The sequence below is a fragment of the Diabrotica virgifera genome, chromosome 3 (genome assembly GCF_917563875.1).
Source record: "Diabrotica virgifera virgifera chromosome 3, PGI_DIABVI_V3a".
NCBI classification, from domain to species: domain Eukaryota; kingdom Metazoa; phylum Arthropoda; class Insecta; order Coleoptera; family Chrysomelidae; genus Diabrotica; species Diabrotica virgifera.
The window spans coordinates 58,363,687-58,435,775 of NC_065445.1; the positions used below are offsets into that span (position 1 = coordinate 58,363,687).

Below are 72,089 nucleotides of genomic sequence, written 5' to 3' on the forward strand. Positions count from 1 at the left end.
GCTGATTACGAATTTCGAGGGTGGATTTCGATCGGAGTGGTCAAAAAATTGTTATAGACAATTTAATTGTTTATAAATTGTTTATAAGGCTCTGGCTCATAAACTAAAAATATAAAAAAGAATGTTTCAATTAAAATTTGTTCGTTAATAAAAAATGAAGAAAAAAACGTTTACTAATCTTAACACGTTCGCGGACAAAGCGGCATATGCCGCTCTACTTTCTGGGACAAAGCGCGATATCCCGTCTAATGTTGAGAACGGCCAAAACGCAAAGCGGCTTACCACGCACATTTTTGTACATGAAATACTATTCAAGCACCTTAGATGTCCCAGAAAATAACATAAAATATTGTGAACTGTCCGTGTCGGTCAGTTTAGCTTTGAAATATTAGACTTGTGTTAGGCGGCGAGCACGTGGTACTATATCACTTCATTTTTGTTGTTTTTTGTTGGTGTTTTGTTTATTTTGACTAGATTTGTTGGAGAAGAATAAAAGTAAAATTGTTTTATTACGATTGTGTTATTTAGTAATTTGTATGCTGCTTATCAGTAGTAGAGACAGTAATAAAATGTTGAGGTTATATTTTCGGTAAATATACTATTTTTTGTTTTTACAGAAAATGGATTCTAGAGAAAAAGCAAGGCTTCTTGGACTTATGGATGAAGTGAGCACAGATGAATTTGAAAGTTCTGGATGAGAACCTTATAGCTCTGATGATGATTTACAAGATCCACCATATCAACCCAGTAGTGGTGAAGATTCGTTGGCAAACGAGAATCTGTTTTCAAACGAAAATCACGAAGACAGAGTTGAGCCAGAAAATGACGAAACAGGTAATGATATACAAAATTTGCTAGAGGTGGGCGATATTGGAACTGATAACGAGTGGGATGATATTGCCGCAGATATTCCAGATTTTTTTTTGACGATTCCCAAAGTGGCCTTCTTCTTAATTTTGACACAGATACTCCTAAAGCTACAGACTATTATTTTTTATTTTGGGATCAAGAAATTATGCAGCTAATTCTTGATTCAATGAACAAATACATTGAAAAATTGACTAATGTAAATACGCCCAAGCAAAAATACAGCAGACAAGCATCCATTAGGCCATTTACTATGGAGGAACTTCAATCATTTTTAGCTATATGCATATTACAGGGTCAAATAAAATACCCCTCTCTAAGGAAGTTGTTTTCAATGAATCCACTTTATTATGCACCAGTTTTTCATTACACCCTATCTGGTAGAAGATTTGAAGAAATGCTGCGGTGTTTTAGCTGTGCTTGTAAAGAGGAAACAACAGGAACTGATCCACGAAAAAAAGTCAATCCTCTGCTCGATAAACTATTACTCAATTTTCAAAAAGCTTATTACCCTGCAGAAGAAATGTCACTAGATGAATCATTGCTTCTCTTTCGTGGTCGTCTGAGTTTTCGGGTGTATATCAAAGGAAAAAAGCGAAATATTGCATTAAGTTCTACGAGCTATGTACAGCAGACGGATACGTATTGAATATAAAAATTTATAAAGGAAAATCCGAAGATGTAGAAGGATTATCTGAAATTGAGTCGTTAGTACTGCAACTTATGGAACCTTATTTGGATAAAGGCCATAATTTATTCCTTGATAACTTCTGCAACAGCATTTTGCTGTCAAAATCCCTTTTGGAAAGAAAAGCTCATTCTACAGGAACTCTTAGACGAAACAGAAAAGCAAATCCAAAAGCTCTTGTAAACACCAATCTAAAGAAAGGAGAACACAAATGGCGAAGAGACGGTAGCATCTATATTTCAAAGTGGAAGGATAAAAAGGAAGTACTCTGCATAACAACCAAATATCACCCAAAACTTATAAATGTACAGAACAGGTTTGGAAAGACAGTAATAAAACCTGAAGAAGTTGCCAGGTACAATGAGTACATGTCAGGAATAGATAGGAGCGATCAAATGGTGAGTTATTATTCTTCTCCACGGAAAACTATCAGGTGGTACAAAAAAGTGATGTTTCACTTACTGGATGTAGCTATATGGAATTCCTACTATGCAATGAAGAAGCACAAAAATGTAAAACTGACCCTTTTGGAATACAGAGAAAATTTGGTAAGAGAATTATTGAACATTCCAGAAGATATGAATGATGGTAGAAAACTGATGCATAAGGGAGCTTTGGACGGTGGAAAACGACCTCGAATGGAAGCGAATATAGTTGTCAACCCTAACAATGAACAACACTTTCCAGATATAATTCCACACCCTACAAACCCCCGCAAAACTCACCATGTGAAGTGCAAGTGGTGTTTACGAAACAAAAAACGCAAGGAAAACAGATACTTGTGTAAAACGTGTGCTGATAAACCAGCACTTTGCATTATACCGTGTTTTGAACTGTACCACAAAAATTAAATTTTTTAATATAAGCGTATCTTTGTATTATATTTTCGTTATAAGGATATTTCTTTATTATTTTTTACAGAAATAAAGATCTAGTTGCATTTACTAATCGAGAGCGGCATGTACCGCTTTGTCCAGTTGCACAACTTTTGTGACATATATGGACATAGCCACATTTACCGCACCTTGTTTTTTTTATAAAAAACAACCTAAACATTCTAAAATATTATGAAAATACTTTTTTATGACAGAAAAATAACAAATTTTAAGATTTTTACAAGTGTGTTTTTTGCGACCCCCTATAAAAACTAGGTGTCCGCGAACGTGTTAAATTCAACAATTAGAACTCAAGATATTATAAAATTAGTGCATAATGCAAATTGCAATTTGCAAAATAAATATTTTTCGAAGATTTATTGATCGTAACTCGGCTTCTATGCATGCAAATGAGCCTTAGAAGGTCTCATTTTAAAACTTTATTAATAGACTCCCAAACAAATTTTGATAAATTACTTTATCTTCATTTGTTTTAAAGTTACACATATTCAAAATTATAATTTTATTAAAAAAATTGTACATTAACTTGTTTATAAGGGTTTCGAGTAAATTTGAGCTGTAAACATTTACATTTTAATTAACAATAATGATAGAAGAAATCAAAAGGAATATTTTGAGCTTAAGAAAATGTTCGTTGGTTTATTTTTGGCCAAGATATCGATATTTTAATGGCGCGCTATGAGGCGCAACAAGAGCTCACAGTCAAGTATTTTTCGACGCTTTATCGATCGTGACTCGGCTTCTACGCATATAAATGAGCCGATATGTGATATCCATATAAAAATGGATCAAGTTCTTTTGCAGGATCATCATTTCATATAAAACGAGCATTTATGTTGTGGCGACATACACACAATTGACGTGCCTTGATGATGCTGCAAAAGAACTAGATCCACTCCATATGGATACTATCCACTATCCACTGGATATCTATGTTATATAGATTATATCTATATCATAAAGGTAATTAGACTCTGAAGCCCCAGAAAGTTTTAGTTTTACTGCCTACAAGAACAGACTTAGTACCACCATGTAACTGTAAGAATTGCCTGTATAACTCGTTTCAGATGCATGAAACAAAAAGTTTGTAAAAATAGTATTAATAAATAATATCAACTTACTTTTTAGTTCTATTTCTGAAATATTAGTTTTTAATGTTTGTTTTTCTCATTTAGTACAAAAAATAAAAGACAAAGTAAATATAATGAAAGGTGATACGAGATACAGTATGATAATTTAATTTTAAGAATTAAAATATGATAAAATTTTATAAAGATCTTATAAAATGAAAAATGAAGATAACGTATATACAGGGTGTCCCAGACTAATTTACCCACGCTATATCTCTTAAACGAATAGAGATTTTCGAATGGAACAAAAAGTGGTATATTCTACTTGTAATACACTTTAATATGGCGTAGAAAAAAATCATCCCCTAAATATTCATCCCTTAGTTACAACCCCTAACTTTAATTTTTTTAATAGCACCCTGTATATTTTTTTATAGTTTTGGATGTGGTCTTCTATCGTCTATTCAACACATTTTTTGAAAATAAAATCGGTTCGTAAATAACCAAGAAAATATCAGTTTAGTTTTGTTAATTATGTGTCCCAGACTAATTATTTATCCAGGCTATATTTCTTAAACGAACAGAGATTTTCGAATGGGACAAAAACTGATCTATTACATTTGTAATACACTTTAATATGGCGTAGAAAAAAAAATTATCAGCTAAATATTCATCCCTTAGTTACAACCCTAACTTTATTTTTTTAATTGCATCCTGTAAGTTAGGGATGAATATTTAGGGGATGAATTTTTTCTAGACCATATGAAAGTGTATTACAAATGTAATAGATCAGTTTTTGTCCCATTCCAAAATCTCTATTCGTTTAAGAAATATAGCCTGGATAAATTAGTCTGGGACACATAATTAACAAAACTAAACTAATATTTTCTTGGTTATTTATGAACCGATTTTATTTTCAAAAAATGTTTTGAATAGACGATAGAAGACCACATCCAAAACTATAAAAAAATATACAGGGTGCTATTAAAAAAAAATAAAGTTAGGGGTTGTAACTAAGGGATGAATATTTAGGGGATAATTTTTTTCTACGCCGTATTAAAGTGTATTAAAACTAGAATATACCACTTTTTGTCCCATTCGAAAATCTCTATTCGTTTAAGAGATATAGCGTGGGTAAATTAGTCTGGGACACCCTGTATACATAGAAATTATAATTTGCAACGAGGAGTTAGCGCGTGAACCTTTACGAGGTGAGACGATCTTGCGCCTCATAGCGCACTATTAAAATATCGATATCTTGACCAAAAATAAACTTACAAACATTTTCGTAAGCTCAAAATGTTCCTTTTGAGTTCTTCTATCATTATTGTTAATTAAAGTATAAATACGAAGTGGTAGTAGCCACCTACTACCATCTCTTCGGTTGCAATTGGTGGGAAAAGCTCTCGATGCGAATCAGTTAGATTATGGAGAACAGTGCCTACGTTTTTTCCGATGAGGCTCCAATAAGAGCCGAAAATCGCGATTCAAGGGACTGGCCTGCACTCCGCATTCTAATTGAAAAGTAAGATTGTTTTGCCTTCGCATTGCAACTGAATAAAAATGGCATACATTTTTATTTTATAGTCGTATTACTCCGTAGAGTAACCAGGTGCATTTTTCCGTTGGAACTTTACCAAGCTGCAGACGGGGGATGTGAATTGCATAGTGTAGAATTCCTTCCCTTTCGTCTTCACTGTAGCATCCATTTGACTTGCAAATTGTAGAAGTCTTGTAGGTGTCACCAGGAAAGTGTACCAATAAGTTTTCAATTTAAAAATCTTTTAGTAATGTTTTTAATATTTTTCAATATTATTAATTTACTATTAGGACTGAAAACTACTTCGTCTTTCAATGTCAGATGGCGCGAGCCACTTACTACCATCACTTCGGTTGCAATGGGTGGGAAAGCTCTCGATGCGAATCATTTAGAATATGGAGAACAGTGCCTACGTTCTTTCCGATGAGGCTCCAATAAGAGCCGAAAATCGCGATTCAAGGGACTAGACTGCATTCCGTATTCTAATTATTGAAAAGTAAGATTGTTTTGCCTTCGCATTGCAACTGAATAGAAATGGTATACATTTTTATTTTATAGTCGTATTTCTCCGTAGAGTAACCAGGTGTATTTTTCCGTTGGAACTTTACCAAGCTGCAGAAGGGGGATGTGAATTGCATAGTGTAGAATTCCTTCCCTTTCTTCTTCACTGCAGCATCCATTTGACTTGCAAATTGTAGAAGTTTTGGAGGTGTCACCAGGAAAGTGTACCAATAAGTTTTCAATTTAAAAATCTTTTAGTAATGTTTTTAATATTTTTCAATATTATTAATTTACTATTAGGATTGAAAACTACTTCGTCTTTCAATGCCAGATGGCGCTAGCCACCTATTACCATCACTTCGGTTGCAATGGGTGGGAAAAGCTCTCGGTGCGAATCAGTTAGAATATGGAGAACAGTGCCTACTTCTTTCCGATGAGGCTCCAATAAGAGCCGAAAATCGCGATTCAAGGGACTGGACTGCACTCCGTATTCTAATTGAAAAGTAAGCTTGTTTTGCCTTCGCATTGCAACTGAATAAAAATGGTATACATTTTTATTTTATACTCGTATTACTCCGTAGAGTAACCAGGTGCATTTTTCCGTTGGAATTTTACCAAGCTGCAGACGGGGGATGTGAATTGCATAGTGAAGAATTCCTTCCCTTTCGTTTTCACTGCAGCATCCATTTGACTTGCAAATTGTAGAAGTCTTGTAGTTGTCACCAGGAAAATATACCAATAAGTTTTCAATTTAAAAATCTTTTAGTAATGTTTTTAATATTTTTCAATATTATTAATTTACTAATAGGATTTAAAACTACTTCGTCTTTCAATGCCAGATGGCGCTAGCCACCTACTACCATCACTTCGGTTACAATGGGTGGGAAATATCTCGATGCGAATCAGTTAGAATATGGAGAACAGTGCCTACGTTCTTTCCGACGAGGCTCCAATAAGAGCCGAAAATCGCGATTCAAGGGACTGGACTGGCACTCCGTATTCTAATTGAAAATTAAGATTGTTTTGCCTTCGCATTGCAACTGAATAAAAATGGTATACATTTTTATTTTAAAGTATAAATATTTATAACTTAAATTTGCTTGAAACCCTTATAAAAAAATTATGTACAATTTTTTTAAGATAATTATTATTTAAATGGGTATAACTTTAAAACCAAAGAAGATCAAGTAATTTAACAAACTCTGTTTTGAAGACTATTAGTGAAGCTTTATGCGTAGAAGCCGAGTTACGATCGATTTCGACCACTCGGATCGAAATCCACCCTCTAAATTCGCAATCAGCAGAAAAAAATCCATAAGTAACCGTTGACTTTGTCCATCAGAATTGAAAAGGACACGGTGACCTCTATTTGGCGCCTAGACTAACGGCAGTAAAATGTATTTTGAATTAAATAAATCACAAATATTCTTCTGTTTGTGTCAATTAATTTAATTTAAAAAAAAATGTGTGTGTACTTTGTACGCACGTAAGAAGTTATACTTCTATTATATTTTATAATTTCAACGAAATAAATATACTTAACAGTTACAATACCAAAAATTAACAATAATTACCAAAAATTAACCAAAACTTAACAATACCAAAAAAAATGGATATGAATATGAATCATCCGGGATTCGAACCCGCGATCTCTCGATCTCTGGTCCAATGCTATAACAAACGAGCTATGAAGCCCCGTGCTATTGATGTGTCGGATATAATTACACATCACGGTGACAAATAGATCAAAGTGAAGTATAAAAATAGATATTTTATTATCTTACGCCCGCGCCCGAGGAAGACAAATCTAAAGACACAAAAATTATAATAAATAATACATTTACTAAAAACACTATACTAAGAGCATCTACTAAGAATCTATAAAGCAGCAATTAGACCTATATTGACATACACGGCGGAGACAAGACCTGACACATCTCAAACGAGACGACTACTAGAAACAACAGATATGAAAGTACTCCGACGAATATCAGGGAAAAGTCTGTTGGATAGGGAGAGAAACGAAAACATAAGAAGATCATGCAATGTAGAAGACATTAATGGATGGGTGACAAAACGGAAACAGGAGTGGAACGAACACATTAGTAGAACGGCAGAGGATAGGATATTACGAATAGCACAAGATAAGTCACCAAATGGACGAAGAAGTATTGGTAGACCAAAAAAAAGATGGTGCGATAATTTAAACAATTTAGGAGGCTGATATTGAAGAAGAAACAGGCTTTAAAGCCTACATAAAAGAAAAAGGACGAAGAAGAAGAAGAAGAAGATTAATAGCATTATTATATTCTTTTAATGACTCATTTGCGCTGACACATACATAATTTGAAAGATTAGTAACGCGTCTGTTCCTGTCCCTGTCCCTGACCCTGTGTGTCTGCACATGCTCCAGGGAATTATAAAATTTCACCACCGATCGTAAAGAAGTATAACTTCAAAAAATAAAAAAATAAAAGTTTCCATTGGGGTTCGAACCCGCTTATCAGCGCAGTTAGTATTGAAATTCCTTCCCCTTAAACTTTTACCCACGGAGAACCTGTTGTCATCATGTGCGAAGATCAACTAACTAAACGGATTAAACTTTTGACGGTTCTGAATTTAACCAAATTATTTCGATTTTGAATTGAAATTATTTAGAATTGAAAGAAATATTAGAATACAACAAAACATAGAGTAGGAAAACAATATATTAGGTGAATATTAATAGAAATTTTGATGGTAATCAAATTATGTAAATCACAGCATTACATACTATTATAGTAGGTACTTTTTAAATTTTGCAAATAGGTAGGTCCTACCCATGAAATTTTTTATCAGGATACTGAAACATTTACAATTTTTACGTACCTGTCGCTTTTAAAAACTATTTAAAAAGTCACTACAATATTATAAACTTGCATTTTTCTCTGCCATCACAACAATAAAAACTAATATGCACAACATTAATTTGTTTATCCAAAATCTCCATATTGAACAATTATTGACAGATGATTTTAACACCCAATCAGATCCCGTATAACGTTTATACCATACTGTCTGTGTGCGCATGAGCGCAGAATTATCAAATTTTACTCTCAATCGCGCCTAAAGAAGTATACCTTCAAAAAAATTATTTTGGACACCCTGTACAAATAATTGTGTTAATATTTATGTTACTAAATAGAAAATTCTTCCAAATAAGGTAGCACATGACCCCTATTCTCATTAAAAAAATCATCGATTACGTCACCACGCCCAAATGGATGACGTTACTAGTATGATATATATATATGCCAAAAAATCATAATCGTGACTTTTCCTTAAGAGGAAACAGTAGCGATCAACAGGTAGCAAAAACGCGTTCCAAGATTACGGCTGTAATTTTGAATATTTTTTCGAGATATTTGGCACACTTATTCGTAATATAATAAAGAATGGCGGTACAGAGCCCAATTTGAAAAATATATTTATATGTGGAAATTACTCTGTAATTAAATACAATATTAAAAAAACGAGCTTGTACCGCCATTAAGAAGAACAAAAAAATACACTTTCTTCAAATAAACTTTTTTATCCGATCCCTAGATTTTGTGTCATTTTGGAACTACTAAAATTTTTTATTTCATTAGTAGTTCCAAAATGACACAAAATCTAGGCATCGGATAAAAAAGTTTATTTGAAGAAAGTGTATTTTTTTGTTCTTCTTAATGGCGGTACAGGCTCGTTTTTTTAATATTGTATTTAATTACAGAGTAACTTCCACATATTAATATATTTTTCAAATTGGGCTCTGTACCGCCATTCTTTATTATATTACGAATAGGTACGTGTGCCAAATATCTTGAAAAAATATTCAAAATTACAGCCGCAATCTTAGAACGCGTTTTCGCTACCTGTTGATCGCTACTGTTTCACCTTAAAGTCACCGGCTTACACAGTACCAAATTTTTTCCAAACATTTGCAACAAATTGTATAAATAATTTCATTTTATAATGTAGTAAAGAGCCTTTTTACAAAGGCCGATCGATGACTAAAAACCCAAGATATCTATCTAGTACTATAAAATAAAAATAAATAATATAAGTTAATAAAGTCGAATGTCAAAATTTAATTTTGTATGCTCTACCAAAAAAGTTATTAAAACAGCCTTCTATCTCAGCGATATTTTCAATCGGGTCCAAATTGATTAGTGTCGCTGAACCTTGTTAAAAGTCCACCTGTCTGTAATTTATCCTGATGTAGACGTCGCTTGCAATAAAACAATTAATTACTGACACAACAAAACATAAAACTCGGCAAGAACAATGGGCAGACATGAACGTAGAACTGTTAGAGTTTCACAAGCTAAAATTATAGATAGTTGAAAATTGAAAGCTTACTACACCGTTTTCGTTCTAACTAATTATCTTTATGCTTTGGTGCATAAAATTATTCATAGGACTTTAAAATGTCGTGACCTGAAATTAACATTTTTGTAGTTTTGTTAGTCAGTTTAAAATTTTAACGAACAATTTTAACACACTTTTATCTATATTATTGGTGAATACATTTTTATTTCGACCACAGAAAAATGAGTGTATATTATTTTCAACGAAAGCGTTTCGTTTATAAATTCGAAAATGTGTGTTATTGCGTTGCCTATTGCGATTCCTATGTAGTTTTGTCTTCTGAATCCAAATTTGAAAACGGCATTTCGCTATATATAACCATCTTCGAGATATCCGACCTCAAAGTCGTCATTATGACGTCACAAGCCTCCTTTAAATTGTCATTTTCTTCCGACATAAAAACGTCAACTCTACTTTGTTTTCGTTTGACGTAACTAAACGTCAACATAAAATTGAAATGTCAGGTACACAAATTTTATTTATTTATGTTAATGTATTAACGGCCTCCTTAATTCAGATGGACTTACTTAAGTTTCTTTTATGTATTTCGACCCGTAGAGCCCGAAATTTTTGGGTAACCGTCGATCCGGATGTCGATAAGATTGTTATAGACAAAGAACTTGAGAAATCACATAAAAGCGATTTTTCGCAAAACAAAACATTGTTTTGTATTTTTTGGGGCCATTCTAAGCAAAAAAATATTTTTAAAAGTTTTTTCGTGGGATGCATAGTTTTCGACATAAACGCGGTTGAACTTTCAAAAAATCGAAAAATTGCAATTTTTGAACCCGAATAACTTTTGAATGAAAAATAAAATAGCAATTTTGCTTACCGCATTTGAAAGTTCAAGTCAAATTCTATGGGTTTTGATTACTCTCATTGCTAAAAATTAATTTTTTTATTGCTAAACAAAGCTATAAACACATAGTGACTCAGTGATGTTTTCAATGCATTTCCCATTTGAAATCGAACGAGTAGGCGCGCATACATACAATTTCTACGTACATTACGTACATTTAAACGCATGCATTGGGCACGGGAAACACTATGTGTTTATGGATTTGTTTAACAAATAAAAACTTAATTTTTAGCCATGCAAATAATCAAAACCGATAGAATTTGACTTGAACTTTCAAATTCAGTAAGCAGAATTGCTATTTTAAATTGTACCTAATCAAAAGTTATTCGGGTTCAAAAATTGCACTTTTTCGATTTTTTGAAAGTTCAACCGCGTTTATCTCTAAAACTATGCATTCTACGAACAAACTTGTAGACCATATTTTGCTGAGAATCACCCAAAAAATACAAAAAAAAGTTTTGTTTTGCGAAAAATCGCTGTTATGTAATTCCTCAAGTTCTTTGTTTATAACAAACCTATCGACATCCTGATCAACTGTTACCCAAAAAATTCGTGTTTTACAGGTCAAAATACATAAAAAAACTTAAGTAAGTCCATCTGAATTAAGGAGGCCGGTGTACCCCCCTGCCGACAGGACTAATATCAAATCTATATTATACGAGGTATGTCAAAAAATATGAAGTTCGATCAAGACGAAAGTGTCTTTAATTTTCACAATATTGAAAAGTGTTATTATAAAAAGTTGTTTGGAGTTAAAAACTATGTTCTAATATGCAATTACTTGTACATCCTTCTAAAGATAAAAAAAATATTAGAAAATTTTTCTCAAATTACGAATACCAATATCATTTTCATTCATAACTCTCATTCTAAAATCTAAGATGCAATCATCATATTATAACAAATTTTATCAATTTTATTCGAGGTATGTCAAAAAATATTAATTTCGCTCGAGAGTAGAGTACCTTTATAGTTGACAATATTTAAATGAGGATATAATTGCATATTAAAACATAGCATTTAATACTAATAGTTCAGAGAAATAAGGAAAAAAAATAGCCTGTTTGTGACACAACCCCCTCCAGGCTGAAACCAAATTTTTTGAGTAATATGGACATCTATAATAATAACCAATATATTTCCTGCAGCCGATTTTGATGATATACAAAGTTATAAACAAATGAAGATCAAAAAACGGTAAATTTTCGCTTTTTTCGTCTATTACTAAGAAAATAGTCATTTTAAACAAATTTGAGAGTAAGAAACTCACAAACGGTATAAAAAACTTCAATATGGCGTTTGCTTAATATGTCTATCCTTATTGGTTGCTTAGAAAATTGCAAAATAAATCATAAATTTTGAGTTTTTATAAATATTTATAACTTATGTAAAAATTAACTTAGAACCTTCTTATTACATGGAATGCTGAGACTTATGGTGCTTAATTCATACCCTAAATTTCGAAGAAATTGGTCAAATAGTTTAAAAGTTATTTAATTCGTTTATCCCAAATTTATTTTTTTTTTGCAACACTGTAAGTCAGAATATGATGAAGCTACAGTAATACTTTGGATAGTTTATGGAAGAAGGAAATTTACAGTATTAATTTAATTAAAAAAAATTAGAAAAAATAATTATAAATATTGCAAAATTATTTTGCAAAAACCTGTGAATTAAAAAAATGGGGGGGCTAACTTTGTCCCTAATTGTCCTAGGACAGTTGTTTTTCTTTCTAAATGTGTATAAAAATTAAGTCTTTCTAAATATGAAAAAATAATTTTTCTACAAGTAACGGTTAAAAAGTTATTCTAATTGTTTTTAAGTAAGCAAAAAATCGACATGTTTTTTCAAAATAATTTTGCACTGTTTAAAATTATTTTTTGTCATTTATTTTTAATAATGGTAATAGTATAAATGTTCTTCTTTCATAAACTCTCCGAAGTATGATTGTAGCCTCATAATTTTCTGACTTGTAGTGTTGCAAAAAAAATGAATTTGGGAAAAACAAATTAAATAACTTTTAAACTATTTGACCAATTGCTTTGAAATTTAAAATATAATTTAAGTACAAGAAGTATCAGCATTCCGTGCAATAAGAAGGTTCTAAGTTAATTTTTACATAAGTTATGAATATTTTTAAAAACTCAAAATTTATGATTTATTTTACAATTTTCTAAGCAACCAATAAGGATGGACATATTCAGCGAACGCCATATTGAAGTTTTTTAGACGATTTATGAGTTTCTTACACTCAAATTTGTTTAAAGTGCTTAACTTTTTGGTAATAGACGAAAAAAGCGAAAATTTAGCGTTTTTTGATTTTCATTTGTTTATAAGTATGTATATCAACAAAATCGGCTGCAGGAAACATATAGGTTAATAATATAGATGTCCATACTTCTCAAAAAATTTGGTTTCGGCCTGGAGGGGGATGTGTCACGAGAAAAATCTTATTTCTCTGGACTATAAATAACTTTTCATAATAGAGATTTTCCATATTATGAATTTAAATACAGTGAAACCCCGATAAGTCGGCCCCCGATAACCCGGAAGTCCGGCTAACCCGGACCGATTTTCATCAGATAAACATTTTGATTTTCAGTATTTTGTATTTTGACGACACCCGATTTGGGCGTCGAAATGTTAATAAAATTATTTTTCAATTTAATTGTGGCTTATTTCCTATAAAAATACATAGTTAATTATCAGATAAACATTTCAGCAATAAAAATGTATGTAATATAATATTTGAGATATAATGTGTATTTGTGTAATTTGAACAATACGATAGTAAAAATGACTCATGGCACACGTCGCGTCGGCAGAAACAACAGACACCTGTCTGCACATAGTATTCCTTTATATATTTCAAACAGCATTGTTTATACAGACTAAAAGACTACCTATTTAAAAAATTCTTTTTCAAACAATGGTCTTTAGTTTTCACTGTTCTTAAATAAGATCACATCGATTGTGACTGTATTGTGTGTAGTACAGTCTTGTATATTGTTCGCTTCCGTTTGCTTACGTTTTTGTTTGCGTGTTTTTAGTAATTTAGATGTGTAGGTACTGTGCATACCTATTTATATATATTTCATGTTATTTCAATTCTAACGGAGTTTATCTGTAAGTATACCGTATTTTATTCATTTTTACCATATTCTCCGGCTAACCCGGATTTTCGATAACCCGGATGGGCCGCGGTCCCGGTTAATCCGAGTTATCGAGGTTCCACTGTACGTAAATAAACAAAGTTTACCTTATGATAATGCTCGCATTTTCAGCATGTTTTAAATAAATTTTGTGATTAGGGAGTTTTTAGACATTATTTTATTTGCACGCATATCTCGTTAGTATGAGAAAATTTGATGGGAAGGTATGTATAATTAATTAGACGTTGGGAAATTAATTAAAGCCTAGCCTTATTCTCCTTATTCAGGCAACAAACTAAATTAAAAATATAAGTAATCCGAAAACTAGTTAAATCGGTCATTATGAAAAGGGATCCAAGAGAAGATTAGGACGCAAGAAAATGTCCTGGCTCCGAAACATAAGGCAATGGACAGAGATTGACCACATACTCTGATACATATTGCAAGAAACATAGAATTAATGGAAAATGTGATCGCTAACATCCATTAGTGGATTTGCATCTGAAGAAGGAAAAGAAATGGGGTCATCTCCACTTTTTTGACATTTCCACTTCCTGTCGAATTTGTATTTAATACACGTAGACACGTCTATTCCACCTAAAAACAGGTCAACTTTTAATATTAATAAAATGTTCATATTATAGTGGCTAATTTGTTACCTGTTCATTTTGAAAACGGTTAATCTCTGCTCCAAAAATTTCGGTTTTTAGGTATTTTAAAATTTAAAAACCATATTGTTAAAATATTCTCCAGTTTGTATAGTAAATTATAAAACCAATAAATAAATAAAAACAGTTATTTTAAGATAAAAAATTTTAGACTCTCCTGTAAAATTTTAAAAAGTGGAGGTGATCCCTTTTTAAAATGACCTGATTCAGATATATATGATATTAATATCATTATGGTATATTATACCTACTCAAAATTTATCAAAATATCTGGGTTCCTAGGTAAGCATCACTAGACTTTCCTACTTAACTCCTATCCTCACCTCGACGATGTTTATTCTGGATTACATGGACGAATCTCAGTAACCGTAGTAGCATCTCTGCCAGAGATTGGGTAACTAACCTCCAGTATAATATATTGTCAAAGTGAACTAAGTAAAGAGAAATTGCCCTCCAAAAAGGCGGTTTTGCTATGATCCAGAGATCCATACATAAAATACAACACTGCTGCAAAACAAATTCATGCGAGAAAAATATGTGGTTTTGTAATACCCGGTGTCCATTTATATTTTCCCCCATTTTAACTGCTTATAACTTCTAAACGGCTCAAGATAGAAATATGCGGTTTTGGTTGAAATGTTTTATTTTAGTAAAAGTTTTGTCTGAATGGATTGAATTTTTTATGTCGCTTTTAAATACAAAAAAAATGGCGGATTTTTGAAAAAAACATTGTTGACTTTTTTTATTGGAACACCCAGTATATTTTTTTGTAAATTGAAAGAAAGATCATTCACCTATCCAGCAATATAAAGTTTTGCAAAATCGGTTGTCAAATCACTGAGTAACTAATTTTTAAAACGAGAGGTGCAATGTGGATATCACATACCTAAATAACATAACTAAGCAAAATGATATTATGTTATGTGATTTCCACATTGCATCTTTCATTTTAAAAATTAATTGCTCACTCATTTGGCAACCGATTTTAAAAAAAATTATATCGCTGGATAGGTAAATGATTGTTTTTTCAAATTTTTAGGTAAATGACCATTTTTTTATGGCATTTAAATAAAAAATGGCGGATTTAAAAAAAAACGTTGTTGACTTTTTTTATTAAAACGCCCAGTATATTTTTTGCAACTTGAAAAAACGATCATTAACCTATCCAGCGATATAAATCTTTTTTAAATCGGTTGTCAAATGACTGAGCAATTAATTTTTAAAATGAGAGATGCAATGTGGAAATCACATAACATAATATCAATTTGCTTAGTTATGTGATTTAGGTATGTGATATCCACTTTGCACCTCTTATTTTAAAAATTAATTACTCAGTGATTTGACAACCGATTTTAAAAAACTTTATATCGTTGGATAGATGAATGACCTTTTTTCAGTTTACAAAAAAAATATACTGGGTGTTCCATTAAAAAAAGTCATCAACGTTTTTTTTCAAAAATCAGCCATTTTTTTTTCGTATTTGAAAGTGATTAAAAAAATTCAATCCGTTTTTCAAACGTTTTTTTCAAAAATCCGCCATTTTTTTTCGTATTTGAAAGTGATTAAAAAAATTCAATCCGTTCAGACAAAACTTTTGCTAAAATAAAACATTTCAGCGAAGACCGCATATTTCTGTCTTGAGCCGTTTAGAAGTTATAGGCAGTTAAATTGGGGGAAAATATAAGTGGACACCCGGTAAAATAAGGACGAATCTGTATCATACGAGTAAGAGGTAATTGGGGTAAATGTCTATTATTACGTAGGCGTACCACGGGATAATAGCCATTTCCTAATTATTACAACTGACAATACGTATAAATGTTACTGTACACATCGACGTAGGTTTCACTTTATGTTTTGATTTAACTTGTTTGAAAATCAATCAACGAATTGACGAGAACAGACCGAGAAAAAAATGGATACAGCAAATAGAGGATGCGGGAAAAAATAAACAGAAAACACTTGAAGAGATGAAACTAATAGCAAAAGAGAGAAAAGAATGGAAGAGATGGGAAAATATGTAGCTAAACTAAACTCAAATCGGACACGTAAAAGGGTATAAGGAAGGGGAGAAAGAAAGAAAGAAAAAAAGAAAGAAAGAAAGAAAGAAAGAAAATGAATCATGGCGCATGGGCAAATATAAAATGTAACAACTATGTGTATAAAATATAGGCAGGAAAAATTGTTGTCACAAATGAAACAAAACGTATTAAAAATATTTTTTATTTAAAATATCTCGGTAGCGTACCATTATTTTATTTAAAAAAATTCAGACCATTACCCCTATGAGCGCCAGTGATGAATATAAAATTACTGGTTGTACTTCAAAAAATACGAAATAGCTTAACGAATAAATTTACCAAATTTAATTTGCATATCTCAATGGATTTCAGAGCAATAAATAGATCGTCAGTTTGTAAAGAGTATTTCAACAACCCGTATCTCAGAAACAAATTATTGGCGGACATACGATTAGTTAGCAAACTGTCAGTATTTTTTATGTATCATCACTCTTTGAAGTTTGTCGCCGTTATTTACTAACACCCTGTATATCAAATTTAAAACTAAACTAAAGTTTTGTTTACACATGATTTTATTACATTATCGGCAAACAACAATAATGGCAGGGAAGCCCAAGCGGGGATTTTTGCAGTTACTCGAGCGCGTCAGATTATTACATGGGGAGAAACCTAGTACCCTGAAAATGTACCTCTACCATATATTGGCTCTTAATACAGGGGCGTTAAAATTCGAAATCATCAGATTAAGATATGAGGTAAGTTAAGTACATACAAAACAGTGCGTTTTTAAAAAATCTGACGATTCGCGCGAGGCATAAAGAAATGGGTGAGTCCCAAAATTTCACAAGAAAAAAACGAATATTTCGCGAAATGAATGACAGATCGAAAAACTAAAAAATATGTGCTCAATATTTTTCAAAAATCTATCGAGCGATATCAAACACGACTGCCCACGGAGAGGGGTGGGGGGTCAATATAATATTTTTTTAAATACGAATCCCGCGATATTTCGCGAAATGAACATCAGATCGAAAAACAGCAAAATACACTTATGCAAAATTTTTGAAAAATCTATCGAATGGCACCAAACACGAACCCCCACGGAGGTGAGGTAGGGGGTTACTTTGAGCCTACATTTTTTGTTGCAGATTTGGATTCCTTACGTAAAAATAAATAACTTTTATTCGAGACATTTTTTCGAATTTGGATAGACTAGTTAGGCCGTACTAAATCCATAGAATACTATAATTTTATAATATACTATACTCTAATACATATACTATACTATACTATACTACGGCACTTTCGTTTAGAACTTTTTAACCAGAAATGATTTTCTAAGGCACGTCGAATAATATATGGCTTATACTATTTTAGTCATTTTAAAACGGTACTTCCACTTACTACTCAAAAACCTTATTTTTGAGGTCAAAATTCTCACGTTTTCCGTACAAACCCGCACCCTTAAACAAATACGAAAGTACGCCACTGACAGAGTCGAAATCGGCAAAATCAAATCGCAAAAAATTCACAAAGATTAAGTCCAAAAGTGCAAACCTCATATTGCTCTCCCACGCGTATCCAAAACCCGCATCCCTTAAAAAATCCGAAATCACGCCACTGTCAGGGTTAAAATCGACACAAAAAAAACACAAAAAATTCAAAATGCTTCAGACCAAAAGTACAAACCTCATATTGCCATCCCAACACCTATTCAAAACTCGCACCCCTTAAAAAATACGAAAGTACACCCATGAAAGGGATAAAATCGACACAAATAATTCTCAAAAAATTTTAAAAGCCTAAGTCCAGAAGCACCGACCTCATATTGCTACTTACACACCTATACAAAACCCGCACCCCTTAAAAAATCCGAAACAACGCCACTGACAGGGTTAAAACAAGCGCGAAAAATTCGCAAAAAAATAATAAAGTTTAAGTTCAAAAGCACAAACCTCATAATATTACCATCCCCATATCTATTCAAAACTCGCACCCCTTAAAAAAACGAAAGTACGCCCATGACAAGGTTGAAATCGTCACAAAAAATTCTCAAAATTTTTTAAAAGCTTAATTCCAGAAGCACATACCTCATATCGCTACTTACACACTATACAAAAGTCGCCCCCTTAAAAAATCCGAAACGACGCCACTGGCGCGGTTAAAACCGACACGAAAAAATCGTAAAAAATTCAAAAAATTCAAGTCTAAAAGCAAAAACCTCATTTTATTTTTTTTAATATTTCAGCCCTATGCAAAACTTGCACCCCTTAAAAAATCGATACCACGCCACTGACACGGTTAAAATCGACACGAAAAATTCGCAAAAAATTCAAAAACCTTAAGTCCAAAAGTACCAATCTCATTTTGAGGTTTTGTTGAAAATATCGCCATTTCCCCCCCTTTTCTCTCCCCATGGATGCGCCACTGATTGAAACTTAGTTTTTCGAATCCGCCACATCAAACCATTTACAACTATAAAAGTTTGACCAAAATCGCAGCCATAGGGGCGGAGCTATGTCATTTTTTCTGTTTTTTTTTAATTTTTGATTTTTTTTGACATTTCCTGTCAAATATTGAAAATTTAGAAAATCACACATTTTTCGCCTCGTCAACGCGCAAATTTTGATGCCTCGCCAGATTCGATAAGTTTTGCCGTAAGGGCGCTACTGGGGCGTGAATTTAAAAAAATGACCACTTTTGGTAACCACCCCCACCCTTACCGTAAGGGTGGAAACGCCGTTCGCAGTTGCCTGGTACGTAAAAACTGTGGAATATTTTGGCCATTTCGAAAATTTTGCAAACACTTAAAAACTCCGGGTACTTCGAGGGATGAGTTTGTCATTTTTGGCCATTTCATCAAAATTTCCCTTTTGCGAATTTTTTGTGCCGCCCCTGTTCGATCTAGCGGCTCCAGTCAAAAATCATATTTATTTCTAACGCTTAGCATCAAAACGCGCTAAAATTTTATCGCGTTCGACCACCCCGCCCCCACCCCTATAAAAAACTCGCTTCCCTTAAAAAAAAGGAAAGTACGCTCCTGGGAGGGATAAACATTCCACTAAAAAATTGCAAAAAATTAAGAATAGTTAACTCCAAAAGCACAACATTCTTCAAAACCCACCAAAAATCATCAAAAAATTCAAAAAGCTTAACCCGAAAAGCTCAAATCTCCCCACCTCGTACTTCCGGAGCTACAAAAACGCCCCAATTTGAATTATGTATATAGAGATGGCGCAGTAATCTAAACGATTGTTGGAAATGGAAAATTAAATTAAAAATGGAAAGTCCCCACTAAAATGGAAAACGTAACTTAACTTTTTTTGGTTTTAGGACCTAATAATCACAACCCAATAGGTTCCCGTAGCGCTCGAGTGACTGCACATTTAGCATACTTTGCTCCCCTACCATAAATAATATGGACAGGATAATTTTAAACAAGTCAAATTATTTACCTAGCTACATCACATTTTTGCCAATGAAAAATCATATTTTTACTAATTCAAAAAATATTCAAGTAGCTTTAAGCATACGTTAGCGCATTAAAATCCCCCTTACCCAGCATTCAATAAAGTAATTAAAGCACCCTTCTTCTTAATTCGCGATTAACCCTTTCTCTTTAATCTCCGTCCACACCGAGCCCTGCAGCGTCCCCATTTCGACACCTCTGCGAACAATGGTCGCAGCAAATCCTGACTTAGTCCTGATGGGATTTAGTAACTCGTCCTTGCATTCTCTGCGGACTTCATATAACTCCTTTTTGCCACAAACGCTCGCGACCGTTTTTACAGCGCAATTAGTGAAATGAAATGTTCATTGAAAAAGTTTTTGTGCTGGTATCGATCCAGAATTGGTTACCTAGAAAGGATCCAACAAGAGCTTAGGTAATTAATTTGTGGACGAGACCTTAAGCCAAATAGTTATACCGCCCTCTTTTTTGTGTAAGAGGCGTTTTAGAAAAAGTAGGTCTAATTCGTTTCTGACAACGATGGCACTTTAATTGGAACCTTTTTCGAAGACTGTAATTAATCACGGAACTTTTGCATGTTTTCGGTCAGTTTTCTTTAAAAATAACTCTAGTATTAACACATCAAATTAAAAAAAAAGGGTAAAAAATAGAATATACAGGGTGTTTGTAAATAAGTATGACAAACTTTAAGGGGTACTTTAAGTAAGGACACATTATACATAAAAAATAATGACAGTTTTGATTTACATATATTATATCTGCAAATGTTTCGTTTTCGAGATACGAGTATTGAAAATTTTCTTACAGACTGATAATTGTTTTATTGTTTTATTGCACAGTTTTTGAAAAACAATTAAGAGTTTTATATTAACTATTGACGCCCATACGGGTAATGGTCTGAAATTTTTAAATAAAAAATAGTATGTCACTGAAATATTATCAACAATATTAAAATTATTTTTCAATAAAAAACCACAATCAAGAAGGATCCTGAAATAATGCACCCTACCGTTTTCATCGAATACCTTAATGATAGCTGTAGACATAATTGCTTGACCTACATTCGAGTGAGTCGAAAAAATAGCTTGGTGTTCAGGTTCAGTCTCCACCCGCTGTTAAGTGTCGGTTTTCTATCTAAATGCAACCGACTATGATGTTTTACCTTACATTTTTTGCTCGATCCTTATTTACACTTGGAGCTACAATGACCAGAATATGGGCAATTTGTACACAGTTTGGAATCTCTAGCATAATTTTGTTCTGAAGTTGTTTTCTTGTGGCATGTTCGTAATTAACTATTTTTAATGGGAAATAAGCCACAATTTTACTAAAACAATGATTTTATTAACGCTTCGACGTCCAAATCGGATGCCGTTGTCAAAATATAAAAAATATTTATGAATTAAACAAAAATGTTGTTGCTTAGGAAAAAAATCTTCTAATAATTTATTTAATCTGACTCATTTATGATTCTAGCATGATTGATTTATTATTGAGCCGAAGTCCACAAAAATTTAGCGCAATTATAGATTTTGTGATTTCCTTTACAGAACTTACATGCTTTTCTATTGAATGAAAGAAAATATTGCGACTGCTTTGAGAACTTGGACTGCTTGTCCGACGAATAAGAAATTTTTGATAACTCTAGTTTTTCCAGAAGATCGGCTTTGCCTTTCAAGAATGTACTTAATCATATTTTCAAAGGTAGAAAGATAACCTCTAGATTTGTATGGTTTCCATCCTTTCACATATTTAATTTGCTAGCTACTATGAATATTGGGTAACTGAACCCATGAATGAACCGGTCGCTGAAGTGATTCTAGAAAACGCAAGTTCTCTAGAATCTCTTAAGCTCTCTAATAGTTTATTCCCTTTCGCTATTCTGGTATCGAGCAAGATTTTGTATCTAGTAGAGTATCTAGAAAGTTTAGGTATACTATTAAAGTGTTGTCACATTTCAGTTTGTCATTCCAATTAGTTGGTATTATATTATTTTCCCATACTTACACTATAAGTTGATATGTCCTACCCTGCAATTGATCTCAACCAAAGTTGATCATGTCCCTTCATACCCTACTTTTCCCAGAACTTTTGTTATGTTTAATTTCTTGTATTTCTATCACCACTTCCTCCGCTGTAGGCTGCCTTTCAACTATCTCATCTTCTCCAACTGCCCAGTTGTCTACTGCTTCGCGCTCCACCTCGCGCGCAATTAGTGAAATAAAACATGTTCATTGAAAAAGTTTTTGTGCTCGTATCGATCATGCAAGAACCAGTGGTGTATTGTGCTCGATGCATTTTTCAAGTAATATGTATCTTTATCGTGGGTTGTAGTCAACTGGACAACATGCCTCCAATGTTCTCTCTCTTTAGCAACCTCTATCCAATTCTCCAAGCCCATAGCTTTAAGGTCCCCTGCTATATTATCTCGCCACCGGAGTCGAGGGCGTCCGCGTGGTTTTCTTCCAGTTAGGATTTCCTCCCACACAAACCTTACTATTCTTTAGTCAGAATGTCTTCTGAGGTGCCCTGCCCATTGGAGTCTTCTGGACTTTATTTCTTTTATGATGTTTGTTTCTGGGTAAAGTTCTTCGAGCTCTTTGTTAGTTCTTATTTTATATTATCCTGTTCATCCAGCAATATATCCTAAGTTTCATCCAGCACAGGCCCAAAGATCTTCTTTAAGATTTTTCTTTCCCAGACTGTAAAAAAAATAAACTTCTGTTGGAGTAAAAGTAAAGAGACTGATAAACTCCAACAGAAGTAAGAAAAAAGAATCCTAATAAGCTAAAATTGCAACAGTGTGTCAAAAAATATAGGTGGATTCTGCGTTGAAACCGAGGTAACAAAACACTATTTTAGCAGTAGGTTTTGTAGGAGTAAATGAAAAGATGAAAGGAGTGATCAACAAATAATAGATAGGTGAATAGACAGAGACAAACTGAATGGAGTTGGCTGGCAAAAGATGCAAGAAAACGACAACTTGACACTCAAAGATGGATACGGCCAATTTGCATGCCGGTCAAAGACAGTAGCTCAAAATGGATAGTAATGGTGACTAGAGAAGGAAATACTAAGATAAGAATAATGTACTGAACTCAAATAAACATGATTAATTGCTAATGAAGAACAAATTGAATAAATACAAATAAATCATGGGCGCCAGGAAATGATCCTTGATCACTTTCCCAGGTATTTCCACTGCTGCCAAAATTATATTAAATCAGTAAATATGAACAGAAAGGAATAATAATATTAAATGATATATCAAATAAACAAAATTTATTAAAAATATAACTACCTACTAGATGTTTGACAAAATCTGACTAAAACCAAGGTGAATATTAAGTGTGCGACTCTAACATGACAAAAGTTATAGTTTAACATATTCTAAAATGTAAACACAGTAGTAATGTTATATATTACAAATTTAAATACCTCTTACTTGCCTGTATCCTATTGCTTATTTGCTTATTCCTAGTGATTCGCCGATTATCTTCAGTTGCTGTGGTTCCAAGATTTTCTAACCCGCTCATAGTTAAAATCATCGATGGTGATGTTTTGACGGATTCTGTCTCTGATTTGATTATTGTGGCTCGAATACGACATATACAGTGGAACCCGCTTATTAGAATAGCGGTTAAAGGAATATCCTGGTTTAAGGAATAGAAATTTGAGATCCCAAAACGTTTTTACTAAGCAGATATGATCGGTTATTAGAATATCTCTGTTATAGGAATACTTTTGCTTGGCACGAAGGCTATTCCAATAAGCGGGTTCGACTGTATTTCGTTTTATTTCCCTGTTTCCTATTCCTGTCTGTTCTTTGGGCTGATAGAAATCAAGTTTAGGTGTTAGTCTCTTGGTTAAGATTTTCATAAACAGTTTGTACAGAATATTATGTGTCAAGAGGTTGATAGGTCTATCATTTTTTAATTTATTCATATCACATTTTTTGTGTAACTAGAATATCACTGCACTGTTTCAGTCTTTTGGAATCGTTCTGTTCTATTAGCTCTGAGCAATTCATTTATGTATTCTGTCCATCTCTGTAATTTTTCGTTAGTATTTAAAACAAGTTTATCATTTATATCTTTCAGTATTCCCAGTTTTCTTTTCCTATTGTTGTGATTTAATTATTAAATTGTTTTCATGTCTGTTGAAACTATCATGTCTTTTCCAGTATGCTTATATTTTGCGCAGTTTTCTTTTAACCATTGTTCTTTCGCCTGCTTATTTTTGTATTTTATTTGTTTATCCACATTTTTAAACATCTGATTATCTTTGTTTTTATGTTGAAGTATTCATTGTTTCTTTTTGTATCTGGTTTGTATCGGAATTTCTTTTGGAACTTTTATCTATTTTTGTCTTTATTAACAACCGTTTTGTATCCGTTTCAGTATTTTGCAGAAGCTTTTCTTTAAGATTCATTAATCGTTATTGATTTCATTTGTCAGACGTTCTCTTATAAGTGGGTTCCTTAATTTAGTTGTTTTTGCATCTGTTGTTCTTCGTTTTATTAAAGTTATACTTCTTTAGGCACGAGAGTGAATTTTTACATTACCTTGCGCATGCGCACACCGACATTATCTTATTAGTCGCTCAAACGTTATACGGGATCTTATTAAGTGTTAAAATCATCTGTCAATAATTGTTGGATATTATGGATAAACAAATGTTGTGTATATTAGCTTTTATTGTTGTGATGGCGGAGAAAAAAGCAAGTTTATAATTGTAGTGACTTTTTAAATAGTTTTTAAAAGTGACAGGTACGTAATAATTGTAAATGGTTCAGTATCCTAATAAAAAATTACATAGGTACCTACCTATTTGGAAAATTTAAAATGAACATACCAAAATAGTATGTAATGCTTTGATTTACATAATTTGATTACCATCAAAATTTCTGTCAATATTCACCTAATATATTGTTTTATTACTCTATATTACTCTATGTTTTGTTGTATTAATAATATTCTACAAAAATCTCAAAATAAATTTGGTTAAATTCAGAACTGTCAAAAAGTTTAAACCGTTAAGTTCGTCGATATTCTCACATGATGCATGTGCCTCCGTGGGCAAAAGTGTAAGATGAATGAATTCCAATACTAGCTGCGCAAACATAAGCGGGTTCGAACCCCAATAGAAACTTTTATTTTTTTTTATTTTTTTTATACATTTTATGATTATAAGTATGTTTATTATATATTTTTTTTTCAGAAAATACGTATTTAGTTAAAAAATTTTCCAACAATTATTGTTCAGAAATCATTTGTGGCATTTTTCAATGTGCTTGTGTGTGTTTTATTCTTTTATTTTTTTAATTATTGATACTGTTTTAATAAAAATTTTTGAAAAGTAGTAAGTATTAAAATTAGTTTAATATTTAAATAAAATTTAAATAAACTGTTTAAAGTATATTAATTTCGTTGAAATCATATAATAGAAGTATAACTTCTTACGTGCGTACAAAGTACACACACATTCTTTTTATTTTCATTTTAAGCCTAATTTTGGTCACTACTGGATTCTGATCTGATCTTAAGAAGGCACTTGGATAGGTTTTAGCAGATATAATTACGTTCCTGTGTCTTATTATTATTTAACGCTGTATAATACTTTCGTAAAATCAATATATAAAATCCACATTGCAAGTATATTAAAGCTCCCGTATTGTTCCAAGAAGAGAAACTTTCCACGAAACAAAGTTATACTCATATAATCCAATCTCGCTTTAAGAAACCTACACCTAAAACAAACAAAAAGGCTTTTGTTCGTCTTACCTATCATTGTAGATAAGTCTGACGTGGAGTTGGAGCTCGTTTTCTCTATCTAACGCGAGATGTGTTCATCACGTAACAGTCCAGCATCCACCATTAAATGTCTGTTCTATAACAAACATAATTTTGTTGAAAACTTCTTAATATTATTAAATATAAGAAAGAAAAATCCTAACTACATTGCAGAAGCAATTATTTTGTTAGGTAGTTGAACTATGATGTTGGTAAGTTAATAAATTGGGTAATTGCCGATAAAAGAAGTTTTCATAAACGTAAGCGAGGCGTTTAAGTTTAAGAAACGTTTAAAACTATTTAGTCCATTTACTCACGGTTTTTCATCCATGTTTTAAAGAACAGCTTGGGTTGACATGAAATTTGGCATACACATAGCTAACATGTCAAAGAAAAAAAGTGGTATCATGTCGATGTGTGCTTTTATCCTGGGGGTGACTTTCATTTCTTTTTGGGAGTGAAAAAATATATATTATATATCTTCAAAATAAGTCCGGAAATCGATAAAGTGACTAATTTTAACCCCTTCGTGCCGGTCCGTCATTCGGCAAGTCGGCTCCTATATACGGATTCGAGCGCTTACCGAGCGGCTTCGCGCGGTCGGTTAAAATACAGTATCACACTACAACTACTTAAAGTTAATGTAATAATAACACTAATTTTAGAAATAAAACTATTTTTATTAAATTTATTATTCGACATAGTGTGTGAGTTAAATTAAATTTTATCCATAAAATACCATATTAAACAACAATTATTAAAAAAGATAAATAAGATAATTCGGATGGAATTCCCCAGATTATTTTATGCTTGATATCGTCCCAGTCTCCTAATCTGGTAAATCCCATCCAAATTATCTTACAAGGGATAGTAAGGTAAGTTGTAAACAGCAGTAGAGTAACTTCACCTCACACACAATCCCCAGTCAAACATCTTAACAACCTTATCACCAATCAAATTAACTAAATCAAATCTCCTTCTGGACATCACCCACTTTTGGGCGTGGTTTCCCCACTTTTAGATTTGAATAAGGTAATTCGGACGGAACAAAAATACCTGAAATATGATGCAGATGGTGGCACCGCCGTATATGGCGAACGGGAACTCATGATGCACACGGGTGCATCACCGTACCGAAGGGGTTAAGCAACTTTTGATCTCTAGCGTATTTTCACGAAGTCTACGCCTTTCAAGTAATTTGCGAATAAATATGTTCATTTTTCAACAAAAAACCTAGTTTTTAGACAGTTTTTCGCAAATAACTCAAAAAGTATGTGTTTTCCCAAAAATATTCTTAGCAAAAATATTGCCCATAAAAAGTGAAAAGAATGGTGTATGTATGAGCTCTCTAGACCCAGCAGAAGCAGAGTTGTAGGTAATGAGAAATAGGTTCATATTAATCAAATTCCAAATCGAAAGTTTCAACTTGAAATAACCAAAAAATCAAGCAATTTTTTGGGGAAAACTGATTAGAACTTTTTGTGGTTTAAAAAAAAGCTGTATTTTTGTATTTGACAAAAGTTTTTAGCATCAAAAACTGTTCCGTTTTTTTTTGGTCGGTAAAGAAAAATCGGGAGAATCCCCACCTAATAGGGCACTTGACATTTTTTTATTTATTTTGTTATTATATTTGTCTACAATAGAAACAACACATACCAAATATATCAACCCTCAGATCGCAATATTTAATTCACAATAAACATTTAAAGTTGTGATAGCCAACACGAAAAGCGTGGAACGCTACTTGACGTCACGCTGTCGTTACAGGATAAGAGAACAACGAACTGGCAGCACTGTAAGATTGTGTGTATTTAAGATTGACCGTCCGTTGATAGTCCGTCGATTTAAAAACATTTTGTTTTGAAGGTTAGATTTTGTTCGTGTATAATTTCGTTTTATCTGTGCTTTAATAATATTGATAATAATAATGAAAGCAACACAAAAACAATATTACAAATATTGTATTGTTGCCATGCGTTCCAATACCACTTATAAACGCCCTTAATACTATTTATTCGTGTACCTCAAGATCAAAAATGTCATTTAAAATGGTTAAAGGCATGCAAAAGAAATGAGAAAGATATTTCACAGAAGACCACGTATGTGAGGATCATTATGTTAATGTGAGTATAAAAATCAGACTCTATTTTCCTCTACATATCATAAGTACTTATTTTATGTTCACTTTTTTGCTACACAATGCAATAATAATATAATGCAACTATATAATAAAATAATATATTTATTATATTAATGCAATATACCTACAATATAATAGGTATTTACTATAGTATTACAAAGAACCTTATGATTTTTTTTAAATCTGTATTATTCATAATATGCCGTTGCAGCGTTGCAATATTTACCGCTTTCGCCCTTTATAGGGACGACCAACAAACTGTCTGACGTCACAACCGATTCCGCCCGCTGAAAGTATAATTTAAATTCTGCAGTTTTTAATTATTTATATTTATTTCATAATAATAATATATGAGTTTTTTTGTCCACTGGGGTTCTTTTAACAGCATTATATAACGTTTATTAGTAATATTTCTGGAATATAATTTTTATGCAAGTTCCCTATCAGCATCTCTAATGCAGTCACTGAAGGTTTTCACCTCCAATTTCATTGAACTTTCATCGATTTTCATGAAAATTGTTGAGTAGTTAGAGGGTACCTCAAGAAACAAAGGCGATATGATACCAACTTGCGCTTTTATCGTGGAGATGAATGCCACCTTTTCTCAAGGGTGATAATTATTTTGTTAAAAATAATACCATAAATCGATAGAGGGGTAAATTCTAAGCAAAATTTGTTATATAAAGTGATTAATATAAATCAATACTTTTTGAGGTATTAAAGATCCAAAATTTTATTTTTTCGTAAGAAAAATGCATGTTTTTTTAAAGCTGCTTTTCACGTATAACTCATAAACTAAAGCTTTTAAAAAAAGGTATTACATATTACCAAAATTAAAGATAATAAAAAGTTGACTACACTCCTCATTTGAAACTAAACTAATGTTAACTCGAAGTAAGTTATGGGTAAATGAATGTATATTTTTTGCGACGAGTACTCAAATCTTAGTATTCAAGCTTAAATAACGGGCAAACCATGCATTTATAAAATATACTTACTTCGTACTTGTGAAAGTACTTCGGATCAAATGAGCTCCAGAAGAAGTTAATACATAGCATCAAATTAAGCAAGTTATGATGAAAATAAGAGAATGCAACGCCTCGTCGCTCGTGCGCGGACGCTACTTTGCTACACCGGCTGTCTGATGACAACAAAGGCGTAGCCTGCTATGCTCTAGTGGTGATGTGAGGGGGGGGGGTTCGTTGAGACTTTTCATTTAACCTTAATATAGATGTTAGCTGGGCGCCAGGTAGATTTGCCACACGGCCCACGCCTAAAGTAGACTGCAACTCCAAATCTACCAAATTGTTGCAGTACCAATCATGTGGTGTATGGAACAAATGAAATTAGACGATACCTCACGTAAAAATAATCTATTAATAAATAATAAATTAAAAAAAACAAGAAACTAATTCTGTAAATAAGTAAGAAATAATTAATAATAGAACAAACTGAACAAATATAATATTGAACAAACACAACGATAACCTAACAAGTCACTAGTTGCGAAGAAGCAAATAGGGTTTCTAGCCCTCAAAATTAACCGAAAATTATAAGCGTCGCGTGAGCTCAGGCGCAACCGCTGTAAAACAATAAACCAGTATAACAAACCGAAAACGCACTAGATACTACTCACAAATAAACTAATATTTATAAAGGCTAATGAACATAAACGGATAAAAAAATAAACTAATAAATATCCTTATCTTAAATCTGTAGTGAGGTATCCAGCGATGTATCCAATAAGAAGAGTAACCAGTAAGGAATTAACGACGTAATCAAACAATTGCAAACACAACGGAACTAAAAATTGCAAGAAGAAATTGAAAGTAAACGGAAACATTAAAAGAGAAAAATAGTACTAGAATATCTCCTTGTATTTACACTATCATATTTTATAAAACTAAATCTAAAACTAATAAGTTAACCTAAACTATCAAAATGACGTCTACTACTACAGCAACTAATAAATTAACAAAATTAAAAACTATAAACTGACTGAAAATGACGTCAGAGAAATAATTCTATTTTAGTAGCAATATCAAATAAGAAAAAAGATGAAAACTGCAAAATTAATGTAGATTTCTTCAAAATGACGTCAGAGCAACGATTCAAATTATATATCAACCAATAAATAAGAAAACAATAAAAGATCTTATACTAACCTTTGGCCAGAAGGGTTTTCAAGGGGTACATATACAAAAAAACTCTTCTACCTCCCACAGAGTATTTTCAACAATAACTAGGTACTATCGACTCCTATATATTTTGTGGTTTAAGGCCTAATAACTGCAATAGAAAAATAACCACTCTCAGAGAAACGAATAAATAAAAAGCTCGGAAATCAAAAATGCACGTATTGCAGTGTTTAAGGAATCGAATTAGACATACCTAATGTTCTCTTCCTTCAGAATGGTTTCAGGAATCGTTACGTCGTATCTAGAATGGTGCATAGGCGTAACCAGGATGATCCTAAGGGGGGGTTACAACTACTGGAAAGGGGGGTTACAACTACTGGAAGGTCTCTGAGGGGTATGGTGTTAAGCGTTTAAAGCTCAAAGTACATCCCAATGGGGAAGGGGGGTTATAACCCCCAAAACCCCCCTGGTTACGCCTATGGAATGGTGCTTTGAAAATAGGTCCCGTACCATACGGTGTGAACTTGACAACTACACAAAATGTACCTACAACAACACTACAATATGCCAAGTTCAATGAACATAAGTTCAGGCCGATATCCCCAATGAGTTCGATTTATCCAAGATCAATTTCCTGAAAATTTATGTTGCAAGTAGCACCCCAATTTTAGCATTCAACGACTGCCATAGTGACGTACCGTAACGTATCCGTGACAACCCTTGCCAAATTCAATAATCTATTCGATTATTTATTTAAGAAAATAGGAGAAATGTGGGAAACGATATGAAAGAGTGGAATAATCTTGTTAATAGAAATAATATATCTGTACCTTAGAGGTAAACAGTCGTATATCCACAATGTATACATTTGCAAGAAAGCGCAAAACATACAGACTAGTCAATAAACTATAAAAAAAAATTTATTTCCATTACGTCGAATTCAATATTATTGGTATATTATAATATGTAAATGCAAATCTATTACTGGGTATTAGTATTGTTAAGAAATTATTTACTTGATGTATAATAATGGGAATTACGACTTTTTACCTCTATGTCTTTAAACAGGTAATATGCAAAATAAAAATCGTAAGTGATTACAAAAATAGTATATTCCGTCTTTAAAAATGCAAAAACCAAATCACAATGTTTGGAACAAAAAAGAACTCTTGTTTTTCATTATCCCGTTTTAACACCCTCAAAATACGATTTAATATAAAAATGGAGCTACGATTGTTTACCACTACCGCATACGAAAGCATACTATCTAATATACGCACGTATTTATGGAGTTGCTATGGATATACTGCTGTTTACCTCAACTGACTAATGGAGTTGCTATTGTTTTTAAACGCCTTATCTAGGCAACTAATAACGGTGTTTGTACGATTTTTTGCCACAATATGCTATGACTATGAAAATTTGACAACAAGAGCGTGGTATTAACTCCATTTCGACAAACTTTTCTAGGAAAAGGTGACAAAAAACATACGCCATTTCCACAAAAATTAAAATTTATAGTAATGCTTACAAGAGTTTCTTTATATTAACATAAGTAATAATTTCAACAATTTTAAACGGTTTTAAGCGCATATTTTTGAAAAAAGGTATAATTTAAAAAAATCAGAATTTTAAAATTACCGCAATTTTTATTTTCTTTTGATAATAGCTCCAAAAATACTCAATATAAAAAAAAATGATTTATAACCTAATTTCAGTTTTTTCTATATCAAATATTTACCTTTTTTTACTACTTCTGTAGGGTAACAAATAACCGAGATAGGAAAGTTTAAAGCTTAAATTTTGCTGCAAGAACTGTGTAATCGGGGCCTTCTATGTTAAAAAAAGTTTAATAGCCCTTGAAATTAACTTTCAAATGGTTTTTAGGTGAAACTGATGTCGTAAAAATTATTGGAGTTAAAAAAACAATAATATTTTTTGGAAAAATTTTTAAGATAAATGTTTTAAAAATTTTTGGAGCATAAATTTTAATGCTATTAACTTGTTCGGGGACTTATTTGATAGATATTTCTAAGGATGTACTTTGACAAATGCTTAATAAGTTTATGTTATAAAGTGCATAATTTTCCCATTATTTAATCTTGAATACCTACTTAGATTAGTGTACTCGCCGAAAAAAATATGCATTCAAGTACCTATAACTCACTTTTCATTGAAAGGTTTTCTCAGTAAGAAGTTTATTTCATTTTTAATAGCTTCAATTTTTAAAATTATAACTTTTTTTAAAAACTTTTTGTTTTTAGGTTATTTATGAAAAATCGAATTAAAACATGCGTTTTTCTCACGAATAATTAAAAACTTTGATCTTTAATAACTCAAGAAATATTGTTTATTTTAATAAATTTAAAAGCAAATTTCACACCATGTCACCTTTGTTCCTTGCGATATCCTCTAACCACTCACCAATTTGTATGCAAATCGATGGAGGTTCAACGAAATCGAAGGTAATAGCTCATATCCACCTTCAGTTACTGCACTACTTCACAAGTTTCTTTATGTATTATTTATAATGATCTGTAAGTTTTACTAGTTCAAAGTGCTTATTTTTGAAAACAATTGGTTTGAAAGTAATTTTTTTTAATTCTTAATGTTGAAAAAATGTTTTTTAAAATAACTTAAGAAATATTAGCGATAACAAAAATCAAAAACTAAAAAAGATGTAGTTTTTATTTTTCTGAATATTTTAGATTTTTTGTTTTTCTGTAAGTTAAAAATTGGTTAAAAATTCGGAATTTATATTTAATGTAATATACTCGAGTATATACTCGTGATTAGTTTCTCGTTCAAGCCATTTCAACTACATCCCTTTAAAAAATAAGCACTTTGAACCCATGAAGCTTACGAATTATAATAAACAATACATACCCGAAAGCCAAGCAACTTGGGAAGCGGTAACGATTAATTTCACGATTTTTTTACGAAACAGAAAGTACCAACTTTATTTTGAGCGTTACTTGCTTATTTTTAATGCTAGAAACTTTTTTATAAACAAAAATAAAGCTTTTCTTAAAATTTTTCCAAAAAGTTATAATCCCAGTTACTCCCCAAAAAGTTCTTGATTTTTGGTTCTTTCACGGTTTATTCGATTTGGAACTTAACGAGTGTGAACCTATTTTTTAGTAGCTACAACTCTGTTTCTGCTGAGTCTAGAGACCTCATACATACAACTGTTTTGTATGCTCTAGTTTGGCTAAAAATGTTTCTTTTAATAAAATACTTACTTTTCAGGTTGTTTGCGAAAATCCGTATAAAAAGGTATTTTTTGTTGTTGAAAAATTAACATATTCACTCGCAAATAACTTGAGAAACATTAACTTTGTAAAAAAAACGTTACAGAAAAAAAGTTGCTTACAACTATCCAGTTTGTCCATTTCCGGATATATTCTATACATATATTTTTTCACCTCCGGGAAGGAGTGAAATTCACCCACAAGGCAAAATATCACTTTCTTTCTTTAACATGTAATTCTGGATGTTCATTATTAACGGACTAATAATTCTGTGGTGCTAAAACCAGATAAGTATTTAAAAAAAGTGATTTTGCAGCAGACGAGTTTTAAAGTTTGCGGTTCGTGATAGATAGCTGTCAACTTTTCAAGAATAACAAAATTATTTAGATAATAAGGACATATCGGGTTTTGCCATCTTCAATTTTATTTGTAAGGCCGGCATACCTGTTATGAACAATCCATATCGGTATTTATTAGCTACGTAACTCTTAATAATGTTAATGGTTTAATGTCGATTTTACTGGGTACATACCTATATTTTGCACAGAAAACGTGTTGATTTTGTTAAGGATTTATTAAAAATTTAACACAAAAAATGATAAGAATCCTTTTTTTAATTATTTCCTCACAATCGTCTTCTGGTAACTCGGGTTCACTGCCGTAGAAGGAATCAATGGAAGAAGACTGAGAAGATTCCTTTTCTTAAATGGGGTTAATGGTTAGTGGCCCATTGTAACATTGGGTCAATATAGGAATAGGTCATTCTCCCCCTTTTAATTTTCTTAAATCAAGTTTTAAAAGTCTTAAATCGAGTTTTAAAATTTTCTTCATCCAGTGCTGTTTTGAATTGAATTGATATAAACGTTTTTTCGTAGTTAAACCGTTTAATTTCAAGTCAGTTCACTCTCCCGCCGTCGGTGTTAGTGGTTCTTAGTAATAAGGGATGATGAACAACTTTTGAAAATGAGAATAATATGTGATTTTGTATCATCTCGTGAATCTGAAATGGCTTTTTGCCTCTTACAGTTCGAACAAATTTGAACCAGTCTCGAGGCATCATAATTAAGATTTCAGTAGCCTTTTTATACCTTTCAATACGAGCAGCATCTACATCGCAGTATTGGTGTGCATCTCCTAGTAAAATAAACTTCTGATCTACACAATTAATATGGCTGTTTTTAATGGTATGTTTTTAGTTTGACCCCCACACGTATATAAGTAGGTAATAAGATGGTTCACATTGTCAGTCAAGGTTTTGAGTTTTCTTAAAATACAAGAAGCAATTTCTTCAGATCCTCTTCTTCCAACTGCTTCATGCCACATATAGCAACCAGATATTACTTTATCTGAAGTGCAGTCACGGATCGTCAAGTTATAAGTTGAAAGGAGACGCTTATTAAAAGAAACTTAGTCGTCAGTGAAGATGTGTCCAAAACATGCTGCAAATCAAATACCATGATTCTGTTTTTGCGTCTTCTTTGGCATGGCTTTTGCCCATATCTTTTAGTTTGGCTAGGTCTGCCATGTCCTTGTGTTGGTTGTGTTCATTGGCTAACTGAATATTTTCGTTTGCGTCAGTGCTTTGTGTGATCTCTAATATGAAAGAATCACACGTCTTGCATGTATCGACATGCCGTTATTTAAACGAATAACTTGTCGATTTAAACATTTCATGGAATAAATGATAAGATTTGGATACTCAGTTTTATATTCATTAAATATAATTTTTATATTCCCTAACAACACACAACATTCCAGGAATGTACTACCAAAGTTCTATCAATATTTGAATGTCCTGGACATTTAGGGAACATTCGGTGAACATCTGTTTAAATTATTCCTGGAATGTTACCATAAGACATTCTGTGAACATACTACCAATGTTCCTATATTTTAAGTTGCGAAATAATACATACGTGTAACAGATACAACATTACTTATAACATACCAGACAAACTAAGTGACACTTTAGGCCTACAGTGCAATAATATGTCAAATTTAAAGAGTTTCCCAAGTTCAATTAATACAATATTATAAACATACAAATGTAATAAAAATTATTGTTCGCGAATATTCAATTTGGAATGCGATTTTGTTAATAAAAAAAATACTTATAACTTATGCAAAACCCAAGAGAGGCATTTATATTTATTTCTTTTGCGTTCATTTTCAAATTCGCCGTGCATATATTTTTGTGCATGGCGCTTGAGAGGGCATCACGTGACTAAAAACGACCAACCAACGACCTCGCTTCGGCCATCTTGGCATCTTCATCTTGGCCACCTTGCTTTGCCGTGGGTGGGTGGATCGTTGTTATTTGTGCTTTTTAAGAATATTTTTTTAATTCGGATACTTTTATAATAGCTTTAATAGTATTATTAACATAGTGAATAAAATGGTGTCCTGTTTTTAACGCAGTTGGAGTAGCAGAAACAAATAATGTAGATAAAAAAATCTGCAGGAATAACGTTTCAATTATGACAGAAGCCCCAAACAAATGACTGTGAATGAAAAGCCCTATTAAAAGGTTAGTATGCAAATATGTAAACGAAGGCATGCCCTGTATTTCAGAAAATAAATTAATACTATTAATACCCTAATAATACTATTCATAAAAAATCTTTTAAGTAACCTAGATAATATAACAAAGTGAATAAAAGGCATAAATCAGAAGAATTATTATTTTATTTTATAAGTTAATAATTATTGGTCATATCCATTTATTATTTTAATAATAATTGTGAATAAGCCACAAACTTCGCTTATTCCTAACTAAAATAGTAAATAGAGATAATAACAATAGGATTTGTAAAACTAAAGTAATTCTTTTTGCGTGTTTGCTAATGTATGCCTTTATAAATAGGATGGTAGACCACACACTATAATATGCAGTACCAACTAATGAATACACAGAATATTATAGTCGATTTGCTAAACTCAGTCTCAGTACTACTGAGTCTCAGACACAACCGGCTAGTGATTTTAGTAAATAATTTTGCCAATTTGGTAAAATTGGCAAAAAAAATAATAACTAAATAGTTAATAATTACTGTAATTTTGGCAAAATTGGCCAAAAACAAAAAAAATTACCTACTAAAATCACTAGCCAGTTGTGTCAGAGTTTGGGGAACCGACTATACTAATAAACAATTTCTAAGCTGTTTTATAATATTTTGTGAGTCCATTAATCATATTTTTTATTTAAAACTAAAATTTGTTAATAATGCTTAGTAATGCATATATTTTGTATTTTTAGCTTTCCAGAAGATCCTGCGAAGAAGACATGAAGTATAGATCAGATTTGTTAATAGAGGAGTATGTTCAAAACACTTTTTAGAAAAAGATATTGACAGAACTTCACTTTCATCTGTTCGTTTAAGAGACTGTGCTGTTCCAATAGCTTATGTCACACAGGTATATGCATTTTTTTTCTTGGTTTTAACATCTTTAAACGCGAAATACGCAATAGCTTATCGAATTGATGCCATGTTATTTTTCTTTATTAAGGTCTTTGTTTATTATTGTGTATGTGTATTAACAACAGAAACATTTTTGGTTATTCTTTATTTTATTTTATATTTTGTCATCAAGTGTTCAGTCAATGTATGTAGTTTTCTTATGTACACCTTTATGGGTTTATACCTGGTGGATGTATATTTCAATAAATAAATAAATAAATAACCTAATTAATAATACAGTCTGTACAATATAGATACTGTTGTAATTCATTATCTACATCGGAGATCTAAGTTGACATTGTTGCCCAACTGCAAAAAATGTTTGAATTCATTTTAAGTCAAATATATCACATAATTATTGCGAAGTAGATTATACAACAAAACAGATTAATATTCAATGTAAATAAATAAAAACATCAGAAATAGAAAACAAGAATTAAGGTATAATCTTATGTTACAGTTATTAAGGTACCAAGGGTATTATAAGGATAATAACGCTTGAGGTCAATGGTGTTTTTAACAAGGGCCTGAGGGATATACGTTGACCGAAAGCGTTATTATTATAATACCTGTGGTGCCTTCAATGTTTAATGTCTGACTAAATTATTCTTTATATGCGAAAAATTTGAATGAATTTTGAATTGATTAGTTTTTAAATAAGTACATTTACCAGTAACAGTAGTAACATAATTGTGGTAACCATAGTTTTACTTAGGTTGATATTTGTCAACTTGACAGTATCTAAGTCGTTACTTAAATTTAATGCCCAAGGGCGTTATATCATACTTAACAGACTTCGAAATGTCATTATTTGTCAAATAATGTACCAGTAGGTCATTAAAGTAAATAATAAAAACAATAAATATAATGAATACTAAATACTTATTTGTTTGTGAAAAATCTATTTCTTTGTGGCTTTTTTGTAATTAACTATTCTAATGAGGAAATAAGCCACAATTTACTTGAAAAAATAATTTTATTAAGGTTTCTACTTCCACGTCGGATGTCGTTGTCAAAATACAAAATGTTCATTATTATTATTTTATTTATTAAATATTATTTAATATTTATTTTTTTATTATTATTATTTATGCATATTATTACCTGTAAATAATATTTCTTCTGATTGTTAATTGTAAAGGATAGAAAAATTACCTTTTATTTTATTTTCTTTTAGAATCAGCTGAGAGAAGTGGTCTACAAAAAACCAGAAAGGAAACGGAATATGTGGCTACGAATAGCAAAAGAAAGGTTTACAAAGCAAATGTGACACATTTTTTTATAATATTTAGGAATGTCAGTATATTACATTAAAAAATGTATGTAAAGATTTTTTGCAATAAAAATGTTTATATTTATCAAGGATGTATTATTTGGTATGGCCACATATCGTCAGTGATGTGACAATACCTCCTATCTGTTTTTTTCAAGAGATTTGTAAGATAGACTAAAAACTTGTTTCGGCCACCTCCTGTTTTCATATATTTTTTGACTTGTTTTGCAGTAAATTCAACTATCTATTTACTACAAAAAAATCAGAATACGTACGAAAACAGAAAGTGACCTTAAAAAATGTTTTTCGTCTCCTGCAAACCTCATGAAAAAACATAGGAGGTATTGTCACATTACTGACGATATATTTCAGTGAATGTCTAAAAAATATACTGTGAATGTTCAAAGAACGTTCGTAGACATTCATGGAATGTTCTAACAAGACATTCAGTCTAAAAATATACTGTGAATGTCCAAAGAACATTCATGGAATGTTCCAACAAGACATTCAGTCTAAAAAATAGACTGTGAATGTCCAAAGAACATTCGTAGACATTCATGGAATGTTCCAACAGAACATTCTAAGAATATTTAAAATGCTGACACAGCACTTTCCTGGGACTTTCCAGGGACATTCGTGTGCATTTGGGGACATTCCAGGAATGTTTTCAATGTCCTGTGTGTACATTCTAGGAACATTCATGGAATGTTTTGTGTTATTAGGGTTGCTACTGGTACTTCCAAAAGTTTTATTAATTTTTTGTATTTCTAAAATCCTCGCAAGGATGTAAAAACTCACCATTTAAGTGCTAACTACATACCACTAACTCAGCTTATGAGAACAATACAATTAAGCAACTAAATTCTAAATCCCGTTAGGATTAATGTTGAGACGGTTGGAGAATAACGTCGTAAAAAGATAAGTCATAATTTTCACTTCTATAGACGACACCAGAAGCCAATATGTTTTCATATCGGGTTTTGGCACCGACCAAATGCAATGAAACGAACATATATCGGAAAATAATTTTAGCATCTACTGGTTACATGGATGCGTTTTGCCATGTAGGGTTTTGTCATCATACTCTTCACCGCTCAATGTTCATATTATTAGCATTAAAAACGAAAAGTCGATAATTTTTGACATATCGGGTTTTGCCTTAGTACCATACAATTATTGTACTCCAGGGAATCTAGTAAAAATTTAGATAGGTTCCAAACATCCCACTAGCCAGATATCTGACGAGTTTTTTCTTTAATTTAAACGTATAGTAAGCACATTTATATATTTTCTACAAAAAACTCAGCATAGTTTTTTAGGTATTACTATAGTATGAGGTCTACCTTCGCGTTTTTGCTATAGCTTGCGGTCTACCGGGGATGCGATATATAACCTGTACCGTATTTGCGACATTTTTGTAGTCCAACGTTCGAACTGCCTATATCTTACTGGTTTCAAAAGTCGGACTATGAAAACCTCCCATGAATTATGTCGGACAGAACTTCCAATTGATTTTTTACCCTTTCGTTAAACTTTAATTCAAAAATCAGACTGCTATTTATCACCAACATAAATCTTGTCATTTGATTTCTACGTGTCGGATTGGTTAAAATGCGTAACATTTTAGCCGGGCAAACGTTTTTCATATATTATAACGTTGGCTATTTAATAAACTTAAAAACAGACTGCTATTTTTTACAATCATAAACTTGTCCGAATGACACTTTTATCATGTTCCACAGTTATACATTCACGTGTTTCAGTGTTCCCATACATCAAAATTTGTCCGACTCGACACCGTTAACCTATGAACAAATTTTCAGCTTGCCATTAAGATTCTTTTATTTGGTCCGCGGGATCCAGGACTAGCATGTCTTCTTCTTCTTCTTCTTCTTCTTCGTCTTCTTCTTCGCGCGACTAGGGTTACTAATGTTTGTCTGCCTCTTATTCTGTTTCAGTTGTTGTTGACTGTACATTTTCTATCCACCTTTTCAGCGGCCTTCCAACGGGTCTTCTGCTATACGGCTTGTTGTTTTTACAGATGTTCGCTAATCTATCTGATTCCATTCAGTTTACATGTTTGTTTCAGTTTTTCTTTCTTGTTTTTATCCACCTGTTATTATTTTGAATTTTGCATCGTTGTCGTATACTTCTGTTGCTTTGTCTGTCTCTTAATGGTATGCCCGCTGTTGATATTAATACTTTCATTTCGATATTGTTGATTTGTTGTTTCGTCTTTATTGTATCAGTCCTTGTCTCCGCTGCATATGTTAGGATAGGTCTTACTGTTGTCTTGTAGACTTTTATTTTGCTTTCCGTGGTTAGATATTTGTTTCTCCATATGGTTTCTCGGGGGCAACCACTTAATCTTGCCTCTTTTGTTGTTTTTATTGTGGTCTCTCTTCATATATTGCTGTCACTAGTGATCTCTACTCCTAGATAATTGAATTTCATTACTTGTTCTACAATTTTACCGTCTATTTCTAACTTACATCTACGCAGCTTTTTACTTATCACTATATATTTAGTTTTTTCTACTGATATTCTCATATTAAGTTTATTTGCTGTGATATTGAAAGTGTGGAGTTGCCTTTGTAGGTCATCCTCGTTTTCAGCAATTAGTACTGCATCATCGCCATAGCATATTATCGTGATTTTATGCGCTCCCATGTGGAATCCGTGTAGTTTTCTTACTTCGTGAATTATTTGATTCATCACCATATTGAATAACAATGGGCTGAGCGAGTCTCCTTGGCGGATTCCTCCTTTTAGTTCTATGCGTTTTGTTTCTCCTGTTGACATTATAACTCTGGTCTTGTTGTTCTTGTTAATTTCATTATTTAGCCTTATTATCTGGTTGTCTATTTGTTCAACTTGTAATAAATTTAAGATATCATTTCGCCTCACCCTGTCAAAAGCACTTTTTAAATTTACAAAGCACATGTATGCTGGTTTTCCATATTCAATAGAGTTTTCTACTATTTGCCTGATAATAAAAATTGCATCTATTGTGCTGCGATTCTTCCGGAAGCCTTGTTGTTCATCTGCAATGTTCGCTTTTTTTTTCAAATTTGATCTTTTATGACTGCCGTCAACAATTTTAATGAGCTGTTCATTAGACTAATGCCTCTATCATTTTTAGGACTTTTCGAATCTCCCTTTTACAGTATCGGGAGCAGGACACTTTCCTTTCATTCCGGTGGTACTACTCCGATATTTATTATATCGACAATTAATTTTAGGAGCCATTTGAGTAGTGTTTCTCCTCCATATTTTAGCTAGTATATCAACTAGTATGTCAACTAAACCATATTATATTGCATGAATGTAGTTAAGCTAAGCAGATTAAATCAAAGAATGTAACTCTAACAAATCAGTTTCAGATTACCATGTAGATTACTTTGGGAACGTCTGCGTCTTTAGATTTTTATTTTGTCGGTTTTCGTCTGTAAGACACGTAGCTTCTCACAGCTTTTACGATTTTCTGTCTAATTTGAGCACTAAATCACTTTTGGATTTGGTAGAGTTTAAAGTTATAGTAAATTAACTGTCTATTTGTTTTAAGGTGGATAAAGTGTGTACAAAATAAGCTCGACTGAATGGGGAAAATGAAGTTTAAATGGGTTTTTCTTGGAAATCTGTAGAAATAAATTGACTGTAGTTATGAAAAAAATTTTATGATTTTATATTTGTTATCATACTTTTAGAGTATAATGGTAGGAGAGCCCAAGCGAAATATATCCTCAGAAAAACTTAAAATCTTCAGAATAAGATAAGGTAAGAAAATGCACAAGAGTGTATAATTCAAAAATATGACGATTTAAGTGGGGCGTAAGGAAATGGGTGAGTCACAAAGTTTCACCAAATGAGAGCGAAATCCTAAAAAATACGTATTCAATATTTTTCAAAAATCTATCGAATGGTACTAAAGACTACCCCCCACGGAGTGGGGTGGGGGGTAAATTTAAAATTTTAAATAAAAACCCCGCGATACTTCGCGAACTGAATATCAGATTGAAAAACTGCAAAATACACGAATGGCACAAAATATAAATGGGGGTTATTTTAAAATCTTAAATAGGAGCTCCCAATTTTTATTGCAGATTTGGATTCTCTACGTAAAAATAAGTAACTTTTATTCGAGACATTTTTTCGAATTATGGGTAGATGGTGCTATAATCGGAAAAAACGATTGTTGGAAATGGAAAATTAAATCGAAACATGGAAAATCCCCCACTTTATGGAAAACTTGACTTAACTCTTTTTGGTTTTGGGAACTACTACTCTTCATAACGCAATAGGTCCCCATAACGCTCTAGTAACTGAAAATTGAGCATAATTTCCTCCTCTACTATAATATTTGACTTCTATTATATTTGGTTTCATCTTTGTTTTATAACCTTTCCAGAAATCATTATTTTTATTGTTTCATCATCTTCGCCAGATTAATATATTGCTAAAATTGTTTCTATTTGCGATATATATTTTAATTATATATTTAATATCTTCTTCTTTTACACGTGCCTTGTCCGTTGTGGAAGTTGGCTATCATCATAGCAATTTTAATTTTTCTTCGGCGTTTCTGAATAATTTTATCGATGTTATTCCCAACCATTGGCATAATATTGAAGCCATGAGTATCTTCTTCTTTCGTGTCCTAGGGTTTCACTCCATTTTTCCGTGTATTATCAGTGGGCATATACGATATTGATCGTATATCATAATATGACGAAGGTATTAAAATTTCCGTTTTTTAATTGTGAAACTGAACTCTTTTTAACAAAGTAGGTAAGTTATCAATCGAAGTAGCACAGAAAACGACAAAAAATATCGTCTCCATACCACCATATTGACAACAGGTGGAATATTTTCTTTGGTTACACCTCCTGAGATTTTCAAAATTTATAAATCATGCAGGATGCCGAGGAAATTAAGATGAGAGAATTTTAAATAATTCACAACTCTTCTGCTCAGCGTGGTAAAAGCTCCAACAAGAAAGATTCCTTAATACTCAAACAAAAGAGTAAATTAATTAAAAATGTATAAACATTCTCAATTTCTTTGGAACACGAAAATGCAGGAGCTGCATAATACTATGGCCAAATCTGAGAGTGCAAGAAGAGTCTATACCGGTTTCGGGGGTTGTTTCCCCCTCATCAGTAGTCCCATATCCTCCTCTCTCAGATTCTTCCACCTACCACACTTTGGGCCTTTCCGAATTGCAAAGAAAGAAATGTCATGGATGAACTAGGGCCATCTACCGAAAAACAAAGTAAGTTATCAATCGAAGTAGCACAGAAAACGACAATAAATATCGTCTCCATACCACCATATTGACAACAGGTGGAATACTTTCTTTGGTTACACCTCCTGAGATTTTCAAAATTTATAAATCATATAGGATGCCGAGGAAATTAAGATGAGAGAATTTTAAATGTATGATTTGACCATAGTATTATGCAGCTGACGCATTTTCGTGTTGCAAAGAAATTGAGAATATTTATACATTTTTAATTCATTTACTCTTTTGTTTGAGTATTAAGGAATCTTTCTTGTTGGAGCTTTTACCACGCTGAGCAGATGAGTCGTGAATTATTTAAAATATTATCATCTTAATTTCCTCGGCATCCTGTATGATTTATAAATTTTGAAAATCTCAGGAGGTGTAACCAAAGAAAGTATTCCACCTGTTGTCAATATGGTGGTATGGAGACGATATTTATTGTCGTTTTCTGTGCTACTTCGATTGATAACTTACTTCGTTTTTAGGTAGATGGCCCTAGTTCATCCGTGACATTTCTTTCTTTGCAATTCGGAAAGGCCCAAAGTGTGGTACGTGGAAGAATCTGAGAGAGGAGGATATGGGACTACTGATGAGGGGAAGCAACCCCCGAAACCAGTATAGACTCTTCCTACACTCTCAGATTTGACCATAATATTATGCAGCTGCTGCATTTTCGTGTTGCAAAGAAATTGAGAAAGTTTATACATTTTTAATCCATTTACTCTTTTGTTTGAGTATTAAGGAATCTTTCTTGTTGGAGCTTTTACCACGCTGAGTAGATGAGTTGTGAATTATTTAAAATTCTCTCATTTTAATTTCCTCGGCATCCTGTATGATTTATAAATTTTGAAAATCTCTGGAGGTGTAACCAAAGAAAGTATTACACCTGTTGTCAATATGGTGGTATGGAGACGATATTTATTGTCATTTTCTGTGCTACTTCGATTGATAACTTACTTTGTTCTTCGGTAGATGGCCCTAGTTCATCCGTGACATTTCTTTCTTTGCAATTCGTAAAGGCCCAAAGTGTGGTACGTGGAAGAATCTGAGAGAGGAGGATATGGGTCTACTGATGAGGGGAAACAACCCCCGAAACCAGTATAGACTCTTCCTGCACTCTCAGATTTGACCATAGTCTTATGCAGCTGCTGCATTTTCGTATTGCAAAGAAATTGAGAATGTTTATACATTTTTGAACTCTTTTTGTTTTCGGCGCAATACCTCTACGTTGGTAGTGTGGGTAGTCCAGGATATTTTAAGGAGACGTCGATATAACGTCGGTACATCCACATTTTGAATGCCTGTATCTTTGTTATCAATGTTTCCGTTATTGTCCAGGCCTCTACACCCTACATCAACACTGGAAATACATAGTATTTTATCAGCCTTATTTTTAGTGTGAGAGATATGTCGCATTGGGTAAATATAGATTTTTCATGTTATTAAATGTTGCTCCGGCTCTTTCAACTCTATAGCGTATTTCGGTTGTTTGATCCAATTTTGAGTTGACGGCTATTCCAAGGTAAATATATATACTCGTCAACGTGTTCAATTAAGTTGTTTTCTATTTTTAATTATCGTGTAGGTTTTTGAGTTTTGCTGTCCAGCATCAATTTTGTTTTATTTATGTTGAGGTTATATTGAGTGCCTTTCTTTACTCGCGCTTTGTGTCCTGTCCATAAAATGCTGAGGTTAATCGATACTGTTGTAAAGTACGACTGTATCGTCCGCATATCGTATATTAATTTTGTCAATCCTCAATTGATTTTTATGCCTTCGTTTGCTTCATCCAGTGCTTTTTTAAAAATTTGCTCGTAGTAAATATTAAAAAAAAGAGGGGGAAAGCATATCCCTGTCGCACACCTTTCCTGATAATCAATGCTCACTGTGGATGAATTGAGAACTTTTGCCCTGGCTGTCTGATTTCAGTCATCATCAATTCCTATGTTTTGGAGAAGTTCAATCAATTGGTCATGTCTTACATTTTCAAAGAATTTCGACTAATCTACAAAGCACATGTAGACATCCTTGTTCATATCTCCACACTCCTGTACTAATATTTGCAGGTCAAACACTGCCTTCCTTGTGCTCAACACGAAAAAATTCTCCTCTTTAATTTAAATCAATATAAAAACAAATTTAAAATTTTAATTTCAAAATTTGAAAGTTATTCAAACATTCTAAGAAATAATAATATAAAGAAACGCAACGAGTGCCACTTTCAATAATTTCAAATTTTTAATATCAGCTATTGTAACACCATCTGATATATTTATATTTTTAAATCAAAACAACATCCCGTTCTTTTCAATAACCAACAGGCAGGGAGATTTTCAATTAAATTCTTTATGTTGCCAAACTTACGTCCGTGTATCTGATTAGAGTTAGCGATTATAGACTAAGAGCTGGATACGAAAAATTCTCTAACAATTTATTTTAGGCACCGTAACAGTCTACAATTTAAATAGTAAAATCTACAAGAAAACTATATCGTCACTTTTCAATGCTGAATGGATCGACGGTGAAAAATCAAACTTTCCAATGATGGAGGAGATAGATACATTAATCCTTTTCTTGGAAAACCAAAATAAAAATGTGAAACCTGTGTTTTCTTTCTATTAATTTCCTTTATTTTCAGAAATATTTAAAAATTTATGAAATAGATATTTCACCTTTAATTTATCGCTAAGTATCAAATTACAAATTTGTTACATTGTCAAGAACACCATAAACCTTGATATCATGATGATAGGTGCATTTTCTAAGGTTTGAAACGATTTCTCAGAAAAATGTTCAAACTTCTTATATCCAAGTTCATGGAAGTACCCTCTCATCATAATGCACTCTCCCCACCCATTAAATTTTGGGAAAATAATTTTTCCAAAAATAAAAAATAATGCGAATTTAAAATAGAATTATTTATTTATAAAATATAACTATATATTATATTCTAAATAACATCCTTATAATCTAGGAACTTCCTATTTGTGATGGTAGGCGCAAAAACAGTTTCTTTTTTTCATTCAGACACAGTCGCCTACCTTCACAACCTACCTTCACACTTCACGCACTGACAATAGTACCTGACTTACAAAAGAGAGAATAGTTATTTTTCTAACTAGTGCGGAAAGTGATACTGTCACGCACGAGACTGCCGTTGACCCGAACGACGCGATAGCGGAGTTCGGGCAAGCTGTCGAGTGCGGGGAAGATACTTTCCGCATGAGTTAGGAACAATATTTTTTCTAGAGCCGTACGTTTGGAAAAAGCCACAAAAAATAGAGTTATATCAATTTTTATTTAGAAGTGAAAATACACAAATTAATTCTTTGACAGGGTTGTCAAAACTAAACTATCAATATAAGGGTTACCACGACGACGATATTGGTTTCCATGACGACGATTCAAAACCATTGTAATTGTCTACTGATCTGACTTTTAAATATTGTCAAAATAATTTTATTTCTTTGAATTATCAGTAGTAATTGCACAAGAGCTCTAAAATTATTGAATTTTTCCCGAGTGACACTTTGACAGTTTTAATTTATTTTGACATAATTTAAATTATGTCAAAGTGTCATGAGGGCAAAAATTCTATATTAATTTTAGAGATCGAGTGAAATTTGTGACGATTATTTCATGAATAAAACTGTTCAAAACCAAAATTTTATTATAATTTATTTATGTGAGTACAAATTAGTACCTACAATTAAACAAAAAGTTGTTATAAATATTAATTTGACGGTTGAAAGTCATTACTTTTATAATTTTTAAAACATTAATTAATTGTCATTAATGTCACTGAATGTATTTTTTCGTAGCAACGAATGGCATATGGCGTAATATACTTGACGACGGGAAATTATCAAAAATTATCGATTTAATTTAGATTTCTGTAAGGTATACAGGGGCAAAATTTTGTTTTTTTAAATGGAACACCCTGTATATTTTTACATTTTTGATTCTCCTCAATGTTTCCTTTCTCAAAATGTATGGTTTTGTAATATTATACGAGGTAGTTTAAAAGTTAATTACATTTTTTGGTTAATTTCGTAGCAATATCTACACCCTGTAGAATTGTAGTGAGTTGACATCAAATTTTCTATTTATATTCAAACGATTTTTAATATAGTCTACTACTGTTAATCATTAACAGTATAGCGAAATGTTTAATTTTAGTATACAGGGTGGGTCTAAACTCGGAATGAGTATTTTCTGAGTTTTCTTAAATGAAACATTTAAGTATTGAAAAATGAAAAAATGAAACATTTTATTTTCTTTTAGTATTGTAATGAAATGATATTTTATGGTACTTTTTTATTTCTTAAGCATTCCCCATACCTTAAGTGCTTTAATTTGTAAGTTATTCGTGATTCTTTAAGCCAAACATTAATTGCAACAAAAATTACGTGAAATTTTATTAGGAGGCCGTGAAAATATCAAATCAAAAATAATTTTTCGAAAAAAAAAAATACATAATAATCTAGTCTGATCCTTAATTTATTACTGTTGGATGAGATATCCAAATACATTCGTATTTAAGGTTGTTGGTGCTTAAAATATTAATCAAACATACAAAATTCTCCCTAGTTGGCTATGACACAAAATTTGCTTAAACATTTGACATTATACTTAGTTCCTGTTGATTTGTTACCTTTACTAATATTAATTTTTCTAATGAGGAACTGATTAAAATGGCTTTGTGCTAGGAGAATATAACAAAAATGAGCTACTTGGAATAAAAATTTATCACCAGCAATTTCCTTATAGACGACAACCAAAAAGAGAATTTTTTTGAAAGTATACTAAAACGGTTTCAACAGACTAGATACTTAGATTGTAAGAACGGTTGTACGTACTAATATGCAGATCCTCAGTGACACTAAGGATTACATTTAATTCCTGTTTTCTTCACTTATAATAGTTTTTGTTCGATCAGATTTATCATAATCTAAGTGTCCAGTCCGTTGAAACCGTTCTAGTATATTTTTCAACGTTTCTTTTCTTAGTTGTCGTCTATCAGGGAATTTCTGATGAAAAATTCTTATTGCTAGTAGCACATTTTTGTTATACTCCACTAGCAAAAAAATCTTATTACTCAGTTCCTCGTTAGAAAAATTCATATTAGTAATGGTAACAAAGCAACTGGAACTATAAAAATAGTATAATATCGAATTTTTAAGGAAATTTAGTGTCATAGCCGACTAGATAGAATATTGTTTGTTTTTATTAATATTTTGCGCACCAACAATCTTAACTAAGAATTTAATTGAATATATCATCCAATATTAATAAATTAAGGATCAGGCCAGATTATGATGTATTTTTTTTGGAAAATTATTTTTGATTGAATATTTTCACGGCCACCTAATAAAATTTCACGTAATTTTTCTTGCAATTAATGTTTAGCTAAACGAATCACGAATAACTTACAAATTAAAGCACTTAGGTATAGGGAATGCTTAAGAAATAAAAAAGTACCATAAAATATCATTTCATTACAATACTAAAATACAGGTACAAATCCATTTAAGAAAACTAAGAAAATACTCATTCCGAGTTTCGACCAACCCTGTATGCTAAAATTTAACATTTCGCTACACTGTTAATGTTTAACAATAGTAGACTATATTAAAAATCGTTTGAATGTAAAATAAAAATTTGTTGTCAAATCACTACAATTCTACCGGGTGTAAATATTGCTATGAAATTAACAAAAAAGCGTAATTATCTTTTAAACTACCTCGTATAATATTACAAAGCCATATATTTTAAGAATGGAAACATTGAGGAGAATCCAAAGATGTAAAAATATACAGGGTGTTCCATTAAAAAAAAAACAGAAGTTTGTGTCACCCTGTCAATACGCACGCCCCTGTGTATTTGAAAATATTTTTAAATTATGGTCCTATCAGTGCCCCAACTTTTACCTAAATAACTTTTTTTCGTATCTCTTACGACAAACGAGTAATTGGACTTTGTCATACTAATGCCCCACCCTGTAGAATTTAAACAAATTGAAGTCTGGAAGTAAGGGCGTTTTGTCTATTTTGAACGGGGGGTACCTTTAACTTATTTATCCGGTACATACGTGTTTGACAGGTTTGATAAGTTTGATTTTCCACCGTCGACCCCAACAATTATAGAGGTATAAATCTACTGAACACCACACTTAAGCTAACCACAAAAATTCTAACTAACAAAATTAATAAACTAAAAACTTTATCAGATTAACAAGGATTCAGATCCGAACGATCTTGCGTAGACGCCGTATTTGTACTGAGACAAATCACAGAAAAGGCCATTGAGTACAATAAACCATCATATTTAGGTTTTATAGACCTGACAAAGGCTTTCGATCGCATCCAATTCGAAGACGTCTTACAGTTACTATATAGAAGAAACATACCAATCAATATTATACAAACCATCGAAAACATCTACTTTCATAATCGAATACAGGCAAAGATAAATGGAAATCTAACACAGTTTATAGCAATACAAAGCGAAGTCAGACATGGTGACGTGTTAAGCCGACTGCTCTTTAATATAATAATGGACGAAATAATAGAAGCAGTACGTAAATGTTATGGTTACAGAATGGGGAACAAAGAAATCCAAATATTATGTTATGCAGACGACGCCGCATTAATCGCCGAGACAAAAGACAATCTCCAAAGATTAACACACCTTCAATACAACAGCCAAGAAATACAATATGATAAGATCAGCAGAAAAAAACAAATGTATGACAACATCTAAATAACATCTACGATGTAAAATCGAAGTTGATGTGAAAATAGTAAAGCAGGAAGCAATGTTTAGATATCTGGGAATAGATATAACCACTTACGGAAATGTTGAAGAGGAAGTACGACAACAAAGCTTAAAAGCAAGTTAAGCGACGGAATCATTTAATAGCACAATCTGGAAGAACAAACACCTAACACAAGACACAAAAGAAAGAATCTATAAAGCAGCAATTAGACCTTTATTGACATACACGGCGTAGACAAGACCTGACACATCTAAAACGAGACGACTAGTAGAAACAATAGAGATGAAAATACTCCTACAAATATAAGGGAAAAATCTGTCGGATAGGGAGAGACGCGAAGACATAAATATGAAGATCATGCAATGTAGAAGACATAAATGGATGGGTGACAAAACGGAAACAGGAGTGGAACGAACACATTAGTAGAATGACAGAGGATAGGACAGTACGAATAGCACGAGATAAGTCACCCAATAGACGAATAAGTATTGGGACACCAAGAAAAAGATGGTGCGATAACTTAAACAATTTAGAAGGCTAATATTGCCTGGCTTTAAAGCCTACATATAAGAAAGAAGAAGAAAAATAAGACACATGTGCCACTGAAAATTGACGGAATTGTGTTAATACTACTATATATTTTCTTTTAAGTTCAACGTTTACCTTACCTTATTCTTACGTTCTTACGGTGACTAAAATAATTATTAAAGTTTTCCTATCTGCTCTTAGTCTGTGTATCTGTTTCGAGTTTCGAGTTAGTGATTACTAAATCTCGTGCATTATGGAAAATTCCACCTCTGCATGAATATTGAACACTTTTGTGGCTTCGGACTGGGCTCAATAATGCATTCAGATGAATCAAAAATGTACGATTGACAGGTAGTCGATACTAAGCAAATTTATGAAAGTTTTAATAAATCACGAAAATAAATAAAGGTCCGGATAGAAACAAAAAGTTAATTTAAATTATAGATTTTGACGTGAAATATTATAAATATGGAAATATTTATCACACTAGAATAAATATATTGTTATGGAATTTTGTTTAACAACTGCAATTTTTAATACATATTTCCAAAAACAATATAGTATGTCAAAAATGAATAACCATTTTCAATGTCGTTGCAACACGAAACTACAGCCGCGCGATATTCTAGTCCAATCAGAGAGTGCCGCAAGCACCTCTACCGGTTTCGAAACTTATTAGTCTCTCATCAGGAGGCACATATGCTGCTCTCCCTGATCCAACCAAAAGAAACCCCGGCGTGAAGTCACGGATCGCAACGAACGAAATGGCATAGATGCCCTAGCGGCAACTGCTATCAAAAGTCTAAGTTTTCAGTCTAATGGCATATAAAGCAACATAATGCTACTCTACATCCCACCAGAATGAAAACAATGGGAACCTTCTCTGGTTACACCTCCGAGGCTTCTACAATTTGCAAGCCATACGAACGCCGAGACTAAGGAAGATGAGGGAATTTTACAATATATAATTCACGTCCCATCTGCTCAGCGCGGTAAAGTTGTAATTGTAGAAGCCTCGGAGGCGTAACCAGAGAAGGTTCCCATTGTTTTCATTCTAGTGGGATGTAGAGTAGCATTATGTTGCTTTATATGCCATTAGACTGAAAACTTAGACTTTAGAATATAGTATGTATTTATACATCATCTATTACGGATATGAAAAAATATATCTAGTTTATTTAAAGAACAGTTACACAAATGTACAAATTATACGAGTTGTGTTGTAGAAATATGCTTACTTACTTCGTCTTCGTCAACCATTTTCAACCCACTTCTGCATGACATGGAGGTCTCCCTTAATGATTGTTATCTTTCTCTTTTCTTGCGCTAATCTACTCCCCTGTTTGCTTGTCACTGCTCTTATGTCATCAACCCATCTCTTCCCGTGTTCGTCCCGTGCATCTTGTCATCTTCGTTGGTCTCCTTCCTATGATTCTCCGTGTCCACCTGTTATCATCATATCTATCTTTGATGATAACTCTTAAACTCTTCTTCGGCATATTGATTTTGCTTTCCCAGTTTGATAGCATTGCCCAGATATAAAGGGTGATTCATTTAGAGGTACTTTTTTTTCAAAAGGAAAAAATAATGAAAATAATAAATTTTATTTGAAAATCTTTATTATCATACAAAAGAACCATTCTTTACAATTAATTAGATAATTTCTTTCAAATGTTGAGAGTGACTGCGGTTAAAATGGTCCATTCTAAAGTTCCAATTCTCGATGACGGGTTCGAGCCTTTCGATTGGTATTTGACCAATAACTCGGGTAATATTGGCCTCCAATGCCTCAATCGTAGACGGATTATTCATGTAGACTTTGGACTTTAGGTAGCCCCATAAGGAAAAGTTTAGATATGTGATGTCACAGGATATATACGGTCAATTTCATGGTCCAAAGCGTGAAATAAATTGCTCACCGGATCGTTCTCTCAGTAAAGTCATGATATTATGGGCTATATGGCAAGTGGCGCCATTTTGTTGGAGCTAAATGTCGTTGATATCACGAGCTTTAATTTCAGGAACCAAAAAGTCCGTTATCATGGCGCGATAACGGTCTCCATTCACAGTAACATTCTGGCCGGCCTCTGTTTTAAAGAAGTATCGACTGCAGATTTCACCGGCCCATAAACCACACGAAACGGTTGTTTATTCTGTATGTAATGGTAACTCGAAAATGAGGCACTCAGAGCAACAGTGGCCTAACCCACATCATACAATTTTACCAAAACGCTTTAATTACATTAAAGTTATCAATTATTTAAGTATTTTCAGATGCAGAGTAGCTCAAAATAGTTGCTTGAGCCACTCTGCATCTGAAAAAACTTAAATAAGGGATAACTTTAATGTAATAAAAGCGTTTTGGTAAAATTGTGGAATGTGGGTTAGGCCACTGTTGCTCTGAGCATAGATATATAATACTGTAGATTGCGCCTTACGATCTTAAAATGGGTGACGGTTGCGACAGAGATAAATGAGCCTATTTGGTCGGTAGTCTCTTTTTAATTTAAGGGGAATATCGACGACGTGACTATCCCACTTTATCGAGTAATATACGTTGACAGTTGGAGCGGGTGGTGACGGGAAATGGTCTTAGGTCTTCGGACGTGGATAATCGTGGCTCGAATCCCTTACTAACTAACTTTACTTTTTTTATTTTTATTTAATCAATATTGCGTTTATTAGATATTTTTACATCTGAAAAATGGACCTAAGTAAATCTAGCAGATAATAAATGTATGTATAGTAAGTTAATATTGGAATACATAATTTGTGAACTGCATAGTAAAATAAAAGTCATTCGTTATTAATATAGGTAAATTCGTCCTTATTCGAATGATGTGAATGTTTGTTTTGCTTCTACTGTTTAAAAAAATTGTAACAATAGTTTCATAAATAAAAATAATGTCTAATTACTTATAATTGAATCGGTCATTTCAAAAAAGCAAAGTCCACAATTTTCAGAAACTAACTTTTTGAGAGGAATAGACTCCTTTAAGATAAACGTTGTGTGCAAAAACGACACCAGTCCAGTAAAAACATTAGGAACAAAACTACAATATAACTCAGAATTTTGATGTCATCCATTTCATCCATCTTTCGACTATATATTTAGTTTTCTTTGCTCTTCTGTAAAATTAGGAATATGTGACTCATGTTGTTTTTGAAATGACCGATTCAATTAATAAATCGATGGTACATTATGTTGATATTAATTATTGGTAATTTTTTACGAATATGTTTAACAATTACTTTATACTATTCTACAATTAACTTATTAAAAAAATAACATTGGCTTTTATATTTTTAAAAATCAATAGGTACCTACCTACACAGTTTTTCTTATTTGTTCTATATTTCTGTGCATAGATTTACTTTAGAGATGTAATAATATCTAGTAAACGCAATATTGATTAAATAAAAAATAAAAAAAGTAAAGATTGGTATGGGATTCGAACCAGGATTATCCACGTCCGAAGACAAACGACCAGTTCTCGTCGCCATCCGCTCGAACTGTCAAACCATCTAAAATACTCGACGACAGAGTAGGATAGTGACGTCGTCGATACTCCCCTTGAATTAGAAAGAGACTACCGACCAAATAGGCTCATTTATCTCTGTCGCAACCGTCACCCATTTTAAGATCGTAAGGCGCAATCTAGAGTATTATAATATATATCTATGGCTCTGAGCGCCTCAAATATCTTCTGCTTGTTCATAACCCTAAGTATGGGAATTTTATTTACTCACGTCTCCATTAAGACAAAAATGGGTCTCATCGGAAAACAATTTTTTTCCAAAAACTGGATCTTCTTCAAGCTTATCAAGAGCACATCGACTGAAACGATGATGACTCAGAAGGTCGTTTTGCTTTAGATCTTGCACTAATTGAACTGTGTATGCTTTTAAACCAAGATCCTTACGTAAAATACGCCAAAATATTGCATTACAACAAGCCAAGCTTTTGGGAATGGCGACGAATCGATTCTTCATTATTTTTGCCTATATTATCAGCTGCTGCCGCTATATTTTTTTCAGTACGTTGAATGTTTTCTAATCAAGTGCTATCGAATAATGACAACTAGGTCTCAAACTTCATGATGGTATAGCGAATTATGCGATCGGTAAGCCAATTATGTGGACCGTAAGTTGTTCTAAGCGCACGAAACACATTCCTCATAGAACGTCTATTTTCGTAATACAGCTGAATAATTTCTGGACGTTGTGCCGGACTAAGTCATTCCAGGATCAAATGTCAAACAATACTGAATAAAAACCTAACGTCAGCTGATACGGTTTATGCACGGTCTCTTATCAATTACCCACCAAAAAGTACCTCTAAATAAATCACCCTTTTTTTAATTTTAATTTTACATAATTTTCAACATTTTCTGTAATTATGCATTCAAATGAAATAAATTATGTACGATTGACAGATAGTCGATACTAACCTTTATTATGAAAGTTCTAATAAAACACAAAAGTTAATAAAGGCCTGGATAGAAACAAAAGTTGATTTGAATTTTTAATTTTGACGGCAAATATTAATATAGAAATATTTATCACACTTGAATATATATGTTACAGTTCAAGTTGATTCTCAGTTAGAGTTGACTCCAACTAGTTGGAGTCAACTCCAACTGAAACGAGCAGTAAAAGTTGATTTTAAAAAATTAAATCAACTTTTACTAGTTAGAGTTGACTCTTCCTGGATCGATTCAGTAAATGTTGATTATACGAGAATCTCAAGTGCATTTTTGATGAGTGTGCATTTCTTTGTTTTGACCGTTTCAACTACTTATTAGTATAGTCTGTAAGCGTCGCCCCCGTTAGGTAAATTATTCTGATTCGATTTTTTGCACAAACTTACTCAAAGAAATACTTCCGTATAACAATCCTTATAACAAATACACAGGGTGTCACGCGGTACCGCGGTCGAAAAATTGTTTAACCAATTTCAGTAAAGTCAGTCAGTAAAGTGAATCTTTATCGAACGAGTCTGATATTACGAGCAGAGGAACAGACGCGTTCGATAAAGAGTATTGAGGTGGTGCGTACAAAATTGTATCGTCAATCATATAAATCATTAACACTTACTTACAACTTTGAGCAAATTTTTTTAATTTTAGACGAAATAGAAATATCGTATGACAGTAATGACAGTAATGACAGATGACTTTCGCATGATGGCCGGTTTTGATGTTTAATCGATAGTTATATCAATATTGTATACCTACCTAATTACTAAATCTGTAAAGTTTTGATTTATTTTGTATGAATATAATTGCGAAACACTACAGAATTTTACTTTTTGACATAAATTTTATTAATAATAAGATAAATTTTGTACAATATTTTTAATAATTAAAGTAAATAAATTTTAATTTCACTCAAATAAATAATCGATTGCTGCCATTGACCACTTACATTCAATCTCGGTTAATTTGATTAATTATCGCGGCAGGTAAAGTAACATTCTTCTTTCAATACAACAAAGTGTTACTTTACTGCCGAAAATGGGGGCAAATGAGTACAATAATGCATGATTTTAGTGAAGTTTGGCGATAAACAATGATTTTAAACAAATTCGCAAAAATACATAATTTTTTTATTCGTGCAATTTTTTTTTGATCCGTTGGGCCTTTTTTTCTCTAAAATTGACTGTTATCGAGTTATTAGCGACTTATAATTTGAAAAACGCCAAAATAACCATTTTCAAGGTTTAGTAACTCGGTTAAAGATAATTATTGTGAAAGTCGAGCGAGCGGCCGTGGAGTAACGGCATAATCGCTGGCCTCATACGCCAGTGCACGTGGGTTCGAGCCCTGCTAAAGACAAACCATTTTCATTTTCAATAATGACACGAGCCGTCTCACCGTGCCTCGGAGAGCACGTTAAGCAGTCGGTCCCCCTGGGCTAGTCTACATCGACACTAGTTACTTGAAACAGGGTTAAAGATGTAATTGGCGCCGGAACTGTCCGAAAGGCAAAAATGCCATACGATATTATATATTATGAAAGTCAGAAACTAAAAAAAAATCAAAGATTAAAACTACCTCTAAGATCCTGAAGAAATTTTTGTCATTATTTCATTAATAAGATATTATTTTTAATTATCAACAATGAGCGCTAACCGTGTATTGAGGCGGCCGTCAATGTAAGTGTGAGTGAGATTCACCATTGGACGGCTGGAATGGTGCATCTCTTTAGCACTCACCATTGACGGCCGCCTAATACGCACTTAGCGCTCATTGTTAATAATTAAAGATAAAGCTTAGTAATAAAATAGTGACAAAAATTTCTGCTGGATCTTGTAGAGGGGGCTATAAAATTTGATTTGGTCACCTTCTGACTTTCATAATAATGGATTTTAACCGAGTTATTAAGCCTTGAAAATGGCTATTTTCGCATTTTTCAAATTTTAAATCGCGTATAACTCGACAACATTCAATTTTAGAGAAAAATCACAAAATACCTTTTTTTGCTCATAATAACCCAAGTGATCTAAAAAAAAATTGTTCGAAGTGAAAAAATTATTTTTGTGAATTTGTCTAAAAAAAATTGTTTAAACAATTTATTGATCAAGGTACTGCCTGACACCCAGTAGATTTGTTATAAGGACCTCTTTTCGAGTAAGTTTGTGCAAAAAATTCGAATCGGAGTAATTTACCTAACGGGGGCGTCGATACAGCCTAGACTAATTTGAACATATTCAGTAAAATTTAATTGCTAGAATCGGCTGTTTGTGTGAAACACAATCAACTTTTACTAAATGGCATTAGGAAGAGTATACTTTTCCTAGTTGGAGTCTACTTTTACTAGTACATGTTGAATCTAAATCTTCATTTTATATTTATAATCAACTTTTACTGAAACCAGCCGTTAGAGTTGACTCCAACTAGTTGGAGTCAACTCCAACTGGATAATCAACTTGAACTGTAACATATATATTGTTATGAAATTTTGTTTAACAACTGCAATTTTTTATGATTTCCAAAAATATTATTGCAACTATAATATAACTTGAAGAGAAGTATCCATATTTCTCAAATGTGGTCTCGAGGTAACAAAGTACTTAAACTCGAAGAGGTACAGTGGAACCTCGATAACTCGGATTAATCGGGACCGCGGCCGATCCGGGTTATCGAAAATCCGGGTTAGCCGGAGAGCATGGTAAAAATTAACAAAATACGGTATACTTATAAATAAAGTCCGTTATAATTAAAATAACATGAAATATATATGCACAGTACACATCTAACTTACCTATAGTTATATAGAGTATAGTATAGACTATAGACAGTATAGAGTAGAGTATTGTTCATTTCTAGGTAAAAAAACTCAGTCAGTTTCGGTTGTGTCAATTTCGTCTGCCATCAGAACAATGTTATGTTATTTAAGAACAGTGGCTCTTTCATTGTTTAAAAGACCATTGTTTAAAAAATCATTTTTTAAAAGACAGTTGGAAATAACTAAAAGAATAACAGGTGCCTGTTGTTTGCGATAGCCCCAGATAATTAACATCGCTCTGCCGCCGCCGTGTGCCATGAGTCATTTTTACTATCGTATAGTTCAAATTACACAAATACCCATTATCTCTCAAATATTATATTATTGCCAAAGCGAAGTTTTATCAATGAAACTCGATATTTTTAAGACATTCCAGAAGAGGCTACAGATAAAATGTTTTTAACATAATACATACATTTGTTGAAATGGTTGTCTGATGAAAATCGGTCCGGGTTAGCCGGACTTCCGGGTTATCGGGGGCCGATTTATCGAGGTTCTACTGTACCACAAAGTGTTTATTTAATAAAAAGTTATACAGGGTGTTTCATTGGGAAACGGAAATACTTCAATGGTGAATAGAGGTCACCGAGCCGGTTCTAGATATAGTACATTTTTTGCCCTACCGACTTGTATAACCGATTTACAGGGTGTTTTATCGATTTTGCTCATTTCTTTCCTAAACCATAACTTTAGAACCACTCTGTATATTTTTTTGATATTTGCTACACATATGTCTCATTCAAAACCCAAACGACCGACATACTAACCATAAGAAAAATCCAGGTCCGGATTAACAAAAAATTATTAAGTAATTGTGACCTTGAACCAACAACCTGTATATTGAAATTTTAAAAATTTGTTTGCGCATTTTAAAAGAGCATGAAAAACTGTGATTAAAGGCTTATTTTAATTTTTTCGCCGTTGATTTAATTACATCAATTTGGAATTATATTGAAATTTTAAAGAACTCTGAGATTAAAAACCAGGTATTGTTAACTTTTAATAATAATTAAATGTTAATGAATCAAAACTTATTTTAAAAAAACTTAATACTTACTTACTACGCTGGCTTCATATATTCTCTGGATTTGTAGCTATATGCACATCATTAAAAATTAGAATTGCGAGAATTGGGATATTTTAATGATTTAGTAAAGAATTAAAAAAACTGCTATATCTAATAAAACAAAAATTCGTTACAATTCAACAATTTAACGTAAATTAAAAATATTTGAACTATAACATTTGCTCAAAAAATTTGCATTTCCTTGCTCGTTTTAAAATATTTCGAATCGATTTTCTAAGTACATTGGGATTGTTCTTCATTTTTCTGGTAGCTTCTTGTGACCTTGACAGAATTTATCAATATGATTTCAAAATTGCCGTAATTAAATTATCGGCGCAAAAATTTGACATGCACCTTTTAACGCAGTTTTTTATGCTCTTTTAAAATGCACAAACAAATTTTCAAAATTTCAATATACAGGGTGTTGTTTCAAGGTCACAATTACTTTATATTTTTTTCTTAATCCGGACCTGGATTTTTCTTGTCATTAGTAATTGGGTCGTTCCAATGTGGTAAATAAGTATTGATTATTTTTAAAATGAGTATCTATTCATTAACTTTAATAATTTATAACTAAAAGTTAATAATATCTGCTTTTTAAGGTCAAAGTTCTTAAAAAATTCAATATAAAAATGAATAACCATTTTCAATTTCGTTGCAAAACGAAAATACAGCCGAACCATATTCCAGTCCAATCAGAGAGTGCTGCAAGCACCTCTGCCGGTTTCGAAACTTATTAGTCTCTCATCAGGAGGCACATATGCTGCTCTCCCTGATCCAACCAAAACAAACCCCAGCGTGCAGTCCCGAATTGCAACGAACGAAATGGCATAGATGCCCTAGCGGCAACTGCTAGCAAAAGACTAAGTTTTCACTCTAATGGCATATAACATATCCCACCAGAATGAAAACAATGGGAACCTTCTCTGGTTACACCTCCGAGGCTTCTACAATTTGCAAGCCATACGGATGCTGAGACTAAGGAAAATGAGGGAATTCTACAATTTACAATTCACGTCACATCTGCTCAGCGCGGTAAAGTTCCAACGAGACTGGTTCCCTTCATACTCCACACAGAGTAAATGTAAATTCAATATAATTTCAAAATTAAAGTCATAAAATTGTCTGGCCGAAAAATTGAAGCGAACCATTAAACTTATTTTTTTGTGCTGTTTTCAAATATGCAAACAGATTTTCAAAATTTCAATATACAGGGTGTTGTTTTAAGGTCAAAATTACTTCATAATTTTTTGTTAATCCGGACCTGGATTTTTCTTATGGTTAGTATGTCGGTCGTTTGGGTTTTGAATGAGACATATGTGTACCAAATATTAAAAAATATACAGGGTGGTTCTAAAGTTATGGCTTAGGAAAGAAATGGGAAAAATCGATAAAACACCCTGTAACTCGGTTATAAAAGTCGGTAGGGCAAAAAATGTACTATATCTAGAACCGGCTCGGTGACCTCTATTCACCACTAAAGTATTTCCGTTTCCCAATGAAACACCCTGTATAAGGACGCATTTCGGCTCAGCGCGAGCCATGATCAGCTTAAGTACAGAAACATAGGGTGCGTTCACCAGACCAGTGCGCTACGTCAGCGCTCTGAAACTGTTTAAGATTTTTCGGGTGAACGTCATGTCAATTTAGGCTAAACTTCAACGTGTTGACGAAGCAGTCGCCATTTTATTGAACGTAGTATTTGTATCGCTTCAATATTGAACGTGTTTAAGAAATATATTGTAATGGCGCGATTATTTGAAAATATTTATTTTACAATGGATTTAATTATAAAGTAATTGAAACTTAGGAGATACATAATTGTATATGCTCACGAAATTGTAAATCTGTGTATTAAGGAACAATATTTTCAACATAATTCATATTTACGTGATAATTATTATTTATTTAAGGTGGGTCATCCAATGGTTCTGCTCTGCCAAGTCCAGCACAGCCAGCAGCACCAAAAATTATTTCTTGTTCATTTCATTATCAAACATCAATAAAGGTAGTATATTATCCATTTTTGAATTAAATTTGTTTAAGATACGTCCAATTTATCGTTGAACGGTAGTGTAATAAATCAACAAAAACAACGAATCTCGTTTTAGGTTAGGTTCATACACAGAACAGGTGGGAACACAAAAAAAACCAACTATGAAAGTGTCAAATGGAAAAATACCATTCACCAGACTAAACGTAGTTTTAAAGCGCTGCAACATAGCTGTTTAGTTGAAACTTAAACCGATTATTTCTGGTGAACGCAGCCATAGAAAACAAAGGACTGACCAGAAACATGAAGGAGAAAGAATCAACTAGTTAACATTGTATGTAAAAAGATGCACACACTTCATCATTATTGGATGAGCTATTTATAGCATTTTTTTCTTATTAAACTATAAAATATTGTAGAACTTCTGCATGTAGAGGAACCATCATGTGAACGGACATCTGATCTTAAAGTGTTCTCTTTAGTGCTCTCAAACAAAATATCCATATAGTGCAGTCACTGAAGGTTTTCACCTCCGATTTCGTTGAACCTCCATCGATTTTCATGAAAATTGGTGAGTAATTAGAGGATACCTCAAGGAACAAAGGTGACATGATGCCAACTTGCGCTTTTACCCTGGGGGTGGATGCCACCCCTTCTCGGGGGTGAAAATTATTTTGTTAAAAATAATACCATAAGTCGATAGAAGGACAAATTATAAGCAAAATTTGTTATGTAAAGTTAGTAAAATAAATCAACACTTTTTGAGTTATTAAAAACCAAAGATTTTATCCTTTCGTAAAAAAATGCATGTTTTAAATCGGTTTTTCACGTATAAATCAAAAACTATAAGCTTTCACAAAAAAGTTGTTATTACTGAAATTGAAGATAATAAAAAACTGAATACATTGCTTAAATAAAGAACTAAACTGATCTTAGTTTCAAGTCAGTTATTGGCAATTGAATGTGTATTTTTTTCGACGAGTACTCAAATCTAAGTATTCAAGCTTAAATAACGGGAAAACGATGCAATGTATAAAATATTCCTGCTAAACATTTGTCAATGTACTTCGGAATACCTATCAAATGAGCTTCAGAACAAAGTAATAGCGTCAAAATTAAGTAAGTTATAATGAAAATAAAAGAACCGTTTCGAATGTTTTAGGAAAAAGTGAAAAATAAAACATAGGCCATTTCCACAAAAATTAAAATATATAGTGATCCTTACAAGAAAATATTTATGTTAGCATAAGTAATGTTTTTGATAATTTTGACTGGTTTAGAATGCATATTTTTGAAAAAAAAGATATAATTTGAAAAATCATAATTTTTACAGTTATTGTAATTCTCATATTCTTTTGATAATACTCCAAAAATACTCAATATACGTAAAAAATTATATATAACTGAATTTTAGTTTTTCTATGCCAAATGTTTTAACTGTTTTACTATTTCTATAGGGTAAAAAATAACAGAGATAGAAACGTTTAAATCTTAAATTTTGCTGTAGGAACCATGCAACCGTGGCCATTTAACCTTTTATTTTTAAGAAACTAAGAGGTTTAAAAGATTAGATTCAACACACTTAAATAGCACTTGGAATTAGCTTTCAAAAACTTTTTAGATGAACCTGATATCGTAAGCAACAACAGAGTTATTAAAAAAAAACAATAACATTTTTTGGAAAAATTTTTAAAAGATAAATTTAGAAAAAATTTTGGAGCATAAATTTTAACGCTATCAACAGGTTCGGGGGCTCATTTGATAGATATTTTTAGGTACTTTGACAAATGTTTAATAAGTTTATGTTATAAATGCATCAATGTCCCGTTATTTCAGCTTGAATACTTAGAGTTTTTTACTCGCCGAAAAAAATATACATTCAATTACCTATAACTCACTTTTAGTTAACATTAAAAGGTTTTTCTAGTAAGAGGTTTATTTCATTTTTTATTATCATCAATTTTGATAATAATAACTTTTTTGCAAAAACTTACACTTTTTGAGTTATTGATGAAAAATTGGTTAAAAACATGCATTTTTCTCAAGAAAAATTAAAATCTTTGATCTTTAATAACTTAGAAAGTTTTGATTTATTTTAATAACTTTATATAACAAATTTTGCTTGAAATTTGTCCCCCTATCGAATTCTGGGGTTATTTTTAATAAAATAATTTTCACCCCCGAGAAGGGGTGGCATCCACCCCCAGGGTAAAAGCGCAAGTTGGCACCATGTCACCTTTGTTCCTTGAGATATCCTCTGACCACTCACCAATTTTCATGAAAATCGATGGAGGTTCAACGAAATCGGAGCTAATAGCTCATATCCACCTTCAGTGACTCCACTAATATTTAGTTCTAAAAATGAAGCATTTTCTTTTATTAATATACTACGTTCTTTTTTCCATTCTCTATACAGACCTCATTGGTATCGACTTTATTATTATAATTTGTCGAAGGAATACATTAGTAAGTTGGCAAACATTTGCAGACTTTCTTAGTATTGCACGTTATAATAAATAAGGTATAGGTTCTCTTTAAAAACAACTAATTCAAAGGCACATATTTTGAATCACGTCTTATCTGAAAAGTTGTAGTTCGAAGATTAACTTTACTGGTCTCTATAAGTTTACTTTCAACTACAACCTAGTTATCCAGTGAATACTTAATTCTTTTGAAAAGTTTTGAATTTTACGACTCAGATATGTACTTGCAGCTATTAACGCTTTCAAAATATATAAAAATTTTCACTAGTAATACCACTAGAGGTCAAATTATTTCCGGAAATTTTTTTGAGATCATGAATACTTTGAATATTTTTCTAAAAATATTCATGATCAAAAAAAAATTTCCGGATATTAATTTGACTTCGCGTGGTATTCGGTAAGAAAATTCCACACCAAATTTGCATTTGAAAATCCAAAGCTGCATGAACAGATTAATAGCGCGCCATAGCTTGGTCAGCAATTATTTAGGCTTTCAAATTCGTAATTTCTACTCATTGTAGTTGCATGGGAATACCATTTCAAGATAGAAAATAGTATATTCTTCAATTTTACATAAGTTTTGAGTAACTACAAGTGATAGAAAATGAATCAAAACTAAATTATGTAAACAAATAAAAACCAGTCTGTCAAAAATGTTCTGTTATTGTAAACGTCAAAAAATTTCCACTATAATTCGCTGTTGGGTACCCCACGAGCAAAAAATTTCCGATAAAATACCTCCGTTGCCATGGTGATCTGTCAAAATAACGTATTTTGATTGGTTCAAAATTACAGGTGTGGAATTTTCTTTATAATATTTTTTCTTTACAATAAAATTTTTTTGTTCCTACTACTAACCACAATTTTTGTTAAGGAAGTACCATATTTTATTTGTCCGAATGGCTATTATCAATTTTTGTCGTTTTGGGCATTTTCAAGTATCAAATTTCACTTCAAATTAATTGAGTTAGGTTCTTCTTCTTCTTTAAATACCGCGCCCAAATTTTAGACGTGGGTAGCTTCGTCCATTGACGAAGGTTTCGGAGTCATGAATATTTCTTCCGACCAGTTCCCCTTTTTTCGTCGATCTCTCCATTGAGTATTAACTGCAGCATCCTGTATCTACTACATCTCATTATATGCCCCAGATATTTAAGTCTCTTTTTTATCATCTTGATTGAGTCACCTTCGCCTTGACCTGCTCTGTTTGAAATGTGTTGAACCCAAGATATTCTAATCATTCTACGATATAACCACATCTCGAAGGCTTCTAATTTGTTCATCATGTTAACCTTCATGATCCAGGTTTCACATCCATGTAGTAATACAGAATACACATAACATATTAGGAACTTGATTCTTAGTTGTAAGTTCAGCTGAGAGTTGCTCAGAATAGATCTAGGTTTCATAAACTCTCCTCTAGGAATTAGTGTCTCGTTTATCCAACATCCTAGGTATTTAAAATGGTTAAGTTCTATTATTGGTTCATCACTGACAATTAGTTGCATAGGGCCGACGTCTTGTTTACTAACCACAAGTAACTTTGTCTTTGTTGTATTTATGGTAAGTTTGTTATTGGAGCATTCTCTAGTGACTCGATCTATAAGGAATTGAAGATCTTCGATACTTTCAGCCATGATCGCGGTATCGTCTGCATATCTGATATTATCAATAGTTTCTCCCCCGATTCGAACTCCACATTGTCCTTCTAAGGCTTTGTTAAAAATGATTTCTGAGTATACGTTAAACAAAGTTGGGGAAAACACACATCCCTGTCTGACACCTATTTGAATGCAAATTTTGTCTGTTTCTTTGCCGTCTATCAGAATAGAAGCTTCTTGATCCAAATATAGATGTTGTAAAAGTCTCAGATCTTTATCATCTCTACTCCAATCATTTCTAGATATTAAAAGAGCCTATCATGTTTAACCCTATCAAACGCCTTCTCAAAATTTGAGAGGTTTCTCAGATTCTCTGAGTTAGATTAGGTTAGGTTAATCGAGCTCGGGAACTACCTATTTTAGTAGTAATTTGCTACTTAAAGTATAATTTTAGTTCACAAAGGATTTTTTGATTCATCTATATTGTTCTTGGGTTATTGTTTTTTGCAAAATATGTCAACTTATTAATTAACGGCATTAGACGCTAATATGTTCCCAGCATAAGAATTCCATTTATAATTTAAACTTAAGGTACGTATTATGTAAGCTTATTATCTGTTGGTGCAAGCAGACATTAGTTTTACTGTAAATACCATGGACGGTTATGCTGACAAATGTGGCGGTTTTAAGAGAGCAAATGAAGCTTGCGAGCTGCTTGATAACAATGACAACATCAAATGTAGAAATTTGGTCTATTTTATTCTACTCAGAATTATGTGTCTGTAATCTGTTTTATGACGATCATGTCTAATTTTATCTCTGTAATCTGTTTTATGATGATCATTTCGTCTGTTCATCATCTTACTCTACGAAAACCTCGTTGCGTATCTGCTAAGTTTATGAGCTGATTTATTCCTCCTTGTAAAATGTTGGTTGAAAGTTTTAGGATATTATTTAGCGAATTAATATCTCTGTAGTTTTCTGGTTGTTCCTTATTGAACTTTTAAATAGAGGCACTAGCTCGTTTGTCCTCCATGGTTCTGATATTTTATTGTGCCATATGATCTTGTTGATTAATATTGTCAGTTTATCCATTATTGCCCCTCACCATATTTAAAAATTCACTGTTTCATGTATTTTTTTACTTCATGCTTATTAATATTATTAATGAGGTACACATTTTTTGAAAATGTATTTCGTTGGAAATTGAGTGAAAAATTAGATTGTATTTCTCTGTTTTGTTTTATGTTGCCTTACTTTTCCCTATTTCACGCCTAGTTTGCGGAGTCAGATAAACATGACCTTTTGTTACTTGTAAGCCGGTTGGTCAACTTAAAAAACCCTTTTATATTTGCGCCGCTGTTTTTGTCCTGTTTCCATTTTTATCAATACGATGTGTTTAGCACAAGAGGGCATTTTACTCATAACATACAGGTGCTTAGGTTGATACAAGCTCACAAGTGTGTTGGCCACTTGCAAATTATTTAATTCCAATTTCTGAGTTCCTTCACAGTGATCTTAAGCTATTTCATGTACAGTATTAATACGTATTGATATATATGTAGTTCTATATACAGCGTTTTAGAAGCACATTTTTTAGAAAACTTAATTAAACTATACTTTTTTAAGAAATCTTTTTCTTTTTCTGGCGCTGTCTCATTTAGTAGATGTTAGCGACTACAGTGCGGTTCTAAATAAAGATGTTTAAGCAAGGCCGGTCCAGTTTCAGTATTTTTAAGCCACGGAATCTTAGTTCATTGAAATGTTACATTTAGGGTTGCATTCCTTAGAGGAGCCAATTTTATTTTTTTATTGTGAAGGGGGTTCAGTAGAAGCTTAAGTTCAAGATTTTGGGGTCGCCGCCCTTTTCCCCCGGCCTCCATCTTTTAGAAGGGGTGCAAAGGGATTTCGCGCTATATCTCGTAAACTACCAACTCTACAGATAATATAATAAAAGATAAAATATAGAAAATTAAATTTTCAACAATTTTATTTCTATTACTTTTTATCGTGACCAACAAAAAATTTATAAACAAAAATAAGAGAAATTTTGTAAGAAGTTTCCTTTTGGAGGTTATAACTTTTTTTCCGTTCATTTTACAATAAAATAATATTATAGCGATTTTGTAGAGAATTTTTCAGCAAACAATTTTCACAATTAAGTTGTTTAAATTTATTTATTTATCTAGGTTTTACAGCGATCCAAACTTGACCAGATTCTCGAATTCTCATAGGAATATAATAAAAACAAAACCTTGGGCTTACTTTCCTATCTATATATTTATTTATTATGATTTTAATATTCCTATGCTATTATTAAGCTATTTTTGACCCTTTTTCTGTCCACCTATGAGGTAGAGTCTGGAGGCGCGTTTTTGTGTGGTATCCCCAATAGACCTATTCCACGGCCAATTTCTAGACAAAACAATATTATTTATTATTATATGTTGAAAAATATCTATCATAGTGATTATTTTTTCATTTTTTTCGATGGTCCAGGCTCCGAGTCAAGATCTCTGTATCAGTTAGAATCAGTTAGAGAATCAGAATTAATGTTGATATGTCCACGATGTTGCTGCAACTTTCAGTACCACAATAGAAGCACACTGCTGAACATTTGTGGTCTGCTTTTCGGCAACCACATGCACTTCCAGTTTACATTGCATCTGCTAAAGATGAATTTCATTAGCTCTGGGGTACTGGAGGCTTGGAAGTTTAGATTTGTATCCAAAATTTCCCATGCTTTTACCAGTCCCAATTTTCTGGATCACAATGTTTACCGAGCCATGACTGAATCTGGTGATACACACGGAGTCTGTGAAAATGAGATGCATCTTGTGTTGGAGGAAGTGAGAAGAGATTAAATGCATTTTTTGTCACTGTTGTCTTGTCACCCTCAATTGTATCTCAGGGTTTCCAGATAATTGTCTTTATTTCCGCCATATAAAGGAACGAAAAACGTTTGCAGACAACAGTGATTAAAGATGGCTCGACTTTCCCATTGACAAATAATTTTCTCTAGAGGTTTCTTACAAATAAAATAACCACCACTCATGATGCGCTCTTACAAGAAACACTAAAAGCTTATCTAATCACAAAAATATAAATTTTACCCACAAGCCTCTCAATAGTATTATCTCTAAAACTCAAAATATTTTTACAATTTTTAGTACGACTGCACGTTGCCAAATAGGTAGCACAACTGTAAGAATAAGTTAAGTAGAGGGGGACCGACTGCTGTGCCACATAGGATAAATTATAATAAGAAAAGTAATGGCAGACAGATATTCAGTCCGGTACGGAAGGAAAATGACGTAAGGGCAAATTTTGTCAATTCCTATTTATTGCGCAAATAACTTCTAAATTACTATGTAAAGATGATACAAAAACCGAACTATAAAAATGTGCTGAGCCACTATAGGATAGTTGCGTCGTTACTGAAATACGCGCTATGTTAGACCTAGTTTCAGATCCATAATGACCAACTGTAGATAGGGTTGAAAATGGGGCGATTAAATTAAGATAATGAAATTTGAACCAATATCGATGAAAATAAATCCATCGTTGTCAAAAACAAACGCCATACCGATGCTCCTGGACGATTACTCTTCATTTAATTCCTATTTTAAATATTTAAAAATCGTTTTTTTGCTCTTCTAAAGAATTTTGCATTTTGCGGTTGAATCATTCTTCTTCTGGACCGGCGAATTTGTCCTCAAACAACTTCTTGGTACTTTTCTATATATGCTTTGGGTTCTAAGTTTTATAGTGGGGAGAAAGGTCAAAGATAGATTAATATTCTCCTCACTTTATGAGAAACTTCAAAAGTAACATAATTCTCGACTTGGATGAAAAACAGGAAGAATGGACTAACTATATAAAAGAGCTCTTCCTGGATACGAGGCCACCACTTAACACCACAAAGTATACGAATACTGGTCCTAGTATTTTAAAAGCGGAAGTAGAGAAAGCCATCAAACAGAGCAAAAATGGGAAATCTCCAGGCCCTGACCAAATACCATCAGACTGGCTCAAACTTCTGGATGACGATAATGTCTCACAATTAACAAACATTTATAACCATATATACGAGACTGGAATGATGCCACAGATATGGTTTTTAGTCTACATTTATTCCATTCCCAAAAAAACCAAATACATCATCATGTAAAGACTTTAGACTAATTAGTCTCATGAGCCACTCTCTCAAGCTACTTCTTAAGATAATTCTTAATAGAATCAAGCAGAAATGTGAAGAGACAATGGGAAACAAACAGTTCGGTTTCAGAGAAGGATTGGGAACAAGAAAAGCTTTTTTCTCAATGTTAACATTACTTCAACGATCATGGGAAGTACAGAAACCAATTTAAGTCTGCTTTATAGATTTTGAGAAGGCGTTTGATAGAGTTCAACATGATAGGTTGTTTGAATATCTAGAAATAATTGGAATAGATGATAAAGATCTGAGACTTTTACAACATCTATATTGGAATCAAGAAGCTTCTATTCTGGTAGACGGCAAAGAAACAGACAAAATTTGCATTCAAAGAGGTGTCAGACAGTGGTGTGTTACCCCCAACTTTGTTTAACGTATACTCAGAAACAATTTTTAATGAAGCCTTGGAAGGACAATGTGGAGTTCGAATCGGGGGAGAAACTATTGATAATATCAGATATGCAGACGACACCGCGATCATGGCTGAAAATATCGAAGATCTTCAATTCCTTATTGATCGAGTCACTAGAGAATGCTCCAATAACGGACTTAACATAAATGCAACAAAGACAAAGTTACTTGTGGTTAGTAAACAAGACGTCGGCCCTATGCAACTAATTGTCAGTGATGAATCAATAACAAAAGTTAACCATTTTAAATACCTAGGATGTTGGATAAACGAGACACTAAATCCGGATGAAGAAATTAAAACTCGTATAGAAATTGCAAGAGGAGCATTTATGAAACTTAGATCTATTCTGAGCAACTCTCAGCTGAATTTACAACTAAGAATCAAGTTCCTAAAATGTTATGTGTATCCTGTATTACTATATGGATGTGAAACCTGGATCATGAAGGTTAACATGATGAACAAATTAGAAGCCTTTGAGATGTGGTCGTATCGTAGAATGCTCAGAATATCTTGGGTTCAACGCATTTCAAACAGATAAGTCTTAAACAGAGTAGGTCAAGGCGAAGATGACTTAATGAAGATGATAAAAAAGAGAGAACTTGAATACCTGGGGCATATAATGAGACGTAGCAGATACAGGATTCTGCAGTTAATACTCAATGGAAAGATCGACGGAAAAAGAGGAATTGGTCGAAAAAAATATTTATGGCTCCGAAACCTTCGTCAATGGACTGGCTTATCAGCAGATCAATTGTTACATGTCGCACAAGATCGAGAACGATATCGGCAAATTGTTATGGAAGCTACCCACGCCTAAAAATTTGGGCACGGTACTTAAATAAGAAGAAGATTAATATTAGCGTAGAAATGTTAAAATTTTAACAAATTGTATGAATAAAAAATATTAAGATAGAAAAGTAAGCCTAACGTTTTGTTTTTATTGTATCCCTATGAGCATTCGAGAATCTGGTCAAGTTTGGAGCGCTATAAAACCTAGATAAAAAAATAGAATTAAAAACCTTTATAGTGGAAATTGTTTACTGAAAGATCCTCTACAAAATTTCTGTAATGTTATTTTATTGTACCATGAACTGAAAAAAAAAGTTTTAACCTCCAAAAGGAAACTTGTTAAAAAATGTTTACTTATTTTAGTTTATATCTTTTTTTGTTGGTCACTTGACGATAAAAAGTAAGAGAAACAAAATTGTATCAAATTTAATTAGCTACATTTTATGTTTAATTATATTTTCCGTACGTTTGGTAGTTTACGAGATATAGCGCGAAACCCATTTGCACCCCTTTTCCAAGATAGCGGCCGGGGGACAAGGGTGGTTACCCCAAAAACTTAAATACTGATCCCCCTACACATTAAAAAAATAAAATTGACTATCTGGCGCCTACCGGGACCCATTTTTCCTTCAATCTTTCCCTATATTATCGCGAGGCGATACCTTCAGGTAAATAGCTAACTTTACTACATTTTATGATCTTTAGCTATAAAGTTGTCTGGTTAACATAATATATCGGAAAGAGTAAATTTGTATTTTTTGATTTTTTCAGAACTTTGCTTTTCACAGTACGGATTTTTGTCTAAATTTTTTTACAACTTTCAGTGACCCTATTTAATAGCATTTGGAGATTATTGTCCGAATCAATTATTAAAAGAGTGTCATATGCATAGCGGATATTATTTACTCTCTTTCCGTTTATCCTGATCCCTTCTGAAAAGTGTGATAAAGTGTTTGCAAATGTTACCTTCGAGTAGACGTTAAACATTATCGGTGGTAGAACACAACCCTACCTTGCACTTAGTTTTATTTCAATTGGTCTTGAGGTGTTACCACCACTGTTCTTTATGATTGTTGTCTAATTCCAATAAATAGCTTCTATAATTTGAGAATCTATTGTGTCGATTCCGATGTCGTCGTCACTTTCTATCAAGGTTCTGTGCTATACTCGGTCGAATGCCTTTTTAAAATAAATAAAACAGACAAAAAAGTCTGCTTGTTAATCTTTGAACTTTGGTGCAGACAGAATTGCTTCTCGTGTTCCCATGCCATTCCTGAAGCCAAATTGTTCTTGATCGGCGACATCGTCACATGTTCTATTATTCTATTCTGTGTGATTCGCAATAAATGTTTCAAAATGTTATTTAGTAGACTTAGTAGACTTTAGTAGATTGTTACTTAGTAGACTAGTAGTAGCAGGAAGTCCTGGCATGATTTGGCGTTCTTCTTTGTTGGCAGTGGTATGAAGACGGATTTCA

General features: G+C 32.5%; 1 long non-coding RNA gene across 1 annotated transcript; it reads left to right on the forward strand.

Moving 5' to 3' along the window:
- The first annotated feature begins 35,177 nt into the window (after nt 1-35,177).
- Nucleotides 35,178-38,257, forward strand: LOC114332975 (uncharacterized). The gene is made up of 3 exons (XR_007696717.1): nt 35,178-35,968; nt 36,698-36,855; nt 38,077-38,257. It is a non-coding gene; the product is annotated as an uncharacterized LOC114332975 (long non-coding RNA).
- The last annotated feature ends 33,832 nt before the right edge of the window (nt 38,258-72,089 follow it).